The sequence below is a fragment of the Coenobita brevimanus genome, chromosome 63 (genome assembly GCF_032717465.1).
Source record: "Coenobita brevimanus isolate Jiangsu-jjx chromosome 63, ASM3271746v2, whole genome shotgun sequence".
Lineage (NCBI taxonomy): Eukaryota > Metazoa > Arthropoda > Malacostraca > Decapoda > Coenobitidae > Coenobita > Coenobita brevimanus.
The window spans coordinates 1,582,972-1,655,060 of record NC_137016.1 but is presented as its reverse complement, the minus strand read 5'-3'; positions in this window follow the sequence as shown (position 1 = coordinate 1,655,060).

Genomic DNA, 72,089 nt, shown 5'->3' with positions numbered 1-72,089 from the left:
TATAACCCAGTATCATCCAGTTCCCAGTGCTCGTTTTCCAGTTACATCCAAAAACCTATAAAAAAAAAGTCTATTCGCAGATTCTCATAAACCACTAAAGGCACAGAATAGAAAATTTTATGGGACATGGTCAAGGTCGGGGAGCAGCTCTGGAATGAATATGGGCCCACTTGTGTCAGTATTTCTGAGATCGCCCAGGGGTCAATGGAAAGTAGTTTGGGGTCAGTCTGTACACAATTTTAAAACCAAGATAGAACTGAGCTATAATCACCAAACTAAGTACATATATAGAACTTAATGTACTACGCATGGTTATTAAGTATGAATGACCTTGATCCAAAACTCAAGGTCACAACCAACGTCAAAGTTCAAAATTTGCGTATTTATTTATGTATGAGGTCACATGCACAAAACGGACGACCTTGTCGTGTGGTGAGTTATTGAAATTGGTAATGGCAACTTCCGTTTTTTTTAATATCACTATTATTATTATTATTATTATTATTATTATTATTATTGTTATTATTATTATTACCTAAAATACAGAGGCGATTTCTATTATTATTATTATTACTACTACTACTACTACTACTACTACTACTACTACTATTACTACTACTACTACTGCTGCTGCTGCTGCTGCTGCTGTTGCTGCTACTACTACCTTAGCCGTAGCACTGCTTGGTAACTGGTGGGTACTATACTGCCACATTTGGACTCCGTTATTTATGCCGCCTAGAGATTAGGAGTTGGTATTGCACACGCTGTCCTTTTTACCTTGCCTGCGTGTAATCTAAGGGTATGTATCAACACTACCTTATGACACCTTTGCATATAAAGCACCACCATCACAGCAGAACAGTTGCATCATACTTGTACAGCACCACAACACCACCTACCTAACACGATACAGTTTCCATGAAAGGAGTTCCGTGGCGCCAACACGTATCGTACCTGTAATAAAAATACAAGGTTATATTAGCAACATACTATACTCATCTAAGCTACAGTAACTTAGCCTAGAGTAACCATCTCTGTTTCTTGTGTGTTCAGTTGTAGCAGTAGATTAACATTAGAATAGTGTGCTAGTCACAAAGAAGTGTTATGGAAAGCATTTAGAAAGGTAGTAGTGTCTTATTCTGTCACTGAAGTACATTAAGCAGTATGTTTAAGCAAAAAGAATATGATACTGCAGTCTTTTCAGAAATATTGTTTTGTGCACTTATTATATTGACTTAACAACGAGCATTCATTATCATCATAGTTAGTCATTGAATAAATATACACATAATGGGAGTCTCTGCATTACATGTCAGGAATACAATTTAGCACGTTATGTATGCGTACCAAAAAGCCAAAACTGATCCATTGACTCAAAAGTGCAGTTTCTTCATTAGTAAAAACAATATATTAAAGAAGAAGGAGTGAGAAGGGGGAGTAATTAATGATGACTTATGGTACCCGTATAAGGGATGATTCAACACTAACGCCCAGGAAGTAGCTGATTTTCGTGTTTCCTTTAATTACTCGACGATGTCCCACACAGATGCATTCCAGGGGTTGCGTGAAATTTTAAGGCGTAACTTCTCGACAATAAAATAAAATAAATAAATAGATGAAAATCAAAAAGAAAGAAGAAAAGAGAAAGCAAAACTCATTTTTAAACAGCGTTATTGGCTCTGGACTAAAGAAATATGAAGAGAGTAGCAAAAGTCAAGATAAGAGTTAAAATGAAGAAAAAGTATGTTGGTCAAAGGCAAATGAGCTCTAGTACTTTGTTTGACTCCTACATGAGTTTTATCCTGACGTTCGTCTTTCGAACAAAGTAGCGATATTAGCAGAGGATAAAAACAGCCATGCACGGAACTCGCGGGGATTGGAATGCGATGTCTTATGTGGTGATACCGGAGCGATACAACTGGTCGGCAAAAGTTACCTAGCCATAAAAATATCCCTCAAGTACTTCCCTATCCCCTGAAAGGAAAAAGGTGGATGATCGGAGAAGGGCAACTGCAACCTACAGTCCACCAGATATACTTGAGGCTGCAGCTACTCTTACCATTACTGTTACGGGATTCACAATGAGTAGCACCGACTCGTTCACTCAGATGACGTATTTTTTACTTAATTGTCGATTTTCACTCATTTTAAGGGAGTCCTTTTGTAAATTATAATAATTCTATATCTAACACGAAGTTCAGAATGTCTCACAAGCTCATTAAATCGAATGGAGATAAAAAAAAAAAAAAGCCCTTGTAATGAAGCAGATGAGAGAATGTGCCCTAACGAAGGCGAACATTAGTGCTGGTGTGCAGCAGTAGGTACAGTCACAAACTTCACCTGTTTACCCGAATTATTAATTTTCCTTCGAGACTGAAAACAGTAAAACAATCAATCCAATTTTGTCCCCGCCGGAGCGACAGGGACTCAAAGATGGGCTAAAACATTAAAGGGGTGTTGATCGAGGTATGCTCACGGTACAGTCTTAAATATTCCTTGCAAAAGTGAATAGTACAGTGTCTTTAGCCCATTATTTACCATGATGCCTAGTTTTCTCTCATTCTGACTACCTCACTATGATTTTTTAAAAGAACGTCTTGAACCGAAGCACATCTTGTACAATAACACGTTCATCGTAAAGAAAAACGTTTTGTTCATGCTGCTGTCAGGCGGTTTCATTCAGCTTACGAAGAATTTTTAGAGTAAAGGAGATCTCACACACATGTGCCTGTACCTGCATTATAGTTTCATCTCTCTTGTGTCTGAGAGAGGGAGTAGACGGAACTTTTGAGACATTGATTTAACTGTGCTAATATGAAACGCTGTGTGCTGATCATATGAGCATCTGTTGTCTTTTATCAGAGTCATTAAAATTAAACGTGTTAACCTAATTTGTTTTTGAATACATGAGACTGAGTATAATTGGTGATGTTACCCTGAGGAACATTACATCACAGCCAAATTACTGTCCCCTTCCCTTCCAATACCCGCACACCCTCACACCCACCAGTGCCACCACAGCTTCACCCCTCCACCCAGCTCCTTCTTTAGGATTAATGGCAGTGCAGCAGAGGGTTAAAGACTGATTAGCATGACCTTTTTCTCCCACTCATTCCACACCCCCTCCATACACACACACACACACACACACACACACACACACACACACACACACACACTCATGTATGCACGCTCTCATTCAGGCATAGACGAGCGTATGCGCAAACACACACACATGCATACATACGTACAATACACAGTTACATACATACACATATACACACATGCATACGCATACATGCATACATACACACAGGTATATCGACATATACGTACATACATACATACATACACACATAACTCGTACATATACAATACATACATACCTTCACTCATACACGCTCATACACACATACAGTACACGCATTCATACTGTACATACATACTCGTACATATGCATAAATACTTAGACACCCCGCTGTGGCTGATATGAAACCATTTGAGTCTGAGGCTTTGGATCCTTCCAGAAGTTTAGCAATCAGAGCTGTCTGAAGCGGAGGAATGAGAAATAAACCCGTGCTCAAATCTGCCTAGCGCTTTGTATGTGCTTATCACGAAGGAGAACAGATAAAAATTGTATTATCCTTTGTAGGCTATATATTGGTTACGAACCACATAAAAGTTTTACCTATGTTACACGTTTTCATGGCGTATTCTCGAAGTTATTGTGTAATATGACGTACATTTGTCAGCAGCTTAAGAAACATTTGACTTTTGTTTTCAAACGATATGCTTCACACAGGAAGGAGTATTTATTATTTTGCCCTTCTCTTCAAAGGTATGTGGTAGGGGTACATCTGAAAACAGCGTAGGGACTATTTTTTTCTTCTGTTAAATTATTGTGACCCTTATGATTATTTGAGCTAAAACAACATCCGGCTGTGGATCTTTGAGTCCATCTGAATGTTTTCAGCAGAAAAATGTAACATAACATATATGTGGTACGTTGTCATAGCCTTTACCTAATAAATACATTATACGGTATTATAATGTCTGCATTAATAATACAACGATTATACTCCAAATCACATTATTATATTATTGTTATAAATCTTTGATCAAACATATGTGGGACAATATTCAACACACATGGCATATCAAAGATGAAGGATGCTAATGCACCACATAATTTTTATTGGTAAAATTACCTTTCTTAATCTCAAATGGTAGGCCTATATATTCCCGCCTCACAGTTTAGCCATACTATCCCCCATACACGTTTTCTTTGATTCCCGTTCTCTATTATCTGGCTTGTTCACTAGATGGCACGAGGGTAGGGGTCTCGCAAAATAACGTGGAGTCATTATTCCGTAACTTTTCTCCTCGGTGGTGCTCATACAGATTACGGTAAGGTGTCGTGTCTCGTCTATAGCCTTTTATCTGTCAGATTCCATTTGCAGTAGGCAAGGGGTTCACTGGTGTGTAACAACCGATCTCGAAATGTAAATGAAGCATAGTAGGGCTGTAACTGTACAGAGCGCTAGTGCATGCACCTCCTAGCTTGAGGGTTCATCATCATTGGTAAAAGTCTTCCGCTCACAACCGAAGTGGAGAGAGAATATTTGATTTTATCGATGCTGTAAGATAACTTGTTGTCTATAGTGGTTGGTGATAAGTGTAGTGTGTGATGCATGTGTCGGTAAATATATGTGGCGGAGCAATTATCACTGAGGCCACACTATACCACACAATGGTCACCGTTGGTTAGTGGAACTGTCTTCAGCAGTAAGGTAAGTGTCCATGCTTCTTGTCCGATTCCGAGCATAGGTTTTTGTTAGTATTGTTCCCTCATAGTAATGCCGTAATTCATCAGTATGTTTTGCCGTATTTTATTACACTATCAGCTGTTATGATATTGGTGAACTTAATTACCACCCACACCCATTTTTGAAAGAGGACGATCCATATGACCATAAATATTTACACCACTACTGTAGTGTTCCCACAGTGTGGTCTGTTAAAATGTTAAATGTAACACGGGCCTCCGCTCCACTGACACCACTCATGCCTTTAACAACATGCAAAACTAAACTGAGTTTATTACAAGGAATGTGGATGCTGTTTGTGTTTCAAGTGGAATAATAAAATTTGATACATTAGCAGTTTAGTTTGAGCAAAAGAAAGACCTTACCGATTCGCTTATTCCTATAATTTGTTGCCTGTATATTTTTCTGATTTATTCCTGGTAATTTTGCATTTCTGTTGTTTTTACCCATGTTTTGCATTCGTGGCGCGTGTTTGTTGCGTCGACGTAATGTCAGATACTTAATAAATCTAACTCATATCTACTGCAGTTAGTTTACGTCTGCATTTTGGCGGGTTTAGTTAGATTACAGAAGGTTGTTAATTTTAGGTTACATAAAGTCAGACAAGGTTGGTTAGATTGGTTAGGGTAAAGTAACGTATGGTAATGTTTATTTAGGTTAAATTGGGCATAAATGGTTACACTGTTTCGTTAGTTTAGGCAGATATTTGAGTTCATTTAAATAGTTTACGATAGATTGGGTCAGGTAAGGTTAGGTTATGGTTATGTAAAGTTTGGCAAGTAACAATGATTTAAAAGTAGATTTGAGTAGGTGTTACTCTTACGAAGTCTGCGCCATTACTCTTGAGAAGCAATCACACGTTGAAATATTGTAATGAACAAGGATCAAAGCAGTAAAACAAAATCAACAGGAAACATTTGTTTGCTATAAAATTATTAGAATAATACATAACCAGGAAGAATTAATGAAACGGTACGGTATGGAATTTCTGCTGCTTAAACTAATTCCAGAATTTACCTACCGGGTAATCCATCCGTTCTGATTTCCCAGTTCATTTACTTTGTCTACTTTTAAGACGACCTGCAAACATAAACACCAGTAACATCGAGTTTTAAAGGAGGAAAATCCAGTGAATTGTGAACTTCTAAAAAGCTTATTGGCAACTCGTTCATGGATGTCGTAGTTTTTACACTGTGTAATGTTTTTTATTAATAAACTTGCCACTTTTCTTCCAAACTTTTGTTGCACCTCAACTGTATTTCCCTTAGAAAAAATTGTGTGTGCTGACATTAGAGTTCCACACTGAGAACGCCATTTTCGTCTAGGTACCCAGACAAATTAGGTTAGGGTTAGGTATGTTATAATTGCAAGAGAATGTATAGAGTAAAAATCTAATCTTTCAATGAGTTATTTGTCATTTGTTAAAAATGGTGAGGTGCATGAATGTACTGGACGAAAAATTCACCGGTATTAACTATACCCATGCAGAGCTATAGCATTGTACCAGGAGATTGAATTCCGGGTGTACGTTAAGAACTTAACTGTAATTGTACCAGCAGGATGGTTGGGTCTTGTCAAAGGGTAGAGGATAACACAGGCCACTACTACACTGACATTTCACTCATTCTTATGATAATGCGCAAAGCTGAAGTGTGATCGCAGGAGGCATTGACATCTGATTCAGTGTCTCCAGTACAATATTCAGCTTTTAATGAAGATATTGCATCATACCCGGCGTACACAAGTACAATATGTCTCCCTATATCTGCCAATGCCAACTGGACTCGTGGACTTCCTAAACACTGTTTTTGACGAATTAGTATAATGATCACGATATCGTCAGTTTTATTCTTTTCTGTCTTTACATTTCATCATGCAAAATATTTTTAGTAAATCTTCCATCCCAAATAAGTTAAAAGATTTATACTTTCTTATAGGAAAATATTCCAGTGAGTTACAGATTAGATTAGGTTTGAGTCAGTACTGGGAACTAATGATTTGCATTTGAAAATAATGAGTTAATTAAATCACAACAAAAGCCATAGACAACTGTTTCCTGTAAAACAACAAAAATGTAAATTATTCAGCTTTATAATTTTGTCACCAGTGATGAGCCATGCGGCCGTACAGTCTCCAAAGAGCTGTCTGCTGCAGAATATGCGGCATTCTAGTGAAGGCGGTGGAGCATCGGAGTGTCATTAAACAGGAACACAAGGTAGGTCACCTGTCCGACCGAGTAGCATGGTGATGAAGCAGAGTAGGCCACATGTCCTACCTAGTACCAGCCTGACCTTGAATTTCACGCCTAGTACCAGTCTAACCTTGTACCAGTATTGTCTGACCTTCTGGGCCGACCTTGTGCTAGTCTGACCTTTTACGAGTCTGACTTATTGACATTTTTATGGAACAAGGGGTAGGCCACTAGTCTCGCTTAGTGACATTTGGTGAATTATAAGAAAGGGTACCAGTATGAGTAACATCTCTACAGTGAATGAGATTGATTTTCCATGTTTGTCTTAAGCTATTCAGATAGATGACTTCTTTCTTCTTTTTTATCGCACCACGTACCACTCTTTCCAATGTAAAAATCAACGACAGTATAAGGAATAAAATCAATCCCTACCGATTTCTTTACCAGATGTCTTCCATATGCCGAATAAAAGTGTGGTGGTTGAAAGAATAAACTGAAAAGGCGCCATAGTACTGAAAAACTTTGAAACGATGAGCACAAGAATTTCATGAATATTCTGTGGGAGGGGTCGAGGAAAATTTTACATTAACCTTAGTGCCCATTAGCGGTGAACATTAAAAGCTTAATCTTAGAAGCTAATTTTTAAGTACCAGTATGTATTTGCCGAGTAGAATTACCGGTAGTGAAGCAGGTGGGAAGGGTAGGAAGAGTGAAAAAGCTGCGGAGGAGACTTTGTACACCTTCATCCTTAGCGATTTCTTTAGCATACCTTTTATTCCTCTTGCCCAGGTATTTAGGTAATGAAAATATATAAATATTAGGAGAGACTATCATGATCTAACAATGGTAGTAAAGTGCCAAGAGAAAAAGCCACGAAGCCTCCACCGTCACCAAGATCTTGAACCCTTAGTGTCTCTTGAATTCACTGAATAATTGAAGGATTTTGGTAATAACTCTCGGAAATATAAGAGTTAGCTACTGTAATGTGGGTGTGTCAACAGAGAATATTCTACTTCCCTTTGACTTCATATGGATTTCCCCGGCTTCCAACTCCCTTCACTGCGATAGCATATTTTTTTAGTTGTGTTAATTTCGGACAGTGTTACAGTTAGAAGAGTGTTCGAATTGGAGGAGTTACTGTAGGTATAGAGAACTTTAATCCTTTCTCTACCAAAGAGCTCTCCTAAACTGAAAAAAAAATGTGACAGTAGGGATACTAATATATATAATAAACGTCACTGGATGATACCCTAAAACAATAATAGCGATTTATCACAAATTAACCAGTCTTTTCATGAAGATCTGATACCCCATAAAACATCTAGGGTCTGCAGTATATTAAGACTCATCCCTTCAGTCAGGTGACGTGCTGTTTGGTTATTTTTTGTCTCCTGCAGACGACTTTATTCAGCTTATTGGAGAGTCCAGTAGTGAAAGGAAAACATAGGCTTATATCTAATCCTTCCAGTTCGGAAAAGCTACTTGACTGAATTGGTATTAACAAGAAAAATATATATATAAAATAAGTCAATGAATTCAAAGGATTAAAATAATGGTATAACGCCAAAGCCAGTGGTCGAAATTAAATCATTTCAAAACTGGAGTTTGACAAATATAGGAGTTAGAATAATACGTCGTGTGTGTGTGTGTGTGTGTGTGTGTGTGTGTGTGTGTGTGTGTGTGTGTGTGTGTGTGTGTGTGTGTGTGTGTGTGTGTGTGTGTGTGTGTGTGTGTGTGTGTGTGTGTGTGTGTGTGTGTGTGTGTGTGTGTGTGTGTGTGTGTGTGTGTGTGTGTGTGTGTGTGTGTGTGTGTGTGTGTGTGTGTGTGTGTGTGTGTGTGTGTGTGTGTGTGTGTGTGTGTGTGTGTGTGTGTGTGTGTGTGTGTGTGTGTGTGTGTGTGTGTGTGTGTGTGTGTGTGTGTGTGTGTGTGTGTGTGTGTGTGTGTGTGTGTGTGTGTGTGTGTGTGTGTGTGTGTGTGTGTGTGTGTGTGTGTGTGTGTGTGTGTGTGTGTGTGTGTGTGTGTGTGTGTGTGTGTGTGTGTGTGTGTGTGCGCGCGCGCGTCTTCGTTTAGGAAAATAATCGATGGGATCCTTTAGATAAAATTTCCCTGTGATTGATGTAGTTGGGTAGGGTGGGGCGGGTGGGCAGATAAGGGGAAAATAGGTTCATGAGAAGTAGGTCAATGGTAGGAGTAGCTCCATGAGGAAGAATAGGTCCATGGGGAGATGGGTCGAAGTAGGATCATGAATGGAATGGGTGAAATTAAGTTCATGGAAGAACATAGGTAAATATGCGGATTAGGTGTGTTCCCTTTGGAAGAAACGAGCCCATGGAGAAAATAGGCCCAGTGGGGAAACTACCTTTGTGGGGAAAATACTTTCATGGGGAAAATAGGTCCATGAAAGAAAAATAGGTCAGTGGTGGGAAAATTTCACTGTGATCTACCACCTGAGGGAAAATAGGTGGTTGGGACTGACAGCTGTGGGGTGTATCCAAAGACTGGCTTATGTGCTAGTTGTCTGAAAAAGTGAAAGAGTTTTGCTCCTGTGTTAGTAGTGTCATACTGTATGGCAGTGTAGCATGGTGTGTAAAAGGGACCTGTATTGTGTGATTAGAACTATACATGAGGATTATCCGACAAATATATGAATTAAAGCTGGACAACAGGACATTAACAGATGAACTGAGACAGCAGATGGAAATGGAAAGCATCAGCAAAGAAGCAGAGAAGATTGATATGCTTTAGACAATGTGAATGGGATGGACCCGGAAAATTAGGTAGAGTAGATGTTGAAGAGTGGTTTCCAAGCCATCAACGGAGAGGCAGACTGAGGAAGACATGGAACAAGGTGGTGTACGCTGACTTCAGGTACCGGTACTGGGATGTTACAGAAGAGCTGGTACAGAACAGAACAGAGCAAAGAGAAGGTGTACTGTACGATCAGTTTAATCCATATGACCCTTACTACATGTAAAACAGGAATTAAGCTGAACATTATTCTGGCTATTTACTGGTAGTGGTATGCAGGGGCTTCCAACATCCACTCATTTAGTAAAGTGATACCTTCAGATGACTAGAGAGTGAGTGACTGACTAAAATTTACTGGCTTCTTGTAGCCCCGGAAACCACTGATTACGCTGGTTGGTTATCATGTCATTAGACGAACGGCTGGTGGTCTTGTGGGTTACGCCGCTTAAAATATGTGTGAACCACGTGGCTTCTCATCCGAGAAATAGTTGCAGTTTATTGGCCACATAATATCCTCAAGGGCGAGGGACGGATCACTTGCCTTACATGCTTAGACTAAGAATCCTAGCCCTGGGCCCCTACACTTTTGATAGGTCAATAAACGACTGGACGCTATAGGCTGTTTTTATTGCTAGTTTTATCATTGTCATTGTTTCTACGATAACAGCAGGAACAGTAATAATAATAATAATAATAATAATATTTATTATTATTATTATCAGCTATTATTATAGTTTTCATTATGTATTGTCATTGCTGCCAGTGATGATCAGGATCAGTAATGATATTGTGCCTAGTGACAGCACTAGCCATGCGCTGCCAAACAGGAGGAGCTGGTGAGCATCCTGGTATGGTTGGCGAAGGAGAATCAGCAATTATCCCTGCCCATGCTTCAGAACGAGCTGCACACGAAGCTGGTGGAGAGACTAAAGGGCAGGATTAACTCTGCAGCCTACTTCACATGCTTCCTCGTCCTTTGCCACCAGGTCACTACAGCCAAACTAAAGGTGGGTTTTTTATTTATTTATTTTTTTTTTTTAATCCGATCTTGCTGCCTTGACACGATTTAAGTGTGCTTAAAACTGGTCTTTTGTTCTGAAATTGTTTCAGTTAATGTCCTTCAACTCTGAAAACGATGACATATTATTTCTACCGGTATCTCGTTTTACCTCCTCCAGCGAAGTTGGAGGAGGTTATGTATTTACATATGTTTGCTTGTTCAGACAATATCTCCAAAAGTTCTCAACAAATTTCAATGAAATTGTGAGGAAAAGTGGGCCATGGGCTAAGAAAGAATTGATTAAATTTAGAGGCTGATCCGGATCCGACATTAGCGGAGATATGCGCTTTCAGGTGCTTTCTAGTTTCATTCTTATCTTCAACCTGCTTCCTTCACCTAAGAGATGGCCCTCGTTTACTGAACGGTTTAGAAACATCCCCATTAATCGTAAGAAGAGTTATTGGTTTTGTCGGTACAAAATTGGATAATGTACGAATACCTTTGGCATTTGCTTACCTGATGTAGGATGACTTCCTGTTTGATCTATTCCTTCAGGTGAATCTCGAACCCGGCGATACCTTGAGTCAACTCGGGCTGACGATCAGACGAGACGAAAGCAGGAGCATTTTAGAGGTCATTGAGGAGGTGCAGGGACAGCTTCCTCCTCTGCAAACGTGTGCCGTAAATGTCGGAGGCGAGCAAAGACCACGAGGAGTAAAGAGGAAATGGAAAGTGGATAATATCAACGTACAAGAGGAAGCAGAGCCCAAACCAGCAGCGAGAAACTCACCTCCGCTGCCCACAAAGTCGCTAGTCCTAGAAGCTGTGAATTTCCGCGACCCTGACTTTCTCCCCAGATTGCTGGAGTGGATGCCTGGTCTTCGGCACGTGTCACTCCAGGTGGGGCATCAATAACAGTTTCTCATACTCATCTAGGGCCGCTGCTCATGCTTGCACTGTGCATAGCCATTTATCTTGCTCTTTTAGGTCTGTTTCTGTAATTCATAAACTATAGGGAAGTATTCTTGCCGTCGTGGGCCATTCCTTCATTTCTTCCTTTCAGAATGTGTATGCCACTGTCATAATTATTATAATTAATGGAAAATGTGGATATTGGGAGTACGTAAATAGAAGCAAAGATAAATATTAAACTGCAATGAATACATTAAACCTTTAAATTACAGGTGCTGGAAGGCTTCCAAAATTCATGAAATTATAGCTCAGGATGCCCACGCTATATGCTGTATGCCACAACGACATTCATAACCATCACCCAGATTCTTTGTCTTCATTCATACAAACATACATACATACACACATTATATGATTATATATATATATATATATATATATATATATATATATATATATATATATATATATATATATATATATATATATATATATATTGTGTGTGTGTGTGTGTATAAATTGTATATATATAAATTGTGCCTCATTTTTCAGCACGACTTCGCATCCAGCACTGTACAGTCAATGAGCCGATACTGCAAGGAGTTGGAATCTCTTTGTTTCCAAAGGAACTACAAGAACGTCTTCACTATCCTATTTGGGGTCCCACCGCATCTTGTCGCGGGGAACGTTCTCCAGAGATTCTGTGAGGATGGCGAGGATTATCGCCGCAATTTTGCGCCACAGTTTCCTAACTTAAAAGAAATGGACTTGTATGAGGGAGGCTTTGATTGTGATACAAAGCATGGTATTCACGTCTTGGCTCTGGTGCTGCAGCCTAAGCTTCAGTGGCTGGGTAAAAACGCCTTACTAACAGAGAATATCCTGATGGCTTATACGACAGCCTGGACTGTACTTCACGGAGCCAAGTTTGCCCCCTCTCCCCTTCCTGTTAAACGCGCCTGTCTGTACAGGGCTTTGTGCAACACCATTGCCATATCGGACACCCATGAGGAGATGCGCCTGCTTGCTAGACTGACGTGCATGGAGGTGAACCTAAGGGATGAAGACTTGTGCTGGTTGTCGTCTTTCATCCGTGTGTTGTCCTTCAGTAATATAAAATCTCTCTCCATGAATACCATTCCCACTAGAGGCTTATTCACGATGAGATTCCTAAGACACCTTCGAGTAACGGCGGGAGTACACCACTCATTTGACATTATTCACAGAATCTTGGACTCCTGTACTGATCTCCTCACCCTGAGTTTCGACCCAAATGTTTTCTTCAGGATAGAAGACCTTGGCAAGCCTACGGATCGCTTCACCTACAAAGCTATTCCCCATCTCTGCCGGCACAATCTTACTTCTCTGCGCATCGCATCCCTGTGTGAATCACCGCAGTACGAGGTTGATGTGAGTCTTTCAGGCACATATACTTGTCGTGTAAGGAAGCTCCTTGTGATTTGTTTTGCTTATTACACCTTACTGTCCTCCCCTGTTTTGCTTAAATATTGTCATACCCTGAATACATAACGTACAAAAGAATAATAACCAGGCATATCCAAAAATAAATAGCTAAGGAATACGTGCTAGGGAACCTCAGTAACCGACGAGAATACGGGCCTCAATCCCCCACACCTTCTTTTATTCCCTATCGAGCCACTTTATCCACATTACTATGGTTTGGTCACCTTAACCTGACTGAGATCTCCAACCTTTCGCAGCTTATTTCACTTAGCTCAGAGGCAGAAAACGACGGTATATTACGGTGGCTCTGTATCTCTTTTCATAGCACCTCTTCGTGACTAGCATCATATTCTAGTGTTGATCTGTTACAACTCAATATTCATTATGGAGATGTGGCAATATTAGTCCAGCTTGAGTGAAAATGGTGTAGCAGGAAATTCACATTACTGAATAAAATCATCTTCCGATAATTAAAACATAACATCTGTGTAACAATGAGACCATCCTCAACTCCCTAGCCATTCACCTTAAAGACCTATCTTCTATCCCCAAGCAGAACTTCCTCTTCTCCCTCTTGAATCGACTGCCTAAGCTGAACCGTCTTTGTCTGGGAGTGTGGCTGGGTGACGATCAACTTCCGCATTACAGCTGCCTGACCATCGGTGTCGTTAACGGCGTGTCCCGAGCTGAAAGTAGAGGCACTCCGATCCTCACACAGCTTCAGCAGGTGAGCGCACTTTAAATTCGTGTGCGGGGGTATGTGCGTGACCACGTACATGCGTTTGCATGCCTGCGTGTGTGTATGTGTGGGTGTGCTGCTTGTGTTAGCGTTTATATGTCTGCATGAACTTGCATGCATAGATGCACGTCTACGTGTGAACTCATGCAAAAGTGCGCCTATAATGGGAGAGGGTAAAATGGAGAGAGAAAACGAAAAAGTATATTAATTCTGGTAGCAACAAGTCATTTGTAGACAGCAAATATCATTGTATATTATTATTCTATGACAGTAATAAATGCCAACAGTATTTGAGTTTACTTTCATAAATTTGCTGCTTTATTTATTGTGTTGATGCAGTAAACGTCAAGGCCCATATAACTATCAAGTATAGCCGTTGGAAGAGAAGTATGGTCGTGACTCTTTCGTTGTTCATGCAATTGACACCATATGATAAGGACCTGGGAAAAAATCGGAGCCGATTATGCAGCTTAGCTTGATCTTTAATGTAGATGCTTGTATCATATACTGCGTTGGATATTACAAGGTAGAGAAGCGTCATGAAAGCAAACTGAACCTCATCAAAACACTCAACTTTTAGCCCTTTCGAAAGGAAATGATTGCTTTCTATTTAGCGGAAACATTTACTTGCCTTTGTTTATCATAAGATGTACATACTTCAGATAAGAAGAATGAGAACCTCGAAATCTTTATTATATAACTGTGTCACGAGGAGGAAAGATGAACCATATTTTGAATCACCAACAGTACGGTAGTTATGACTTTGAAATCTGCGTCCTACCGAACAAACCTCAGTGTAATGTGTAATTAGAAACTCGTCTATCTGTTCATCTTTCTCTCCAGCTGTGTTGCCTGGCGTCGAAGGATCTTAACGGAGCTATTATGGACAGACACACCTTTGATGAGAGGGACATATACCGTCCCTTTCTGTTCCTGTCCCAAACACTGCCGTCCCTTCGCTGTGTTATTTTGCCCCACCTCCAGCTCCAACACCTGAGACCCACCATTAAGCTCTTCAGGTACTCCAGCATCGAGGTCAAGCATAGGTGCCACGTTGATAAAGTCTTTCCAATGTGGGAAGAGGTGCACTCTGAGTGTGAAGATGCGATACCGGATTGAGTTACGAAATCAAGGTGGTGGAGTTCGGATGGGTAGTGAAGGTAGGAATGGTGTATAGGGTGTAGGGAAAGTGTAGTGTGTGGGAAGGAAGATTCGCTTTGAGTAAGATGTAATGAAGGATAGTTTAGCGTCATGAAGATTTGAGATACGAGTGAAGGGCTAATGAGAGAACAAGAGACTGAAGAGAAAGAGTTAGGCTAGGAAATGATGAGCAAGAGTTGGGCTAGGAAATGAGGAGGAAGAGTTGGGCTAGGAAATGAGGAGGAAGAGTTGGGCTAGGAAATGAGGAGGAAGAGTTGGGCTAGGAATTGAGGAGGAAGAGTTGGGCTAGGAATTGAGGAGGAAGAGTTGGGCTAGGAATTGAGGAGGAAGAGTTGGGCTAGGAATTGAGGAGGAAGCGTTGGGCTAGGAAATGAGGAGGAAGCGTTGGGCTAGGAAATGAGGAGGAAGCGTTGGGCTAGGAAATGAGGAGGAAGCGTTGGGCTAGGAAATGAGGAGGAAGCGTTGGGCTAGGAAATGAGGAGGAAGAGTTGGGCTAGGAAATGAGGAGGAAGAGTTGGGCTAGGAAATGAGGAGGAAGAGTTGGACTAGGAAATGAGGAGGAAGAGTTAGGCTAGGAAATGAGGAGCAAGAGTTGGGCTAGGAAATGAGGAGGAAGCGTTGGGCTAGGAAATGAGGAAGAGTTGGGCTAGGAAATGATGCTGGGGAGGGCTTGAGAACTGAAGCGGGACTGAAAAGCTATTAGTGGAAAATGATTTGTGAAAAAGAAAATGGAGAGAAATTTGGAGAAAGGTAGGTCATGAGAAAAGGCTTGAGATAAGAAGGCAGTACAGAGGAAAATTATTAGGCAGAGGAAAGTTAATACAAGCAGTTACTGTTTGAGGGAGACATGTGAAAGGATAATTTAGGCTAAGACACGGTATTGGTAGAAACTTTAGGATATAAATGGAATGCAGAGAAAAAGGTGTAGGTCAGACTAAAGGTTATAAGGGAAGGTGTAATTAAAGCTAAGAGTAAGAATGAATACTGGGGGAAGCTTCGAGATAAGAAAAAGATGCATTGAAAGTGTGTGGCTAGAAGAATTTGTGAGAGAGGTTATTGTGTGTGGAAAACTTGGCAAAATGTAGTGTATGATGAGAAAAAATGATAGGGATGGCCTGAGAATTAAAAAAAAAAAAAAAAGACAAGACAGTACAGAACGAAAAGGTTATTAAAGGAAATTAATTTTGCGGCGCAGACGTGATGAGGGTAGTTTAAAGAAACAAGGAGGTTTGGGGAATGGACTGCGGCAATAATACAGTGCAAAGGAAAATATAGGGAGAGGTAATATGCAAAGGGAAGAGACTATCAGTGATACGTCATGAATTATAAAGGGTGCAGCAAAAACAAAAGCCAGACTTCAGGTGCAAAATGGAATGGAGAGGGACAGCATTGGCCAAGGGAGTGTTACAAAAAGAAGATATACGTGAATCATGATGAAAGTTTTGGGTTAAATAGGATGCTAAAGGGAGGCTTGAGATAACTGAGTGTAGAGAGAAAGAACTAGCGCAAAAACATCCTTGGAGATTAGGGGATGAAGAAGAGGTGTTAATAGATATGAGATAAAAGCATGACAATAAAGTATGAGAACGGAGATAAAATTGACTGTGGGTGAGAGGTGATGTGCAAATAAGGGACGGGAGAATAATGGAGTACAGACTAGTCCATACTCTGTGATAATTTCTTTTACTTTCATTTAGAACCTTTGATGCAGTCGTGTGTTCATTTAGGAAAGCAGTTACGGATATTTTGTGTAATTTTATTATTATAAGTTTTTACCTTTTTATATTTTACAGTGTACTGCAATAAATTCATTTTTACTCATCAAAGCTTTTTATCCACCAGTTATGTAGGTACTCGTATTACTTGTACATAACAACTTGCCAGTAACAGATTAGTATGTGCAAAAAAGTATAGCTACAAGTAATTATGGAGTTGATTATAATTCCCGTCCTCAATTCAGCAGGAAAAACACCAACAAGGTTAGGAATGCCTGTGCAACTGTTTTGCAGAAATATCATGGCCAAATATTAAATACCGGTACAGGTTTGATTTTCATCTAGCACCAGTATTAACAATGGATAAATTACAAATGCATAAATAATTTCGTTATTCTGCAAAAATTTATGACACCGTATCCAGTAAAGAAACACCTGTCTACGTTAATCGCAGGTTGCGTAATCGAACTACCTGCAGTTGATGTGGCATTACACTGAGGAATATCATCAAATTTGCCATGACCTGCTGTCATTAACTTTTTTAGTACAATTTTTGCTGATTCTCGCAGTCTCCTGTCGATTTTATTTAGCTCTCTCCTAAAGTGGAGGGGTAGGAGATTTGTTACCTGATTTTTACAATCTAGAATGATGTTAGTGTACTGTATATATTAGTGTACATATAATAGCGTCAGGTGTAGCCTTGTATATATGTAACCTCTGGTGGTTGAAGTGAGAGGAACTATAATGTCAGATAACCCAGGGCACATCTGTAATCACCGTCATGAATAAAGTGGCTGAGAAAGCGACTAGATTTTGACCACACCTTTCGGCCCTTTTATCCTGGTTCACATTGCCGTCTTTTACCTATTCACAACAAGGTATCATTCCAGTTAAATGAAATTGAAGGTGGGAAGAAAGCAAAATATTTTCTGAAAGGTTAACCACAACTATATCATCTCGTATACAATATGCTTATGGTGGCACCATCAAAACGTTTGTCCCTTAATTCTTACAATATGATCACATTTGCTAGTGAGATCACCTGTACTGAAAAAGAAGGAAACAATCTTCATTCAACCCTTCAGAACAATGACGTCTTTATTCTACTGCAAACTATTTTATGCAACCTGGGGAAGACCTACTAATACTGAAGGGACTGGAAACGATGACCACTAGCGCACAGTTTGAGAGAGAGGGTCAGGATGAGTTCGAAGTGTACAATATTATGATTATCGTTAGCTATCTTAATTAACAAGTGTCGTTAACTGTTAGAGTTGGACAAATAGTTTAACCCATTGTAGGCTATAAGTAATATTACTCGATTTACTTAGCACAATGCGTCATCACCTTTTGTAATTAATGAAAAAGAATCTTGCTTAGCCTGCTAAAAAAAAAAATAATGCTCTTTAACCAATCTTGTCATTATATCAGGGGGATAAGATGCGAGTCGTTGAAGATGCACGCACGCACACACACACACACACACACACACACACACACACACACACACACACACACACACACACACACACACACACACACACACACACACACACACACACACACACACACACACACACACACACACACACACACACACACACACACACACACACACACACACACACACACACACACACACACACACACACACACACACACACACACACACACACACACACACACACACACACACACACACACACACACACACACACACACACACACACACACACACACACACACACACACACACACACACACACACACACACACACACACACACACACACACACACACACACACACACACACACACACACACACACACACACACACACACACACACACACACACACACACACACACACACACACACACACACACACACACACACACACACACACACACACACACACACACACACACACACACACACACACACACACACACACACACACACACACACACACACACACACACACACACACACACACACACACACACACACACACACACACACACACACACACACACACACACACACACACACACACACACACACACACACACACACACACACACACACACACACACACACACACACACACACACACACACACACACACACACACACACACACACACACACACACACACACACACACACACACACACACACACACACACACACACACACACACACACACACACACACACACACACACACACACACACACACACACACACACACACACACACACACACACACACACACACACACACACACACACACACACACACACACACACACACACACACACACACACACACACACACACACACACACACACACACACACACACACACACACACACACACACACACACACACACACACACACACACACACACACACACACACACACACACACACACACACACACACACACACACACACACACACACACACACACACACACACACACACACACACAGAGGCGAGCCTCTCAGATTTCTGGGCTAATAAGTTCATGACTGGTGGATCGTGAAAACAACCCTTTCCTCAAGTTACATGTAAACTGGTAAGAAAAATGGTTAAATAATGATTGTATTATTGACAATGTTATTTTGAGAAATGGAGTGTTGATTTCGTTGTTAGTAACAGAGGCAAGAAGTGTGAGTGCGGAGTTGGTGTGGTTATGCTGAATGCTCCATGGAAATTATGTTACTTATGCTGTAAATATTCACGGTAACAATTGGCCGTCACCATAATATATTCATAAAAAATACTATCAGTAGTAATAGTAGTAGCTGCATGTTCATCTGCATGTGAACCCGGTGGATTGCAGGCTGGAATTACCCTCATCCCTCCGTCTACCATCCTACTTTCGGAGGATAAGAAGACTGAGGGAAATTTATGTAACCCGGCAGCTCCACCATCCGATCATACCTGTGCCACCGAGTGAAGATATACCTCTATAGCGCCAATGATAAGGATATTCCAGCTATCACTCATCCATACCTATGCTGCCCCCTTAAAAGCATAGGAGGCCTGGAGTTATTTAGCCCAGGCAATAAAGGCAAAAGTGATTATTAGCATGTCCCAGAGTGGCTTTCTGTGTGCAGTAAACCAAACCAACCCATGGACTTTAACCCTTATAGACTGAAGCTCTTAAACCCACTAGACTACCAGGCATGCACTTGGTTATATGGTTACTATTCAGCGTAGTATATTGTTTCATGGGTTTGAAGAAATCATTTGGCTTCTCACTCTGTGCAAATTTACTTGAAGATAGCACTATACTCGTATCAAGAGAATTGATAGAGCCTCATAGACACTATATACTACTGTCATTACTACTACTCTTACTACTTCTGCTACTACTAACACTAATAATAATAGTAGTAGTAGTAGTAGTAGTAGTATCATGGGAATCATTACTTTCCCAAGAAATTCACTAACCCTCACGAGAAGTTTGAACTTAAATGTGCACGATAAATCCGTGACAGTCACAGCAGTATAAAAATCCCAATAATTCTGTCTCTGTCCTGACTCCGAATCCTGTGAGGAATAGCATCGGTAAAAAGCCCCCCAGGTATTGCCCCTACTTAGTAACGACACCTCTTCCCACGACCCAGGCAACCCCACTCTGTAAGAATCCCTTCAATACAGTGACCTTTTCCATGCTTTTCTCTTGCAACTTCATACTTTACTTTTTTTCATTCCTGTGACGCATTTTACAGATTCTCTCTCTCTCTCTCTATTTATATATTTATCTATTTATAGCTTTTTATTGTCCTCTCCTGCGTATTTTACTCAGATTAGGACAGATTATTTTTTTAGTTGAACGTGTTACATATACAAGCTATACTTCATGTACAACCTCTACTGAGTTGAATATATGATTTGACAGCAGCAACAATAGACTAACTAAACTCCTTTTACCCTAACTTGGCCTAAAACTACCATCTCTCCATCCTGAATGTTAGCTTGTAGTAAACAGTAGGAAATGATGTTCGACATGAAGCAATTCTATAGAAAGGATGATGAGCCGTTGTTTTTTCTTAATCTGCCATAGAACGCATTGAAATAAACCACAAAAGGGAGAAAATCGAAGCCAACTTGAGAAGGATGCAGTATAGGACGTCACCCGGAGCAAAGGGGATGAAAAGGAGGCAGCCGCATCACTTTAAACTTCCTAGCCTATTTTTTTTCCTTTACTTTTCATCAACCTGCCTCCAGACGATTTATTCATTTTGGGAAGATCTCGTGGCGAAAGGATTAATTTCTTTTCTTTTAACCAATTCAAATTGATGACGTATTTTTTCTGTATATTCTTTCACTCTCCAGGAAATTGTATTTAGATTTAAGACAGTTTTTCGGCCTGGCGAGGTTAGATACAGCCTTCACTGACTCTTTCAGCGCAAGAAGCATTTACAAACTTGACTAAAAAAGAAATGATGTGTTCTTTCGTATTCGCTTCGGTTAAGGAAACTTCCCAACATCTCATCGTTAGCGATAATGTTTTTTATATGGCTAGTTAATATCATTTGTAAATTATTTATGCAGATTATGGAGATACTGGAAAGTTTTATGTACCACAGACAGTAAGGTGTAATAAAGATGATCACCTAGGTGTTAGGGAGCTTCCTTGACTGACGAGAATACGGGCTCTTGCTGTAGAAAAAATATATCAATAAATCAGTTCACCGGATTGAAAGGGTTAATGAAGCTACCATTAGACGATTGTCTTCACCAGACGGAAGAATCGTCATCTTCACAAAGATAATGAGGAGGCGGTGGCTGAATCGGTAGAGAGGCGGCCTGCAGTCCTGATGGACCCAGGTTCGAATCCCGGCTGGGGCAGGGAACAGTTTAAGGATTTGAATTTCATAGAAGCAGACTTTCCTGATCTACCAGATGACCCGCCGACATGTCATAAAAGTACCCCCGCTAATACCAATACACCTGTCCTGTATGAGACAGCCCTAGCATATATTCAATATGGACGGTGGGTGTCAGCGCCGAAGTGGTGACATGTGGAGGTGTAGGAGGACTACTGGGCCTTGGGATAGGCTACTGCCCCCGAGATATAGGCCCTGAAGCCTTTGCCCAGAGTCGGACACATCAAAAAAAAAAAAAAAAATGCTGTTATAATAGTCTCCCCATAATGAAATCATCAGAAGAATACTCCATTAAAATGTAAAAGGTGATTTATATGGTGACATCTTTTATACCTTATCAAAATTACCTCCTGACCATTCTATTATGCTTATGTGAGGTTATTATGAGTGAAAGGGTTAGATTGCCTTCATCAGCCCATCCACAAGGAAAGGCTTGGCCAAAACTGAATTAAGTAAACAGTGAGAATAAATCAAGGGCAGACGTTACCGAATCCAGTGAGTTAAGCAGTAGCCTATCCACTCCTGACGGTGGTACAGAAAAAAGGACGGAGATTATGGCCCTAAACCTGTCGTTCTCGCTACTTTATTCTTGCTGTTACCAGAAGATTTTATTCAGCTCATTAAAGTACTTTCGTCCTGAATTTTCTAGGTAATAATTAACCCCTCCAAATCAAAGTCTCTCCTAAGCTGAATAAAATCGTCGGGATGCAGTAAAAATAAAATGCAGAGGACATCTCTGGGTTCACAGGGTTAGTGCATATCGACTACACGAAGCTTATTATAACAGTATTTTTTTTTTCAAAGTCCCAGTCAACCCTAAGAATATGACCTGCAACGCTCGAGCTTTTAATCAGGTCCCCAACTGTACTGATGGGTGAACAGGAACGAGGGTGACACAGATTTTATCCAGGAGTCTGATTGGTACGTGCCCCTGTCCTGGCGATGTCACGCTTAAAAACTGAGTGGAGGTGGTAGTGGTGGTGGCTGTGGTGGTAGGGGGAGGAGGATAGGAACGGATGGTGGTGTGGTGGCGAGGGGGGGAGGGGTAAAGGGAGCGTCAGGGAGTCACAGGATTAATTTATACAGGTGTAAAAACTGGTAATTTTTCATCCACATCCACGAGAGTCATCAGAGGCAGGGATGTGAATGGAGGAGAAGGGAGGTCGGAAACAGAGTGGGAAGGGAAAGGGTGAGGGGTGGGGGAGGCAGGAGGATGGTAGTGGAAGAGGGGGAGGAGAGCAGGATAGGGGAGAGGGAGATGGGGGAAGGAGAGGGGAGTGGGACTGAATGTGCGCAAGAAGTGAGAAAGGGAGAGAACAGAAGTAGTGGATTAAGGATGTGAGGGAGGAGGGGAAAAAGGATTGAGGTAAGGGAAAAGGAGGAGGGAGAGAGGATGTTAGTAAGGGGAGGAGGAGGAGGAGGAGGAGGAAAGTGAGATGTAGAGGGAAGGGGGTATGAGTGAGGGCGCAGAGGGGTCGCGTCTCACCCGTCAACATTTTAATTTACATCGTGGAATTTGGAGGTAGCTCACTTTTCCATATTCATGTTTCCCTTTCAGCTTATAGTTTTATGCAGATTTTGGACGAAAACTGATTCCATTTAAATATATAGCACTGAATGAAAACTTGTGGGTGCGGAAACTATAAATCAAGTGCTGGTCCTGGGAGAAGAGAGCAAATAGTAAGTTTGATTGTGTTCTTACAGATGATGAAATAGGCAGAGGAAGAACACTTGCAACACACTCATCCTCATCCTTTACTAGTTATTTATCCCTTTTCTTATTCACCTGCTCTCCCATGCTGTCTGCCTCAGTCTTCTCTTGCTGACTGTCTCACCCCTGTGTTCTCCATGCCTCTCCTCTTTTTACTTCCTACCTAACTCCATTCCTCATCTCTTTACTCCGTGCCTCACCTCTCTTCTTAGTCCCTGTCACACTTCTGCTTCTTAATCCCTGCCCCACCTCTCCTTCTCAGCCTTTCCTCTCCATCTTAGTTTCCCACCTCATCTCTCTTCTAACTTCCTGTTTCATTTCTTCTTACTCCCTGCCTCACTTCTCTTGGTACCCTCTACTTCACTAATCTTCTTACTTCTTGCCTCAGCTCTCCTCTTCTTACGCCCTGCCTCACTTGTCTTCTTACTCCGTGTCTCACCTCTCTTCCTACCTCCTGCCTCACGAGAGAATTAAGGTCTTTGACAATTACGAACCATAAGCCTTAGGAATTTTCAGACCACTGTGCAGCCTCACCCGAATGATTGCTGGCCCGAACGCAAACCCATTCACGAGTCCGTGCTTGCATACGTGGCCACACATTCCTCCATAAGTAAACACGAAGGCCTGCAATAATAAATAAAAGTAGTTAACACACATGAAACACACACGCACACAGATGTAGCAGGTAGGGGGAGGCATTGACTAACAAACAAGGGACACACACACACACACACACACACACACACACACACACACACACACACACACACACACACATTGCAGTGCTAATAATGTCCTCAAACATTGCTCTCTCTCTCTCTCTCTCTCTCTCTCTCTCTCTCTCTCTCTCTCTCTCTCTCTCTCTCTCTCTCTCAAATCGATCTGGCTGTGTAACATGTTCCCACTCATCCGTCCTTCCTGTCCGTGAATCTATCATCATGGACTCCGTTTAAGGTCTCCACCTCTCTTAACTCCCTACTCGTCTTCTCTTTCCAAAGCTCCACCTCCTTCCATCATCCTCTGCCTCGTTCCATTTCTCTCCCTTTTATTGCCCATAGAGTAGTTATGTTAGTTATAAGTTCTCCCATAACAAATAGTCTCGAAGGGACCAATATGTCTGTTGCTGCTTGTTTTCCTTCGTACTCTTCTATACGACGAAAAGTTACTTTGTCATTCTGTGCCTCTGTACTTAAAGGGAGAGAGAGAGAGAGAGAGAGAGAAGCGGCATATAAGGCTTCATAGCACCTCTTCATTAGTGAATTATTTTGTGTATTACACCTTGACATTTTCTCGTGCACTATTTATATCGGTTATATCATCTTCTGGGGGTATAGGAAGGTACCCGGGAGATGTTTCTATAATCTGGCAGTTGACCCGCCTGGTTATATCCGTGCGACCACATGAAGGTGTCCCTCTCCATCACTCACCTACATCGTAAACTACAAACACTAGAACACTGGAAAAAAAATATTATAGAGCCAGCTAGAATGGGACATGGACTACAAGGAAAACTCTAATGTTTTTATGCGTCCCTTAGTAATGCAGGTGTGTGCATCTAAGTCCATGGACAACAACAACGAAGTACTGGTTGATTGACTGGTAAACTCAAGTGTAAGTGCGCGCGCACTCACGTGCTAGCCTGCTAGCATGGACGCGCGCGCGCGCGCGCGCACACACACACACACACACACACACACACACACACACACACACACACACACACACACACACACACACACACACACACACACACACACACACACACACACACACACACACACACACACACACACACACACACACACACACACACACACACACACACACACACACACACACCGCTCGCTGGTTCGGTGGTAACGTTCTCGCTTGCCATCTGGTAGACGGGAGTTCGCGCCTCGCTCAGGTTACGAAAAGTTTCACTGACAAAGTGGGTGGTTACTGTCCCCCTTGAGCAAGGGGACGGGTGTGTGCGTGTGTGAAGGGCACAGCCATGCCCTTAGATCGGACTATATGAGCTCTCAGCTCCTTTCCTGGAGGGTAAAAGCTGACGATCACGATCAAGTGATCCTGACCAACCCGGTGAATTACACACACACGCACGCATTCGTTCCCATCCGATCTTTAAGGGGGAAATTCAGACACTAAAAGCGAAAGTGATAATATTCCTTTGCAGTATCCGATGAATGGGAAAACCTATAAAATAATTACCCTACAAAGTCATCCTGATAGGCGTGTGCTGCTTGAAGAGATGACCCGAGCAACCAGATACATGTTACTTCTGCTCTCAAGCTTTTGTTAGAAACTTTCATTTCTCTTGTTTCTGTCTTTCGTCTGTGTTCATTTTATTATGTTAATGTGTTGTCGTTCGTCTATATTCACCCGAGCGTCGATGACCACCTGTTGTGGTTCGAGTTCACTAGAGTGGCAGCTGGTTTTGAAATGTAAATGAAGCTGTGAGCATGACTGGAGAATTGTGTAAATGAATCAGGAAGCAAGGCTAGAGTGTTGTGTAAATGAAACCATGAGCAGAGCTGAAGTTTTGTGTAAATGAAGCAGTTAACAAGGCTTGAGTGTCATGCAAATGCAACAGTGAGCAAGGTTGGAGTGTTTAGTAAGTGAAACAGTGAATACGGCTGGAGAGTTGTGTAAGTGAAACAGTGAGCAAGGATGGAATGTTTGTAAATGATGCAATGAGCAGGGCTCGTGTTGTATGAATGAAGCAGTGAGTCAAACAGTAGAGATCGCCAATCTGCCAGTATGCACCGCTGACTCGCTGAGCCCGTAGGTTTCCACTGGCGACACTTCAGTGGCGGACGTTGGCATGGCTTGTTCTTACTGAGTTTTAATTTATTTTTAATGAAAGTCTATTATAACTGCAAACCAAGTGGAGGTAGAATACTGTGAGTACAAAATCGTTTTATTACTTCCAAGCCTCATTGACTGGTGATGAGTGTAGTGTTAAGGTGTGGTGTAAACATAAGTAAATATCTGACAACACACCATTGTTTGGGTGTCAGGATGCACGTTCGTGAATGTGGTGGTCTGTAGCAGCAAAGTAAGAATCCTGGTTCTTATTTCAGCCTCTCACACCGCCTCCCTCTCCGGTATTAAACTGAACCAAATGCGTTCTGGTACTATAGGAGTTAAAATTACATTAAGCCAATTCGCAATTTCACAATATTTACTGGGCAAAGTAGCTTTGGTCAGTAGTTAATACTGCCATTTATTCAATACTGATAATTTCTGTTGCAGTATATTCCGAGCTAAACCTAACTTAATCCGCACGATGCAGCTTCTTGTCCTACCCTAATACGGTTATGAAAGTCTGGCAACCTCCCTGCCCAAGCTTTTATTGCCATTACAACGGGCCACTAATGTTGGCAAAATAGCGTCACAGTGTCGGTTTCCACGCGAGCCGTCACTGCCAAAGTAAGTAAAAATACTGTATATATGTTAAGGAAATTATATGTCCACTGTTACTGAATTGAGACTAACGTGTTTGGAAGTAATGGTGTCAGTTCTATTAGGGAAATACATTGTTCAGTGCAAAAAACTACATAGTCTCTGAAAAACTGTTCAGTAATTAATCTTTTATAAAATCTTTTTACCTTCCACCTGACGAAGTCAGAGGAGGGTATTATTATCAGTGGGGTAAAAAAAGAATAGGTGGCGTAGAGATTTCGTTTCCGGAGCAAATCTGCGAAAGTATTAACTATAGAGTCACGAAATTTCACATAGTTATTTGTCATAGTGAACTGGTGCCTTTTGATAGGTAGAATCCCGTCTTTTTTTTAATAAAATATTTTTTTTTCGGATTTCAGTGCACCCTACACGAGTTATCTGAAACCAAAATAAAAATATTCACTATATAGTCAACAAGTTTCACATAGTTATGTGTCTTATAGTGAACTGGTGCCAATTGATAGGTAGAATGTTGTCTTAGGTACTTTTTAAATAATGAAAAAAATAAAAAAAATTTCCTGACTAGGATTCAGAAACTAATTCAGATACAGGTTTCAAACTCTCCAGGAATGTGTTAATATGCCTCGTGGTGCCTTTTGGCTGTTAGAGTGCCATGACATTACATAATGTTATGAAAATGCAATAATATATAAAACTGATTTAATGAATTTTTCTATTAAAACTTTGCAACTATTACACCAAGGAGGAAGGAGGCAGAAATTATGCATGATAAATGGTTATATGAGTATCTAATTATATATGAAATTGCATGACTATACCTATTAATAATAAGAAATGGCTGCCCAATTGAAAAAAGCACAAGTAATAATTTCATCAAATCTGCCCATTAACTTCATTATTACTCTGGATTAACCACTGAAACTTTTAAGTTTTAATGTCTCTATTATACAGAACGGGGGAGGGTTAGGGCCGTTATGCACTTCGTTAGGTGTGCAGGGAGGTGGGGGGGGAGGATTGTGCTTGGTCAGGTAGAGGGTTGCACCAGCGTAGCGTTGCCTATGTTTTTGTTTTACTCCAATGTGGGTCACGATTTAGTTACCTCCATGTTTATTGCTCAGTATTCTGTGAATATTTTGAAATACAACAATGTGTGTGTGTGTGTGTGTGTGTGTGTGTGTGTGTGTGTGTGTGTGTGTGTGTGTGTGTGTGTGTGTGTGTGTGTGTGTGTGTGTGTGTGTGTGTGTGTGTGTGTGTGTGTGTGTGTGTGTGTGTGTGTGTGTGTGTGTGTGTGTGTGTGTGTGTGTGTGTGTGTGTGTGTGTGTGTGTGTGTGTGTGTGTGTGTGTGTGTGTGTGTGTGTGTGCGCGCGCGCGCGCATCGAGCTTGGGATGTCTATATTGTGGACCCTAAATTGCTGCATGCCCAAAGATCAGGGTTTAGAGTTTTATTACATACATAGTAAGCACACACATACAGACCAGCTCAGTCTCAATAGTCTAGTTTATGGGCTAGTGTATGTAGCGGAGATGCATCGTCACGTCTGGCGTATGCAAGCTAACTAGTAAATACTTTATAGGCTGTTTGGTAATGGAGGAAGCTCAAGGCAACGCTGCATACCCCCTTACACTTGGGCTGTATGTTTAAACCCGAAATCGCAAAGTGGTATACAGACACCAAAAATTTTAGAACAATTTTTGAAGTACTTGACAATGATGGAACATATTTGGCCTTCCTATATGGTCGCTTACTGCATTGTGTATTATGAGATGCAAATTAATCATAAGTAATAACCACAAGAGTTCCATAAATGAGAGTCAAAAATTTGTTATTTGCACTGCTCTTTGCGATTTAGGGTTTAAGGATACGTCATTCAGTCTTACACCTCCAACAATGTCTAGGAGAATATCAAAGCTTATCGTTACATTATACTGAACTTTCTCACAAAGCTGATTACTAGAAGAGTATGCATTTGGGTTAATATTATTTCGATGAGCTTTCACTTTCAGTTCGTTTTAGGAATAGATTGTAACCCAAGCTAAATCACCTCTTTCTGTGCTGTAACACGTCAACTAGAGAGCATGATGTAGCTGCTGACCACACTTTGAACAATGAACCTCACAGTGATGATAATCGTTGGGTGTTCGTCTGTAAGAGAAGGTTGATTACACACATTTGCTGAGGTCCAGGGTGACACAGGCCTCTGCTACATTGCCAATACACTCATCGATGTGACAGAACTTATATATAATGGAGACTGCAGCCAGTAATACGGCATGATTTTTTTTTTAATTCAAAGTAATGCGTGCTGTCCGGCATGAAGTCAATGATCATTTTTTTTTACTAACAATTTCACTATTAATCCAAAATGCTCCCTTAGTATCCTCAAATTCAAGAGCTCCAAGGCTATGGATATCCAGAGCTAATATCTGCAACTGTCTCCATCACCAGAGAGGAGTCATGAGACCGTATAGTCTAGTGCGAGCTGCCTCCTGCCAAATATGTTACAGTCTAGTGGATGTGGTGGGACATCTGGACATCATCAAGAAAGAGGACAGGGTAAGACACGCTTATATGTTATTTCTCTTTCCTGAATATTTTTATTCCTGTGAGGCTGATAGTCATTATTAGCAAAACTTATTTGGCATTAGTCTGATAACTGCATGAATTGCTGACGGCAGTATTGACAGCTTTTGCAGAATATTTAGAACTATAGTCTGCAAATACTTTTGCTCTGTTCAGAGAGGCATAACAATTAACAGTTACATTTATCTAAGAAAACGCTCTTCATGAAACCGTTGAGCTTAGTGCCCTGTTAAGAGTACAGGTTTTTAAAATGAGAGCTGTCATCAGATGCTACATGTGAGGAACAGGAAATCAGTTTATTAATTACTTATTTTACCGAGTAATAAAAGGTAAGTGCATACAGGAAGGTGGACAAAAAGAAGGAAGCAAGGGCATTAGAGTTTGCAATAGGAACACAGTGGTTAGTGTATCGTAGAAAATGGCTAAAGCAAATTAAAATGTGGGTGGTATCGATGTTGACATACTACTGATATGGTGAGGAAACAGGAAGGATGAAGAAAGGAAGAGAGCAGTGGTACTGAAATAATTAGGTAGAACTGAAGCAACGGCTAATGCAGAGTGAATAGTAGGTGGCTAGTGTAAGATATTAAGATGCTGGGATCGATGTTTGACAGACACAGAGAAAGTCGTGGGGAATTACCGTAACTGTCTGTTCACTCCGAGCCGTATTTTTGTAAGTTAATAACTTCGATGAAGTTATATTAGTTTATTTCCTTTAACCTTCAGACGGCTATATTCTGCTTAGGAGGGACTTTTTGACTTGAGCTAGGAATATTCACTACTTGGGATTCTTCATAAGCTGGATAAAAATCTGGTGGCAAGAAGAATGACGAAAAAACTAGTTTGTTCGATGATCACGTCTGCCACTTTAAGAAAAGACAACTAAATGATTGAAACTTATGGTGACGCATAGCATCTACCTAGGGTCGTGTGCATGGAAAATACCAAGCTAGTAGTTGAGTCCTGTGATATATTAGAAAAACTTAAATAAAAAACAGAAATCCTAGAGCACAGCTGATGGACGCCTACCCCTTTCTGTAACTAACGGATCAGGTTTCATTCATCTCTACATATTCGCCAGTGTTAAACACCAAATTCTCAAAGTTTCAGAATTTATCTGGCTTCTGTACGATAGTTGGTTCCTCAGTGAAGTAGTAAATTAGTCATTCGGTAACTGTCACTGAGTGACCAATGCATTTCTAGGCCTGGGAAGGTCCAGCAAATACGTCATCAGATTAAAGGGTTAAAGGAAGCTCCCTAACACCTCCTCCTAAGCCATTTAATTTTACATGTTGCATCTCACTATTCTATCCCAGTATGTCATTGCAACACTGATACAGTTTACTTAAAAACTCACAAGCAATTACTGATGCGCCATAAGCAGAAATAAATCAATAGGCAAGAGGTGCTAAAAAGCTCCCCAAGCCAACAAGAATATGGCAACTCAATGTTGTATCAGTATGAACTGCTCTTTTTGTGTTTTTATAGCGAGACAATGTAGACCCATCAGTTTCCATGTAGGATCAGTTCTTCTCGTATTTTCACAAAGTTTCAGAAAATTTAGCAAATTTTTGAGCGATTGTGTTGTTATTTTTTGTGCTTGGATTTTACATTTCCAGAACAAGTTTACCAGTCTCAGTTTTCTGTTTTTGGCGGCTCAATTAGTCGTATTCTCGCCAGTTTAGGAAGCTGTGTAGTACCACTTTCTTAGAGTTATTTTGCACACAACTATTCATATTTTGTGAATTTGATGTATCATTATTTACTATCAACAGACTCGTAGATGTACAGCAACGTAGTAGAGGTGCTAGGCAGCTTCATTACTGGCAGAAAATTGAGGCCTATGGGCCACATTCTAGGCGGCAGAGACGAAATTGTGGCTTCACTGTTTCAAATTTCTTTTCCATACCGCAACTATTTGTTCTGTTGCACGGTACTGAGGCAAACTGTCTGTACTAAAAACACATTAATGACAAGAAAATACCAAGATCTAATGTACATAAATATTAAAAAGAACAATTGTTCTAAATTCTCATACTCCCTCTAGAATACCACCCTATGTATTGCAGAGACGGCTGGTGAAGGTGCTGGCATGGCTGGCGAGGGATGGGTTCTGTTGGTCTCTGCCAGTGTTACAGGCTGAGCTACAGAAGGCCCTGATAGAGAAGCTTAAACTTAAGGTCAACCCCTTAGTCTACCTCACCTGCAAACTGGCCCTCTGTCAACAGGTGACTATGAACAAGACGAAGGTGAGGAACAAGACGAAGGTGTGGAATTAGGTATATGAGAAAACTGTGGACATATAAATTTCATTTTGGACGCAGATTTTATAACTTTCTACCAAACAGGTACCATCAACAGGAAGGATCTAATAACCTCTCCTGCATCTCTCTCCATAAACTTTTATAATCAGCCTTGTGAATCCGCAGCATCAGACATTGTTAACTGTATTAGATCATGGATTAAATTGTTCCTTCAGATTCACCAAACGATTTTCAAGGTTTATGTTGAGAGAAGCAGGGGAGGCGGCTGAAATTCTGATGCCGATGGTAATAAAATGTTGCTTTCAGGTGCATCTTAGACCGGAGGTGTCAGCATGGCACATTGACGCGACGCTTGATATCGATCAATACGAGTCTTCCTATGTGTTAGAGGTAATTGTCAACCACCAGAAACATGTATCTGGGGCAAGAGGAAGACATGAAAAATGTGAAATAAATGGCGAAAAAGATAAACAAGGAGGCACTGGTGGCAAACAAAGACGCCGATACAAAGAGGCAGGGGTAGGAGGAAAAAGTATGACGTCAGCCCCTCTCTTTACAACGTCCCTGGTGCTGGAGACTGTGTATTTCCACCACCCAGACTTCCTTCCTTCGCTGTTGGAAATGATGCCTCGTCTCCAGCACGTGTCATTAAAGGTGGGACGTCAGCAGCAGTGTTCTCATACGTAATGCATATCATTTTTTTTTTGTCTGGATTTAACCAAACCATATCTTTAGGTGCGAAAGATTCAGTGTGTGTGTGTGGGGGGGGGGGGTTGGCAGCTAGGACATCTGCCTAGAAAACTTTGCCCCCGCTACCTAGTGGCGGACCTACTGAGGGGAGGCGTGACATGAGGTTGCATAGTTTCTGGGACTGGAATGGGATGGGGTTCGGATATGTGCTAGACGGTACAGGTCAGCTCGGTTCCCCGGCGCCGCTTCTGTCCAATAAAGAGGGGTCCAAACCCGCGAGTAGCGCCCCAGGAGGTTGCCCTACCAGTGGGTGTATAACGGTGAGACAGTTACAGTGACAGGGAGCGCTTGGAGGGTGTTCCTGTAGTTGTGACAGGGTGCCCCAAGGCCACTGCCACAGCCAGTTGGTCACGGCTGATGAGCTGAGGGTCCCAGATCCCATGAATGAACCTGGGACTGTGCAGGTGGGCTGGGCTTGTAGTTTGTCTCTTCCCTATTTAATTTTAATGCTATGACAAAAAATGAGAATAAGCGAAAGCCAGGTAACACCCGAGGGGATCAGAATGGCATCTTGGATTAGTTTGAAAGGTAGAGTGGAAGAGGTGGTGGAAGCAATGAATAGGAAGTGGGTGGAAGTTGGATGTGTACAGGAGGTTAGGTGTACGGAAGGATCAGCCAGAATGATTGTAAGAAGGGATTTTCGGTGTGAGGTAATTTGTCTGGGAAGGGTAGATGGATAAGATGGTGTGAGTGTGCTGGTTAAGGAAAAATGGGTGGAATATGTCATGAATGTAATAAGAGTGAACGAAAGGATTATAGTAATGATTTATTTTTTCATTAAGCTGACAGTTTCATTTATGGCGGTGTATGCTTCACAGGCAGGCTTGGATGATGAAGAAAAAATAGATTCTGGGATGACTTAATATGTGTGGTAAGTGGTATGGGGGATGATGAGATTGTAGTTTTGCGAGGGTACTTCAGCGGTCATGTGGATGAAGCAACTCAAGGATAAGAAGGTGTACGTTGGGGAGGCACATACTGTACAAGGAATGCGGAAGGGGAAATGATACTTGAGTGTGGGGAGGCAGTGAGTATAATTGAGTTCAACACACACTTTAGGTAAAGAGAAAGTTGGTGGATGACATACAAGTCTGGGGTATATAGTAGCCAGATAGACCAAATCCTGGTCAGGAAGGTGACAGGAGGTTGGTGAGGGATGTTACAGATATAGGGAGGAAAGAGTGTGTAAAGTAGCACAGTTTACTGATATGTGACGTGATATGTGACGTGATGACCTGCTGAGCGAATTGCCTACTTTAGGGAGGAGTAGGTAGTGAAAAAGAGGACTTATGCACATGGAGGCAAATATGGAAATTGAAAACCCAAAAGTAAGGGATACCTTCTATATCGAGATGATTAAAGTGGTTGTTGAACTGGGAGCTTTTGACAGAACTGTTAATGAACAGTACAGAGCTTTCAAGAACAATCTCCTGAGGGTTACCGTTTCAGTGTGAAGATGGGCAAGTCCCCCCCCCCTCCCAAGACGTAAAGTAACATGGTGGTGGGGTGAGAGATTAGAAGTAGCAGTTAAGGAGCAATAGAAGGCTTTTCTGGGAATGGGAAAGGAGTGGTAACAAAGAGGATTATTTGGATGCCGAGCTAAGGACTAAAAAAGTGTTACACAGAGCAAACTCTGAGTCTGTGACTATTACTGGATAACCTAAATATTGAGGAAGGGAAGAATGTTATATGTAAGGTAGCAAATCAGATGAAGAAGAAAAACAGGGATAATATAGGTGACCAGTGTGTGAAGAATGATGAAGGAAAGGTAGTGGTGAACAGTGTGGAAATTATAGATGCCTGGAGATAGCATTATAACAGGCTGCTGAATGAGGAGTTTGACTTGAACAGGGAGGGTTTGGAGTCAGTGGACTCAGTGTTCTGTCCATGGCTTTTGATGCTGCTACTGTGAGCAAGGCAATAGGAAGGATGCAGGTTGGGAAGGCAGCAGGTGTGTCTGGGTTGACTACTGAAATACTGAAGGCCTCAGGAGGTACAGGAATGGGATTAGTTACTGATTTAATAGATATGATTATGAGTGTGTTGTCCCAAGTGTGGTTGTAAATGTGTACAAAAGAAAGGGTGATATCCTGGAATGAGGAAAGTATAGACTTAGAGGCATAAAACTTTTGGACCAGATTATGAAGGTAATGGATTGAGTTCTAGAAGGTATGATTAACGAAAGAGTGAGTATTGATGAGATGCAGTTTGGGTTTATGCCAGGCAAAGGGACAGCTGATGCCATATTCATTGTTCGCAGCTTCAGGAAAAATATATAGGAAAGAAAAGTGATCTGCACTTTGTTTTTGTTGATTTGGAGGCCTTTGACGGGGTCTTTAGGGGTGTTGTGACTTGGGCAAAGAGAAAACTTGGGATCGAGGAGTGGCTGGTTAGAGTGCTTGTTGCTTTGTATGCGAGCGCGCTCACCCAGGTGTAAGTGAATGGAGATTTGAGTGAAGAGTCTTTCATGAACGTTAGTGTGCTTCAGGGGTCTGTCTTGAGTCACTTATTGTTTATAAATGTGTTTGAAGCCCTCTCACGTGACTTCAGGAATGTAATCCCGTGGGAGATGTTGTATGCTGATGATTTGGTGTTGACTGCAGAGAATGGAAGGAAGGTAAAGATTTAGGAAATGGAGAGATTATATGGAGCACAATGTCTTGAGAGTAAATGCAGATTTAATAACGGTGATGGTATCTTGGGTTGGTGGCGGTACGATCAAAGAAGAGGGAGAGTGGCCATGTGAGGTTTGCCACAACAGCGTGGGAAGCAATTCCATCTTGTACAGTGTTTGTGACAAGTGGATGCGTAAGAGATGTATTGGTATTAGAGGCAGACAGCAAATCCATTTCGATTTCACATGTGCGGAGTGGCGGGGAAAGCATGTGGAGATTGTTAGGCGTGATAGGTCTGATCATGCTGATGAGTCTCTTGAGTGCGTGGGAGAGCTTTGTTAGTTGGGAGATATGTCATGTGCTGCAGGTGGAGCTGGAGCTGAAGCTAGATCTGTGATTAGAGTGAGGAGTGGTTGGAAATGTTCAGGGAGCTGTTGCCTCTCCTTACATTGAGAGGCCTGTCCATCCATGCTAAGGGATCATTGAATGAGGCATGTGGTAGCAGTGTAATGATGTATAGTAGTAAGCCCTGAGTAGTAAGGGATGATTTTATGCACATGTTCGGACATACGTAAATAATGATTAGGTGGATATGCAATGCCTTCTTGAATGCGAGGCCGGGGAGGAGGGGGGCTAGGTTTATGATGGAAGAGTTAAGAGGAAGGATGGGACTGGAGTGCATTGGTTTAGTGATGAGAGGTAGATTGAGATGGTTTGGGCATGTGGCGAGGTAGAGGGCATTGGTTTAGTGATGAGAGGTAGATTGAGATGGTTTGGGCATGTGGCGAGGATGGGGGATGACAAGCACAAGAGACAGACCGAAAAAGACCTGGGACGAGGTTGTAGTGTGTCCTCAGGGATTATTATTTTGTCATCTTCTTCTCTGTTTGTCTTTCTTACACCCAGTCTACGAGTTGGCACTGCTTTATCTTTGTTGTCCATCTGTTATCAATGCTATGAAGGACGTAGGCAGCCCACATCATTTTTTTTTTTTTTTTTTTGAATACTGATTCTGTAATATTTTTTTCTGTCTAGAAGTCTCACATCTTTCCCTGCTACCTCCAAACATACGGCAATGCTTTCCCGTCTCAGTGACAACTCCCAAGTTTAAGCTCCAAGGATTCATATTTCACGTTTCCCACCTATAAGTTAAAACAGGAAAGACGCCTTTATTATAAAATCGTCTAATATGATATAACATCAATAGTTTGTTCTTCATGTAATAATTACCTTGCCAGAAGCCCCTTTCCCATTGCGATTATTTGCTTTATTTCATTAGCATAGGCCGGGGCTGTCTGAATTGCCTGTCCTAGATGTATGTACCCCTCAGCATGAGTTCTTCAACTTCCTTTTTTTCCCAGAGAGACCTGAGCATACCTGTTAAACATATATTTTTGTCTTTAAAAAATTGATTTCCATGCCACCATTCAGACCCTCCTCCTTCAGATCGGCTATAGCTTCTTGTAGTTCCTCCCCTGATTCACCGAAAAGGATCATATCATCAGTATATCTACAGTAAGATTATTTAATTGCTGATCGTTGATGTCAATTCCGTATTCTTCTCACTTTGAATTTCTGAATATTTCCTCTAGGAATGCTGTGAATAATTTGGGTGAAATGTATCTACTTTTTTAACATCCACCTCTATTGGTATTTTTCTGGCTGACTTTATGGAGCTTTATGACGGTGTATCATCATAGTTAGCGTCTGCTACTGCATCATAAGTTTCTTCTTTAGCTTGTCCTCGAAGTGTTATAATGACTGCAGCTGTTTCACAGAATCAGATTCTGTTTCACAATCAATATATGCCATTCACAAGGCATCTTATAGTCTAGAGTAGCCTGTCACTTGATCAACAACATAGGTATGGTCTGCTGTCGAAGAACCAAAGGAACGCATTTAGTGAAGGAGTAGTTCGATTTGTGTATACACTACAGAGAGAAAACTAATAGAACGACAGTTTTTTAGGTCTTTACTGTCTCCCTTTGTAAGTTTAGCAGGCGCGCTTTTCTAGGATCTGGGTACTGCCTTGACTAAACATTCTGAAATAATTCTACTACTCCATTTAATGCAAAGTCACCTATATCCTTAATCAGATCACTGGTGAGCCAATCATCAACTTCTTTATCTTCTTCATTCCTCTCAAAACGTTCTCTACTTTATAATGTAATTAAAGGGATGACTGTGTTCACACTTTCTCTATCATAAGGTAAATTTTCCACAAGTGTGATGTTATAAAGAGCTGCATAAAATTCTTCCGCTTTGAATATTTCATTTCTTATGCTTGTAGATTCTCAGAGCAATCATTTGGTTCCTTCCTTCACCAAGCCTTCTCCTCTTTGCCTCCACACTTCCTCCGTTTCTTGATGTATTACCACATCTACCTATGTTACACTTTCCAATATCTTCAATTTTGCTTTCTTGTTAATAGCTGTTTTTTTTTTTCTTTCGGTTATTTTGCATCAGTGTGATCTCTCCTTGTTCTTAAAACCATATTTCTTCTGTTCTTTAGACGTTCATTTTCCTTCCCCCTGAGTCTACTGATGCTGCTTCGGTGTTTCCTACGCCCCTTTGCTGTAAACGCTTCATTGTCTATTCTCGTGAAATTTTCATATTCTGTCGTTATCAACCTCTCTCTCTCTCTCTCTCTCTCTCTCTCTCTCTCTCTCTCTCTCTCTCTCTCTCTCTCTCTCTCAAGATCTGTCGCTGTCATTTAGATAGGCTTCCCCCTATCCCCTTCGAGATCTACTTTTACGCGACTTCTCATCATTCTGCCTATACATGGGAGAGAGGCCTGTTACTTTTTTAATTGGGCTCGACAGGTGTTGACGAAACAGTGTTCATTTATCATCACCATTGCTTTCTTTTCTGGAAAGAAGTAAAATATAAGTAACTACTTCATGAGTGAATGTAGCAACAGCATTATACATATCAGAATGCGTTAATCATGGACCACTCTTATTTATTAGTCCAGTCAAAAATGAACAAAACCTCATTTCTACTGTCGTACAGAATTTTATACGCAGTGATTATTTAATACAGCATGTTTAAATTTTCAGAACTTCACACCGCGTATTACTGAGTCACTGAAGCAGCACTGCAAACACCTTGAGTCCTTGTGTATCTCTGAACACTGCCAGGACATCATCACTTTCTTGTTTGGAGTTCCTCCAGACTTCGTCACAGAACGATTGCTCCAGCAGTTCTCTGAGGAGGGAGCAGGTTTTAGACAGATGTTTGTGACACAGTTTCCAAACTTAAGAGAATTGGATTTATATCACCTCGGACCTTGCCCCCTTAGACAGGCTGCATACATCTTGGCTTTGTTGCTGCAGCCCAAGCTAGAGTGGCTAGGGAAAGACTTCGCGCTTACTCTGAACGACATAATAGTCTATAAAATAGCTCGGACTGCACTTCATGGCGCCAGCTCTACCCCTGCTACCCTCCCGCTTGCGCGTGTTGGTTTTCAAAAGGATCTGTGTGTTGCTGTCACCTGGCCAGACTCGGATGACATAATGCAATTGCTGACCAAACTGACATCCCTTGCAGTGAACTTGAGACATGCTCCGGAGGAGTGGCTGAATACCTTCATAGCTAAGTTATCCTGCACTGACATACGATCTCTCTCCATTGGTGCCATACCCCTGGGTGACCTGTCCAGCCTGAAGTTCCTGAAACACCTGCAGATCACAAGGGGGACACTGACATTCGAGATCGTTCACAATCTCCTGGACTGTTGCCCTGGTCTCCACACCTTAAGCATCGACCCAGTTATGCATTCCTCACCACCTGAATACAGCAATACGACACCAGCCGTCTTCCCCGACCAAAGCACCCACGGCTACTGCAAACACGAGCTCTACTCACTGCGCATTGGTGCTACCTGTGACGCACCACCAGACGAAGCTGAGGTAAGTGCCGAACTAGGTGGTCAGATCACTTGAATCAGTATCTCTTTATCATTCAGTAGCAGCTAACATGGTTATTTCATAATTTACATCCCAGAATGCTGAAATAATGTTGTTCAGGGAAACTTAGTAACTTTTTTTATTGTATTCAATTCTATCTATCAATTGCCAGACGTCTTAATCCCGTAAAGAGTGGCCACAAACAAATCGCCTCCATGTCGTCCCTCCATTTCGCTGCCCTCTCCCCAGCTCACACACCCCTCTCTCATATCTCTCTCCATTCCATCCCTCCATTTCATCATCGGCCTCCCCCTCCCTCTCTCCCAGTCCACCTCACTTATGTACAGTCTCTTCGTTAGTCTCCCGCTCTCCATTCTCACCACATGGCAAAACCACCTCAGTCTTTTTCTTATAATGCTTTGTATCACATCCACATCCACACCAGAAAACTCCTTCACTTCATCAATCGTCAGTCTGTCTCCCCCTGTGACTACATACTCTTCTCAAAAAAATCATTTCCACTGCTCTCGCTCTTGACTTGTGTCCTTCCAACAAGGTCCAAACTTAACTTCCATACGTTAGAGTTGGTATCACAATACTGTCATGCAGCTACACTTTTATTTCCATGCTCACATCCGTATTTCTTATCATTGCTTTTAATCGACCAGCAACCTTTCTTCCCTGTTGTACCCTTTCAAGCACTTCACCCTCCAAACCTCCATCCTTACTCATCACATTACCCAAGTACTTAAATGCACTCAGTTTCCATTTCTTCATCATCCAACTTCACTATGAATTCAGTTACTTCCTTTCTCTCGAAGACCATAACTTTACTCTTCCCTACATTCACATTTAGATTCCTTTTCTTACACACCCTCCCAAACTCATTCACCAAACCTTGCAGTTCCCCTTCGTCTTCACTTAACAATGCAGTATCATCTGCAAACAGCAAAACAAGAAGTCTCCAAACTCTGCCCCCTCCCTCATTAGGGTCACTCAAATATCCACTGCCGTATCTTGTATCTCGTTTATAACCCCATTCATTAACAGACTGAACCATGGAGACAAGACACATCTCTGTTTCAATCCAACATTCAGAAAGAAAAAAAAAATCACTCAGTACACCATCCACACGCACTGCAGCCTTAGCACTCTCATACATACTCTTCACAGCATTCAACAGCTTCCCATTTACTCCAAATATTCTTAATATTTTCCACATTCCTCGTCTGTCCACTGTCATATGCTTTCTCCAGATCCATGAAGGCCGCATACAACATCTTTCCCTTCTTTAAAAACTTTTCTATGAAATTCCTAAGGAGAAATATCTAACAACCTCTTCCCTACCTATGCTCCCCTCCAGATAATTCGTCTGTTATTTCTCTAACTCTGTCAGCAAGTATCCTATCGTATACTTTTCCAATTAAGGTAGGAAGACAAATGCTCCTATAATTACCACATTCCTTTTCCCGTTTCCTTTGTACTGGGGAATAATTGTACTCGACTCCCAATTCTCCGGGACCACATACTCCATCAGTTCCAGGGGCTCTTCCCATTTTGACTTTCTTCATTGCTTCCACTACCACCATCCTACTGATCTCTTCCTCCCTTCTCCCCTCCCTCCTTCTCGCCTCCCTCCTTCTCGCCTCCCTCCTTCTCGTCTCCCTCCTTCTCTCAGCCATTCCCTAGCCACTTGGACGCGCATTACTTTCAGTTTCTATGTTTAATAGTTCCTAAAAATGTTCCCTCCATCTGCCCACTTTTTCTCTTCTGTCCATTATCAATCTTCCATTTTTATCTTTCACTCCCCTACCAACTTCTTTATCACCCTGTCTAACTCTCTTAGTCTCCTTCCAGAACATTTTCTTACATTCCCTCTACTTTACACTCAAATTCCATCCAAATTCCTCCTCCACTCTCTTCTTACTCTCTCTTATTAATCTTTTCACCTGTCCTCCTCTCTACAAATAACTCTCTCTTCAGTCTCTCAACTTCTTTGCCTCTGCATCCTATCCACTCACAGTATGCATTCATCTTTTGCGTCAAATCTTGTCTCGCCTCGTCATTTCACCACGCTGTTCCTTGCAATCTATTTTGCCTTGTCTACCCCACACACCACCTCACAAGCTGCACAGATTTCTACTGTGAATATTTGGCATACACTTTCCACCTCCCTTATCTACTCAAAATCATATTTATCCAATTGCTCCTCCACTATTCTCTCTTATATTCTTCCTTTTTTCCATCCTCTGGCAACCTTTCTACTCCTTTTATGGACTACTTCCTCCTGTTCATCTCTCCTTCTATTCTTCCATTTCATTTGTACTTGACCTTCACCACCACTCCGAAAATCCTCCTCCAGCCCTTGTATGCTCTTGCATTCATTACACACCTTTGCATTCGCTCATCCACAAAGACATAATCAGTCATTGCCTTCCATTCATTTAATTCAACACCTACCCTTCTCAAGACTTTCCACGTATACCTATGGATCATTTTGTCCATAAGTAGGTATTGTTAATCACCAACCCCTTCCCCGCACAAACGTCCACTAGATTATTTAATTCAGCTTACGATGGTCTGTTTGAACTGGAAGTTTTAGAAACAACATTCAATAACTCCTTCATTCATTTGACCTAGCTTTGTGAGCTTGACCTTTACCTGATGTTCTCAGTAACAGCAGGTTTACTCCATGGTTATCCGTCAGTCTTGCCACTAATTTTGGTTTAAATCAAATAAAAAAAGTTATTTTATTCATACACATAAGCGCAGGCACAGACCAGTCAAAAGGATTTCCTTTTGCTTTGTGCGCTCAGATTTAAGTATTAACTGAAGGTACCATATGTCAGTGAGAAAAATTACTGAGATATCATACTCAAATTATCATGCTAGGAAACTTTCATAATTATTAGTCTTGTTTTCAACGACATCCCTTTGGTGTAAGAATTAAATGGAACAACATAATTCTTCAACCATGTACGTATTGGTATTACTAACAGATCGCTCTAAAGGAGCAGAATACTGTGGTGAATATGCTTGATTTATATGCCAGAGTTTATACAACTCGCAACATCTTGTACAGTTGGCCACACATGAACCTGGGATAGCATCAGTGTGTAGCAGAGGTCTAGCATTAGGTACACTTGACAGCCTTGACTTAATCACATGATTGTAGATGGCGTTAACGTGGATGAACGGAGGAGTCAAATATTAGTAGACCACTTCCAGAGAGACCAAGTAACCGTAATGCATGAACGAGGGTAACTTTAACTATATCTTCACTTCACACAGACACTGTCCCACGTTTGAGTGTGGCCAACAGTACATCCCTTTAGAAGAAGAGCATGATTCATTTTTGCATCCTAGTTTTACCCACGCGATCGTGATGCAAGGACGTAGTATTGTTTTGATCAGCGAGTGACCTGTGTGTGTGTGTGTGTGTGTGTGTGTGTGTGTGTGTGTGTGTGTGTTCTCGTGTGTGTGTGTGTGTGTGTGTGTGTGTGTGTGTTCTCGTGTGTGTGTGTGTGTGTGTGTGTGTGTGTGTGTGTGTGTGTGTGTGTGTGTGTGTGTTCTCGTGTGTGTGTGTGTGTGTGTGTGTGTGTGTGTGTGTGTGTGTGTGTGTGTGTGTAACAAAATAACTCACATAGAATTGATCTAATACAACCAAACTTCTTGGAAGGATTTGAGGATCAGCCAAAGAATAATTCATTTTTTTTTCTTTACAATAAGACGGAGATACAGAGATTAAGGCCACATGAGTTAAACGGCTTTCATCCTATTTAGACCAAGCTGTGTAGAATGGTTCATGGTAAGTTAAGAATAAAGGAATGTGATTGAAGGACAGTCAGGTAATGTCTGGCTCATTTAGAAAAGCCAGAGGTCAGAATCACACAGCAAAGTCAGAAAAAAAAATCTTTCTCATTCTGTTCAAACTTTTTTTTTGGATTCAGGGAAAAGCAAGGATGAATGGATTCGATTTCGAGGGCAATCTGCGTCGGTGTTACAGGAAATGGTCAAATGTTCTGCCCCATAACTCAAATAGTTTTGATTCACTTTCGACCAAACTTGGTGGTAGGACTCAGGGTCAGCCATAAATGAAAAGATATATTTTGATAATAAGAGGTCAAAGATCAAGGTCAGGGAACAAAGTCAGCCCAAACGGTTGGTGACAGAATTAAGGATCAGGCCAGTGTGAAGTGCTTCTGTTTTTGAGCAACCTGTCGAAATTCGAGGTCACAGGGCATTGTCAAACGTTCGGCCTCTAGATCATCTGATGGAAGCGGGTGTTGCCCTCTAGGCGTTCCGTCTTGTCTGAATATTTTTCTTTCCATTTCATGTCACTAGTTTCAACTCGCTCAAATCTATGGATACACCAATCCGGGTTTCACTATCCAGTAGGTTATAAATGGTGTATAGCTGGGGACAAAAGTTCGCCTAATATTTCACCTCTTCTGCTTTTCACTTCCTTCTGCTGCCTGATTTCTTTGAGCTGAGAGGGGTTTCCTATGTTTCTGTGCCCATAGATGATGATTCTTTTGATGACTCGTCAGGTAGGAAAGTGATGTATAAGTCCTAAGTGTGAAGCAGATTAAATGGAACAGTATGTAAACTTTCATCCATTCTTGTACAGGTGACAAATACAGAAATACAGTACCATAAGTCTTCCAATAGTTTGAATTCTGAAAAGCGAGAAGAAAAGCTTTAAAATACAGTGCTGTTTGCTCTGTCCTTATGAATAGCCACAAGTTGCCATCGTCAATCATGAAAGTAAATTATGAGACGTGCATAAATTTGCCGTGACACAGTATAACATGACACAACAGAATACATGCAGAGCTGCTGATTAGGTCAAATTACGTAATGTTTTTAGACAGTGTAGACGTGTGTAACTGGATTTTCTTTTTCTTTTTTTTTTTCATTAACTGTTCTTTGAGCTGGTGTTAATCTGACGGTACATTAATGTCGATTCACCTCATTGCAATTGTTAATTATACAGTGAATAATGACTGACGAAACGCAGATACGATGTTTGGAGCCCAGCATTACGTTATGAATATCAGCTCATAACTATTTTACTAGAAAATAAAATTGTCATTCTCCATAACTCTACAACCTGTCATTTACACCCTGTCGTTCAGGGTATTAGAGAGGATACAATTTTGTTGAAGAACTTAACTATTACACACAAGCTGCTCTGCCCATATATGTAGTTTTTAAACCTCGTGATCGTGTGATGTGTACAAATAAATACTGTTGCTAAGTTCCATTGAAATAAATAGGATTAATTACAATTGTATCTCTCTCCTTACAGATCTTCCTCGACCACCTCTTGACCCGCCTGCCACGCCTCAGTCGCCTGTGCCTAGGTCTGTGGTTGGGCGTTAAACGTAACAGCACCTGCCTCATCACCGCCCTAATCAAAGTGGTTAACCTCGCTAACATTAGAGGCTCTCCGGTCCTCAAAAACCTCCACCAGGTATTGTTCTAATGTGTGTGTGTGTGTGTGTGTGTGTGTGTGTGTGTGTGTGTGTATGATTTATTTATTATTTATTTATTATTTAGTCATGAGGCGGCGTCCTAAACATTTACCAGCAACAAGTCCGCAGTGCAGAATGTTGTGTCTGAAGAAATGATGGTCCAGTGGTTAAAGAAGTGGGCACACGGTATCAACACTATCTCTTATACTGAATTGTCTAAATAATTAAATGAGGTTAAAATCCTTAGCATTACTCTGCCGACCCAGTTTTGCTTTATAATAAGGCCGCTCAAGAGTACCGTAAAATCAATCCAGAATGAGATACCCTTCTCATATATTCTCAAAGCAAACGCTTTTATTTGTGTCGAATCGTTGACTTGAGACGGTGTGTGACACCGTCTGTTGATGCATATGAGGACCGGTGATCCTCCGAGAATGTTTTCCCCAGCTTGTGCCCAGAATTACGGCAGTGCGTAACTAACAAGGAAGACACCCAAATGTAATTAGGACGGCTACCAAACTGGAAAGGATGAGAAGGGCAGGAGATTACCTTTTCAGGAAGTGAATTTCAGGACAGGGAACAAGTGCCGGGACTTAAACCTAACATGGTCTGCCAGTAATTTGAAGACAGGGGGACAGTTGCAGATATATACATCGCGCCACTGGCATGAGCACACACAGCAAAACTATCCAGCCCTACTATACATAAGGAGACCGAAGTGTGTGTGTGAGAAAGGAATAATACCATAGTTTTCTCTAACGCCCCCGGTTGCTAGTGAATAACAAAATACTTAGCCCTAAAAGTGTTTGTAATTCTTCCTATTGCCATGAGAACTGTTTAACCCACATCGTCCTTTTCCTCTGCCTCCGAAAAAAAGATGTGCCTTGTCCGTACATTACGTAAACTAGGAAATGGGACAACGACCAGCAAACGTTTCCTCACACCACGACCATACAGTGTTTATTATGGTAGATAGACAAATTTTGCTGAGTACTGACCTTTGCAAAATCCCCTTCTTACCCTTTAATATGGTTCGGAATTGTTGCTGGCATATCGTGGTCCCACTTCTGACGTTGGGTGAGTGAGGACAAAAGGAAAGTTGAATGTCATTTGTACCCTGCACCTACAATAGTGATCATTCATATGTTACTGTAAGCCATACGACACGTGTGTGTGTGTGTGTGTGTGTGTGTGTGTGTGTGTGTGTGTGTGTGTGTGTGTGTGTGTGTGTGTGTGTGTGTGTGTGTGTGTGTGTGTGTGTGTGTGTGTGTGTGTGTGTGTGTGTGTGTGTGTGTGTGTGTGTGTGTGTGTGTGTGTGTGTGTGTGTGTGTGTGTGTGTGTGTGTGTGTGTGTGTGTGTGTGTGTGTGTGTGTGTGTGTGTGTGTGTGTGTGTGTGTGTGTGTGTGTGTGTGTGTGTGTGTGTGTGTGTGTGTGTGTGTGTGTGTGTGTGTGTGTGTGTGTGTGTGTGTGTGTGTGTGTGTGTGTGTGTGTGTGTGTGTGTGTGTGTGTGTGTGTGTGTGTGTGTGTGTGTGTGTGTGTGTGTGTGTGTGTGTGTGTGTGTGTGTGTGTGTGTGTGTGTGTGTGTGTGTGTGTGTGTGTGTGTGTGTGTGTGTGTGTGTGTGTGTGTGTGTGTGTGTGTGTGTGTGTGTGTGTGTGTGTGTGTGTGTGTGTGTGTGTGTGTGTGTGTGTGTGTGTGTGTGTGTGTGTGTGTGTGTGTGTGTGTGTGTGTGTGTGTGTGTGTGTGTGTGTGTGTGTGTGTGTGTGTGTGTGTGTGTGTGTGTGTGTGTGTGTGTGTGTGTGTGTGTGTGTGTGTGTGTGTGTGTGTGTGTGTGTGTGTGTGTGTGTGTGTGTGTGTGTGTGTGTGTGTGTGTGTGTGTGTGTGTGTGTGTGTGTGTGTGTGTGTGTGTGTGTGTGTGTGTGTGTGTGTGTGTGTGTGTGTGTGTGTGTGTGTGTGTGTGTGTGTGTGTGTGTGTGTGTGTGTGTGTGTGTGTCTGTGTCTGTGTCTGTGTCTGTGTCTGTGTCTGTGTCTGTGTCTGTGTCTGTGTCTGTGTCTGTGTCTGTGTCTGTGTCTGTGTCTGTGTCTGTGTCTGTGTCTGTGTCTGTGTCTGTGTCTGTGTCTGTGTCTGTGTCTGTGTCTGTGTCTGTGTCTGTGTCTGTGTCTGTGTCTGTGTCTGTGTCTGTGTCTGTGTCTGTGTCTGTGTCTGTGTCTGTGTCTGTGTCTGTGTCTGTGTCTGTGTCTGTGTCTGTGTCTGTGTCTGTGTCTGTGTCTGTGTCTGTGTCTGTGTCTGTGTCTGTGTCTGTGTCTGTGTCTGTGTCTGTGTCTGTGTCTGTGTCTGTGTCTGTGTCTGTGTCTGTGTCTGTGTCTGTGTCTGTGTCTGTGTCTGTGTCTGTGTCTGTGTCTGTGTCTGTGTCTGTGTCTGTGTCTGTGTCTGTGTCTGTGTCTGTGTCTGTGTCTGTGTCTGTGTCTGTGTCTGTGTCTGTGTCTGTGTCTGTGTCTGTGTCTGTGTCTGTGTCTGTGTCTGTGTCTGTGTCTGTGTCTGTGTCTGTGTCTGTGTCTGTGTCTGTGTCTGTGTCTGTGTCTGTGTCTGTGTCTGTGTCTGTGTCTGTGTCTGTGTCTGTGTCTGTGTCTGTGTCTGTGTCTGTGTCTGTGTCTGTGTCTGTGTCTGTGTCTGTGTCTGTGTCTGTGTCTGTGTCTGTGTCTGTGTCTGTGTCTGTGTCTGTGTCTGTGTCTGTGTCTGTGTCTGTGTCTGTGTCTGTGTCTGTGTCTGTGTCTGTGTCTGTGTCTGTGTCTGTGTCTGTGTCTGTGTCTGTGTCTGTGTCTGTGTCTGTGTCTGTGTCTGTGTCTGTGTCTGTGTGTGTGTCTGTGTGTGTGTCTGTGTGTGTGTCTGTGTCTGTGTCTGTGTCTGTGTCTGTGTCTGTGTCTGTGTCTGTGTCTGTGTGTGTGTCTGTGTCTGTGTCTGTGTCTGTGTGTGTGTCTGTGTCTGTGTCTGTGTGTGTGTCTGTGTGTGTGTCTGTGTGTGTGTCTGTGTGTGTGTCTGTGTCTGTGTGTGTGTCTGTGTGTGTGTCTGTGTGTGTGTCTGTGTGTGTGTCTGTGTGTGTGTCTCTGTGTGTGTCTCTGTGTGTGTCTCTGTGTGTGTGTGTGTGTGTGTGTGTGTGTGTGTGTCTGTGTGTGTGTGTGTGTCTGTGTCTGTGTGTGTGTCTGTGTCTGTGTCTGTGTCTGTGTCTGTGTCTGTGTGTGTGTGTGTGTGTGTGTGTGTGTGTGTGTGTGTGTGTGTGTGTGTGTGTGTGTGTGTGTGTGTGTGTGTGTGTGTGTGTGTGTGTGTGTGTGTGTGTGTGTGTGTGTGTGTGTGTGTGTGTGTGTGTGTGTGTGTGTGTGTGTCTGTCTGTGTCTGTGTCTGTCTGTCTCTGTCTATCTGTCTGTCTGTCTGTCTGTCTGTCTCTGTCTGTCTGTCAGCAAAGGAGGATGGTTAGGATATCCAGATGACTAGTTGAACAGGAGCTCCAGCTCTCCCTATCACCAACACCCATCCTCCTCAGGAATATCGTCTTGATCGGCTGGAGTTACAGCCTACTCCCTGGTATATTCATATTTAATTACATATGTCTGGGGGAAATAGCAGCCAGATAGACTATTTCCTGGTGAGGAGGGTTTTAGGAGATTGGTGAGGGATGTTAAATTTGGGGGGAGTGAAGAGTGTGTGCAGGAGCACAAATTAGTGATATGTGACATGCTGCTCAAGGAGCAGGTTTGGTGAAGAACATGATTTACGCCCGTAGTCTTGAAACTGAGAGAAGGGGTTACTGTTTCCAAACCCCCCTCGAAGTGGAAGCTCACACTTTCAACGTAAGTGGTAATCTTGAAAGCGTATGAGCGCACCCCTTCCTTTGGGTAGGCGCGGCAAACAGCTGGTAACACTGTTTAATTTTAAAATTTAAAATCTTAATATGTATATGTATATATATATATATATATATATATATATATATATATATATATATATATATATATATATATATATATATATATAAAGCATAGAACAGTTTCTAAGATTGACGTACAATAGAATCTTTTAATGTTAGCAATTCTTCCCTCTTTTATCATTAAAGACTGGCATTTCTTCTTGAATACTCTGTATATGAGTATGCAAACAGGCTTTGGAAAATCCGCACCGTAGGAAAAATTCGCTGTCAGACATAGCTTTGGTTCCTTCAGAGGGATTCATGCGGTCAGTAATAACCCTACGAATACACCTTGGCAGGTCACACCGATTTGGAATATATTTCTGCCTCCGAATCCTTATTTTTGTCATTGTCCCATCCAGAATCCCGAAATCCCACCAGCCTCCCAAGACACTCGGGAGGGGGGGTTAATTTGAAATTAATCACGAGCACCGAAAATAAAGGTCGAATTCGTTCAGATCACACCAAAATACACCAGAAAAATATACTGCCATGCCAAAACAAACTAGTGCGGACCTGTAAAAGTTTACCGAACGCAAACTTGTGACTTCGTAATTCAAACTAATTGGCTGTGCACGATTCATCTGTTAGAGATAGTACTCGGCCATTCTTTACTGTTGGAATCATTTCATGAACTAATCAAACTAATTATACAATTATCGTGCACTATATCTGATAAACAGCTTAGAAAAAATAGTAAAAATTAAAATGGAAGTGGATACAATAACTCATCTTTGTTTTCGTCTAGCCGTAAATTAACCCTCTCCGGAGAAAGTGAAGTCTTCTAAAACGATAAAAATGTTAAATGTTTTTTTTTTTTAATATGACGTTTTTATCATTACATTAAAATTCCCATAACACACACCATAGGGTCCTTCAAATTCTGCTTTTTTATTTTTTCACAAGGACACTATAACATGACGAAGGGGCATGCGAAGGGGTGCTATGAGACTCCCCGCGGATTCCAGTACTATGCTGGGGTAATCCTCTCCCGTTCACCGGGGAACGCACTCCCTTTCGTGCGTTAAGATTACCAGAAGATATGGATAGGGCAAGGTGGACGCCTGCCCACAGTTTAAGACTACTGCCATTAGCCTCTTATTGTTTGTTATGGTGCTTGAAGCTGTCTCACGTGTCTTCAGGAATGGACTTCCAATTGATGTTGATGACTTTGTGTTGGGTGTAAAGAATGAAAGGAAGGCAGACGAAAGATTTAGGAGGTGAAGAGACTGAATGGGTCACAAGAGTGCGAAAATAAATGTGGATAAAACAAAAGTGGTGATATCTAGGGCTGGCAATGGTACTGTCTGATCAGAGGAAGAATGGCTAAGTGCTGTTTGCCGCAAGGGCGTGGGAAGTAACTCCATCTTGTGTAGTATCTGAGCGAAGTGGGTGCATAAGAGATTTAGTGGTATCAGAGGTAGATTGCGAGACAATGTTGATTTCAAATGTGTAGTGTGTCAGGGAGAGCATGTAGAGATTGTCAGGCGTGAATGGATTTATGTTGCTGTTGAGTTTCTTGTGTGTGTGGAAGAGTTCTGTTATTTGGGGGACATATTACATGCTGGATGTGCGGCTGTAGGTAGCTCTCTAGCTACAGTAAGGAGTGGTTGGAGGAAGTTCAGGGAGCTGTTGCCTCTTCTGTCATTTAGAGGGTTCTTCCATCGTGCTAAGGGATCTTTGTAGACGGCATGTGTTAGGAGTGTAATGCTGTATGGTAGTGAGCCCTGGGCAGGAAAGGAAGAGGATATTTGTAGGCTCAAACGTATAGCAATGACAATGATTAGATGGATGTGTAGTGCGTTCTTGAATGAGGGGCCGGGGGGGTAGGGGAGGGTTAATGACTGAAGAGTGGAGAGGAAGGATGGGACTGGAGTATATTAGTGTTGTGATGAGGAGGGGTAGAGGGAGATGGTTTGGACATGTGGAGAGGATAGTGGATGACGGTACAGTGAAGGAAAGTGAGAGATGTGAGTTCGGGGGAAAGGTTGCGAAAGGCAGACAGAAAAGACCTACGACCAAGTTATAAAGTGTGACCTTGGGGATAAGGAACTGAATAGGCGCCATTAGGTGACCAAAACACACGCAAGCAAGCATGTCCGATCCTTTATAAACGTTGCAGTATAATACGACTGTTTGATCACCATTTTATCAATAGGACGAAAACACTCTTAGGAAGCTTGAGGTGATGTTGTGGAGTGAATCTGTGGACAATTTAGCTGACACGGGGTACTGTTGCCTGCCTACTTGTGTCGTTCTGGATTAGCCATAAATATGATAGACGGGCAAGGCAGACCATTGCATGCGTACACACACACACACACACACACACACACACACACACACACACACACACACACACACACACACACACACAATATGAGAGTACTTGGCGACCGTGGAACTGCGTCGAGCCGGAATATCCGTAAATGTAGCACAGAGGGGCAGGGTAGAGCATTGGATGTGCCGGGAGGGCCTACGAGCCAGGCAGGTGTCGCTTTAATGCTTAACCGGTACATAAATCTCTTCTCACAGGCTGCTGCAGGGGAGTGTGCAGATATCAAAGGTGTACTTCCTCTTGTTACATCCTGTGTTTGTAGCCTAGCCTGATGGACGAGATGGTTACTTCATCGATAAATACTGAATAATGTAAAAATAAAACATGTAGTATCACGCTGGACATTTGTTGTTAACTGATATCATGAGAGCTTAATAAGCCTGGATTCTTCTACCTTTCACCCTGCATGTGCTGCATGGTGTAAGTACTGTACGTACGATCCCACAGAAGCAGTTGTTTACGTGTGGTCGACGGGTCTGCTCAGTCAGACCGAGAACGTTAAGCAACAACAGCAGCTACCAATAAGACATCTGTAGTTTAAGTGGGCACATTCAAGAATGAGATTTTCCTTACTGACTGAAATTGTTTTTGAAGACAAGGATTTTACGAAGCGATTTTCTCTTCATTTTCATTGAGAGGAAAGTTTTGATCATGACCGTGACCTACGTTTTAATCCGCTTAAAAAAGAAAAAATAATGCTTGATTATTTTGATGCAACTGTAAACTTTACAAAATATGTTATTTTCTGAAAAAAAAAAACGTTTGATATTTTATAGGAATTTATAAGAATATAGTGGCGGACCCAAAGGGATATACTACAGGTTGTTCAAGAAGGGTACACGTTATAACGATACCTTTGATGTCATTTTCTTTCCAGTTCATGGCTACTACAGACTGGCTTTTAGATATAAAGTTATAAGCACAGTCGCAGATGGAGAGAATTAATTCGTTTGTAGATTTCTTCGGTTGAAATACGCTTTCACTCTTGGAAATTAATATTCATGGTAGTAGCAGCAGTAGTTGCTTCCCCTGACTCGTCTGAATGTGAGTCCAGTGGACTGCAGGCTGAAGTTACTTCTCTCGTGAAGACCACTAACTTGCTTCTGGGGGCTACGGAGGGAGCTGAGGGACTTTTATATAACCAGGCAGTGGAGGCACCCGCTCATATCAGTGGCATCACGTGACTGCATCTCTCTCCATCTCCATAGTCTTTATAATTCAGCTGATTATCACTCCTCCGTCCAGCTGTGTTGCCTTGAGCTGTGCATGATCGGCGTTGTGTCTGTACGCAATGCTCCGGGCGAAGGTGACTTGTACCGCCCCCTCCTGATGCACCTGTCCCAGCTGATACCTTCCCTTCGTAGCATAGTTCTGCCGTTCATCCAACCCCGGGCACTGTCACCTACTCTGTCACACTTCAGGCACTCCAGCATCGAGATGAATAATAACTGCTTTGTTGATAACATCTTTTCTGTTTGGGTAGACGAGCGAGCCCTCCCTTACGATAACGGGTATTTAGACGTAGAGTAATGGTGGCAGGGTGAGAGTTTGTGGGGAAGGAAAGAGAAGTGATGGGGTTAGAGAGGTGATGGGTTAGGTCGTTGGCACAGGGTGAGGGAGGAGCGATAAAGAAAGGTGCAGGTGAGAGAGGATGAGGGAGAGGTGGTAAGGTAGTAAAGGTTGGGTGGTAAGGCAGAAGGATGACAGAACATAGAAGTGAGGGAAGGAATAGGGGGATGAATAAGAGGTGGTGAGGAAGTAAAGGAGATGATTAGGAAGAGATGGTGGAAGAAATATGAGTTGAGAGTAGATGAGGAAACGTATAGGATGGGGGAAGGTGGCAAGAGAGGGGTGGGGTGAGGATGGATAGTGAGGGAGGGAAGGTGAAGGAAAATAATGAGTAAAGGAAGGTGTGAAGGAAGGTATGACGTGATGGAGGACGAGAGAGAGAGATGGGGAGGGGGAGGTAGAGATGGTAAGAGAGAGAGAGAGAGAGAGCGAGAGCGGGAAGGTAGAGATAGTGCGGAAAATAAGACAGAGATGGATGATATGCAGAGATTGTGGGAGAGGATGACAGGGAATATAAGATGGAGCAGGGAGAGATGATGAGGGACAGAGGGATAGTGAGGGAGGAAACGAAAAGATGACAGAAAGAAAGGAGACAGGAAAGATGAAGACTTATGAAGGATATTGGATGATGGAAGATAAGCGGGACTGACGGAGGGAAAGATATTGAGGGGAAGAGCTGGGAGGGAAGAAAAGATAGTAAGGACGGGGAAACTGAGGGAAAACAGTGGATGATAAGGAGGGATGGTGAGTGAGGGAGGATGGGAAACAGGAACAATGATAAGGAAGAGGGGGGATGAGGTTGATATAAGGGTGGGGAAAGGAAGGAATAGATGACAAGAAAATTCAACGTAATGGAAATACTGACAGGATAGTAAATTTCCCCACACCTGTTTTATCTCAGTGAATTTATTTTGATATTCATTTTATAGCTTCAGGCCATTCATTGCTTGTTGTATAATTTTAGTGCATAATTATTTTAATGACTCAAAACCCGTTCAAGGTTGTTTTATTATATTTTAGTATTCTATTTTGCTGCATGTTATGTTTAAGTGTTGGTCTACCGTGAAATGTTCATAAAATGTAGTTCAGTGTAGCCTTTTGTATTTTACCGGCTGTGTCATAACGTTCGTTTGATTTGCATGTTTAGTTCATGGTAGGAAAAATGATATACAATACTGAGAACATTTTTAAAGCTTATACAGTATTACTCGCAATATACGTGTGTTGTTTTCAATTATACTTTCATTTTCCCATGTATGGATCCTGCCCACCCCATCTGTTATCCGAAAATAAAGAGGATGATGAGGATGAGGATGCGGATTCATGACTTCTGGGGAGATTAGTGAATGAAGATGATGATGGTGGATGATGAATAATTATGATGGTGATGATTTGTAATGATTCTGGCGATTATTTACGATGATGAAGTAGGCCTATATAACGTATCATAAACTGGACTTGAAGAATAATTAAAGGCCAGATTTGGTACAAAATGGAATACACCGCTGTAAGACAAAACTATCTTCCCAAAGTTTGCCGAATATATAGCGGAAAATCGAATCATCTGAAACACAGTCTAGTAAAGATAGGGTTTTCATTATTTCGCCATGTGTAAATTTTCTTTAGACGGACCTGCGAAGATAGTTGTCTTTGTACAATAGCGTTTATGATGATGCCTGGACGGACGGCACACAAAGGAGAAGAAAGTCGAAATGAAGAAACTCAGCTTCTTAAACCAACGTTTCGTTAGTTCTTCAATTTTTTTCTCCATAAGTTGACGCATTTTTTTTTCTTGTCCTTTTGTAGCTTGGTTCACTTACGTCAGTGGTAGAACAAGACACTGCTACGGCTTTACATCCTTTCCATAACACTTCTGAATAGCATAAAATTCTAATGGTACTCAGTTGAGACAAGTCAGGATTCAAGATGGAGAGATGGTGGTTTTAGGCCAAGTATGAGTAAAAAGAGTATAATTATCCCACACGATAATGTAGCCATAGATCAAAGTTGGCTAATCCTTTGACTACCGGGACTTTTCTTGATTGATCAAAACAGTCTGATTACCAAATAAAACTCTTGGGTGTACATATAGTGAGAAAAATATCCCACAGGAGTCTGATGTTTGTAATTCTCCAAGTAACCCTCACCACAGTCAAAAGCCAGTACACAATCTTCGTTCTTGTGTCATATTACATCGCACGTAAGGTCGTATTCTGTTACACTTGAGATTTAGAAACACCCATTCCTCAGCGATTTAATCTGTACGTCGACGTTATGAAAGCCTTACAAGCAGCATGCGAGATAAAAATGTGTAATATGCCAAGTATCAGCTAGGATAGAGGTGTTACAAAGCCTTATGCAACCCGAAACTCTTGCCAATAACAGCGCAGTGCTTGATTACAGTGTGAACCAATACCAGAGATGCTGGAAGGAACGCCTTCACATGGTGGCAGTGATATAACCCACATGCCCCGCTGGCCGATTATATAAAGGTTCCTCAACTCCCTGTCTCCCGGAAGTAGGATGGTGCACTGCAAGAAGAGGGCAACTTCAGCCTGCAGGCCACTGGATTCACGTTTCAAATGAACCTATCGCTACTATTGCTACTACTAATAATAACAGAGAAATGACTACTCGGGACTGCTCTTATGCCTCTGAGTCTTAAGATTTCTCTCAGTAGAAAAAAATAGTCTGGTGTTAGCCTAAGGAAAATGAAGTGTACCAACCGCCCCGTAAGACAACCTTGTCATGACCGGGAAAACTCTAGAAATTTATTCAAGTTACTGCTGTGATTTTTTTTCAGCTGAGAGTTTAGAGTCCATATTCTCGTTGATTGAGGAGGCTTCCTAACACTTTTTACTAAGAGATTTATTTACTTTCCCTTTACTGTCCTCTTCGGTGTTACAGAAACCATTCCAATATCGCCATACCTTGAAAAAATACTGTAAAAGTGAACATTAACCTTTCAATTATAAATCGCTAAGTTAGAGGTGTCAGAAAGCTTCCATTATCGACGAGAATACGAACCTAGGAGCTTGAGTGTTGATGCTGCCACCATTAACCCTCTGAAGGTCGGAACAGGTGATGTCAGACGATTTTATTCAACTGAGAGTGAAGCATAGAAACCTGAGAGTGTTCCTGTGGCAAACTGTACTATGTGATAAACTTTGGTGATCCTGATGCTGGTTATTTTCCCTCTGGCTGCGAAATAGGAACTTCAGCAGTCTCTTCTATTTGACGTCGACGATTTTCTTCAGTCAGGCGAAACCCACAGCAAAGGAGAAAAAGATTAACCTCGATTGCTCTCATTCCGCTAAACCACCAGGCGTCTGAGAGCAAGAGGATGTGGGGGAATTAGACCCGAGGCTTAGTTTTAAGACCATAGATAAACAATGTGGTTATTTTATGCAGAGGGATCGTTGGAACTTAATGCAGAGAGAGAGAGAGAGAGAGAGAGAGAGAGAAAGAGGCTGGTGGAATAGATGGTTGACTATTACAGTAATTATATGGAGAGAGAGAGAGAGAGAGAGAGATTTAATATATTCATGCTTGGGAGGACAGACTAGGTTCGTTCAGTAAAATGAAGCAGACATGAAATAAAACCACACTGCACAAAAGGGCGATTAAGTCCACAAGAAAAAAAAAAAAGAGAAAAAAAAAGGTAGGAATGATCATTAGAGTACGCGAAAGAGGCAGGAAGGATGCCATAAGAGGAAGACTAAGAGGAAATAAGAGGAAGACTAAAGAGGAGGAGCACAGAGGCAGAGGAGCGGGGACAGACAAAAGAAGATGATAATTATGAGTATTTAGCTGACGGGACGAGCAAGGTGGAAAGGAGGGGACGCTTTAGAGGAAGTAAAATGGAGATTACGAGAAAGGAGAAGAAGGAAGAAAATAGTGAACGCTGTATAAGGGAAGAGAGTAAAGCAGAAAATATATAGAGAACACAAGAAACGAGAAAGGAGAGTTGAAAAATAAATGGAGGACGAGGGGAAATGGAATAGGGTGGCCGAAAAATGTCAGTAGAAGAGAGGAATATGTTAAACGTTCAGAAAGGGAAAAGAATAAAGCGGAAGTAATAGAGCGCTAGAAAAGGGAAGAGAGAGTTGAAGACGAAATAGGGCGTAATGGAAAGTGGAAAAGGATGGAAGAAAGAGATAAGAGAATGGAAGAAAGGAAGGGAGATGGGGAACGCTGAACAAGGCCAGAGAACCGAGTGTAGATGAAAAGAATACGGAAAACGCAACAATGTGGAAGAATTTTGTTTAGTTTAGGGAAAAAAAATAATAACGAGAGGGGACGCGTTGGAGTAAAGAAAATGGAGAAATGCACGAAAAAGGAAATGAGGTAGTTTTGTAACTTAGAAAGAGAGAGAGAGAGAGAGACAGACAGACAGACAGACAGACAGAGAGAATTTACTTTACTCATAATCACCACAATCCTGTTTCCCACTGGACGCGTGCTTACAAATGGGGCTGTGGGTTGGAGACAAAGAAGGGAGAGAAAAACATGAGGAAAACATAGTGCAAAGTCAGTATGCAGAGCAGGACAAAGTTGATGAAGTTTAGGCAAATGTGATGAGGGGGATATTGTTTAATTATGGTGCAAGAGAATCCAAGTTTTGCGCTAAACATAACGTGTGGGGAACAGAGGGACAGACAGAGGGGTGTATTTATGACTGGATCTAACTAAATTTTACGATAAACAGGTTTCCACATTTAATTGTTTATAAGGGATGTGTGTGTGTGTGTGTGTGTGTGTGTGTGTGTGTGTGTGTGTGTGTGTGTGTGTGTGTGTGTGTGTGTGTGTGTGTGTGTGTGTGTGTGTGTGTGTGTGTGTGTGTGTGTGTGTGTGTGTGTGTGTGTGTGTGTGTGTGTGTGTGTGTGTGTGTGTGTGTGTGTGTGTGTGTGTGTGTGTGTGTGTGTGTGTGTGTGTGTGTGTGTGTGTGTGTGTGTGTGTGTGTGTGTGTGTGTGTGTGTGTGTGTGTGTGTGTGTGTGTGTGTGTGTGTGTGTGTGTGTGTGTGTGTGTGTGTGTGTGTGTGTGTGTGTGTGTGTGTGTGTGTGTGTGTGTGTGTGTGTGTGTGTGTGTGTGTGTGTGTGTGTGTGTGTGTGTGTGTGTGTGTGTGTGTGTGTGTGTGTGTGTGTGTGTGTGTGTGTGTGTGTGTGTGTGTGTGTGTGTGTGTGTGTGTGTGTGTGTGTGTGTGTGTGTGTGTGTGTGTGTGTGTGTGTGTGTGTGTGTGTGTGTGTGTGTGTGTGTGTGTGTGTGTGTGTGTGTGTGTGTGTGTGTGTGTGTGTGTGTGTGTGTGTGTGTGTGTGTGTGTGTGTGTGTGTGTGTGTGTGTGTGTGTGTGTGTGTGTGTGTGTGTGTGTGTGTGTGTGTGTGTGTGTGTGTGTGTGTGTGTGTGTGTGTGTGTGTGTGTGTGTGTGTGTGTGTGTGTGTGTGTGTGTGTGTGTGTGTGTGTGTGTGTGTGTGTGTGTGTGTGTGTGTGTGTGTGTGTGTGTGTGTGTGTGTGTGTGTGTGTGTGTGTGTGTGTGTGTGTGTGTGTGTGTGTGTGTGTGTGTGTGTGTGTGTGTGTGTGTGTGTGTGTGTGTGTGTGTGTGTGTGTGTGTGTGTGTGTGTGTGTGTGTGTGTGTGTGTGTGTGTGTGTGTGTGTGTGTGTGTGTGTGTGTGTGTGTGTGTGTGTGTGTGTGTGTGTGTGTGTGTGTGTGTGTGTGTGTGTGTGTGTGTGTGTGTGTGTGTGTGTGTGTGTGTGTGTGTGTGTGTGTGTGTGTGTGTGTGTGTGTGTGTGTGTGTGTGTGTGTGTGTGTGTGTGTGTGTGTGTGTGTGTGTGTGTGTGTTTTTATCATGTTGTTTTTCACCCTGATTTGACTGTGAAGGTTTAATAGTTGTAAGTGTAAAACTAAAAATATAGACAGTCTTATCCACAACTCAAGCCAAAGAGAATTTTGTGAATACGAGGCGGCGTGCGTATTTACAGCAGCGACATAATGAGATGCTGGTGGGTATTAGGATGGCACAGAATGAGTATGTAAATCAGTGTATCCCGCCAGACGGACCGACAGTTTCAGCTACTCATCCCGCTGTAAAAGGAAAAGTACATTAATGCATTAAAAGCTTTGACAGCGTATCAGCATAATGTTCTACACAAAGAGACACGTGCAATTTTAGACATTTTTCCTCTCCGTTCTTTACCAAACAATTTCACTCATTAGTATATATATATATATATATATATATATATATATATATATATATATATATATATATATATATATATATATATATATATATATATATATTCTCGGTCTGCAGGGCCTACATTTCCTTATACAATATTCTTGATTATCTCATCCGTTTGTACTCTGTAGATATTTGGTTCCTGTAGTATATCTTCGTATGCCTTCAAGAAAATATCTTGCCTGGCTACACCAACATATATACAGTATATACTATAGATAGATAGATACATAGATATAGATAAATAGATAGATGTTGATATACAGTATTAAAGAGAGAGAGAGAGAGAGAGAGAGACAGCATATATATATATAGATAGATACACACACACACACACACACACACACACACACACACACACACGGGGGGGGCGAAGGATCAATACATTCCATAATGCTTCGGACAATACCCACCGGAAACCATGGTCAACATGCATTCTTCGTCTGTGATGTCATAATGTTTCGACAAAATCCGCGTGATACTTTTCTCATCGTGTGTTGAATGGTAGACGAACAGAATCCACGGCTGAAACCAATCGAGAGGAGTTAACTGATGAGTGTACAGAACATGAAGTACCTGAAGGGATTGATGGAGAAGTGGAAGACGACACAGATAGAGTGGAATGGAAATGGACGCTGTTGGAGTTAAGAATAATGAATTGAAGTGACTATGGGCCTTTTTTTAAGTGACTGGAAATTCGTGGCGTGTCGTCCTTGGCGATTTGTTCTGCACATGACATCTCGATGTCCTCTTCTGTGCTATAGATGCAATGAATTTCGATATTGCTAATGGCATGCAAGTGAATGTGCACTCCTTAAATGCTGCACTAAAGAAGGGGTGATATGAAACCTCCCATGCCACTTAGAACACGGCCGTTAGACACAGTGTACGCTTTAAAACTGAAGATCTTTGACTACTGTGTCTGGCAGCTAAATTACGAGAGACTGATTAGGAAAGACCAAAAACAGAAAGATAAAATAGACGAGCTTGGCATGTCTAGAGAAAGTGGACTCAGATGATGACACATGGGCTTAGACTTTCTTCACGAGGATATCATACATAGATATAATGTAACATATATTTATTTGAAATGTCTGCTCCCTTTTTTAAACATATTTGTACATTTAGTTGGTCCATATCGATATATAGTCCACTCCAGAACCGTACCTATTCTATACTGAGTGAAACTGATAGCCAGCATTAACTTATCAATGCCAGACAATTGCTAAATCGGGAAAGGGCTCCCTATGTGGAGAGCAGAGTATGTCAAAGTGGAAATTTTGTATTGCCTGTGTTTGTGTGTGTTTGATTCTCTGAGTCATAAGTATAAACCGATAGGGGACTAACATATGCTAACAAATGAAAAGATAACATACAGTACTACTCCAGACTTTTAATGTTCACCATGGATAGGTTCATACACAAGTTCAGAGTATCGCAGAATGGCATATGAACATATTACCACTGAGTCATCATGGATCCGCCTAGCCAAATAATTTCCGAGAATAGACAGGATTAAATCGTGAAGCCGATATTTGATATACATATTGGATGCCGATACTCTCGCTCACCTCGCTGCTCTCACCTCCACGGCCAACCTTTCACCTCCCCAGCTTTCATCCTCACCTAATTCTCAACCTTTCTACCTCACACAGCACTCATCTCTCTCACCTCCACCACACTCACCTCTATCACCTCCACCATAGTACATCCCTCACTCTCACCACATCTCCCTCACCCAACCACATCGCCCTCGACACCATCATACATTACCCCCGCCACACCTTCCTCACTCCCACCACACCTCACCCACATCATACATCCACACCACATCTGCATCACCTCCCTTAAGCTATGACACCTCCCTCATTACCCCCACTGCCCGACTACACCTTCCTAACCCCCACCACACCTCTCACCTGCACCACACGTTCCTCACCCCCACTACATTTTTATCATCCACACCACCCCTCTCTAACCCCCACCACACAAACCTCTCTCACCCTAACACACCCCTTTCATTCTCATAACACCTCTCTTACCCAGCCACACCTCCCTTACCCCTACCACACCTTCTCCACTCATACCCTACTTTCGACACCCCACCACACTTGCCTCACCCCGACCACCGTCACCTCTTTGACCTCATCACACCTCCCTTACCCCCTGCACACTAACCTCTTTCACTCCCCCCACCAACACCTCCACCGCACGCTAAAACCCTCTACACATCATACTGTCATTCCGGCTGCTCTGAGCAGTCATATTACTCTCTTCCTCACCCTATCTCGCTTCTGCTGCTGCCTTATCATTTATGTATTTTATTTTGTTTAATTTTCTTTTGTTTTACTTTATTTTACTTTTTTTAGAGGAGCTGCTTGGCACTTACTGTTCAATGAGTGTTATGGAATGTTGCTGTCATATTCCTAATAATTCCACACAATTAGCTGATACAGAATTCTGAGCTGGAGAATTCTCGTCTTTAGATGGACAAAGATGAAACATTTGGCAGCATTATTGTAACAATAACTCTCTTACAGCAATGCAGGTTGCGTTACTTCCTCACAATCATGAAGTAATTAATGAAAACAACGAGAGGCGATGGGATCCATTCGTAACTGAAAAGTAATGTTAGTAAAACAAATGTGAAGTTTGGCATCTAAACCGTATGACATGAATTGAATCCTTCCGCACTCACCTCACAGGTTAGCCAGGCCCCCTGATTTGCACGAGAGAAATCTGTGATTTACTTAAGCTAGCAGCTTAGTCTTTAGGAGCTGGTACTCCTGATGAGTCAAAACAGCCACGTCATACTCGCATGATTACTGCTTTTATCTACAGGGAAATATTGCATCAGTGATCGTGGGGTGATAACGTGGCTGGCATTTTGATATATCTTTATATATATATACCTGTATCTATCTATCTGTCTATCTATCTATCTGTATAAATATTTAAATATATATATATATATATATATATATATGTGTGTGTGTGTGTGTGTGTGTGTGTGTGTGTGTGTGTGTGTGTGTGTGTGTGTGTGTGTGTGAAGGTATAGTTTTGACGAAATTTTCGCTTTCCTGTCCTCAGCTGTCATGTTTCATTTTTGTTTCTTCATTTTCCCTCTTCCACCTGTCTCCTTCACTTACATTCCATCTTCATTCTTTTCTCCACCTCGCGTCCAGCATTATCTCATTCTAGCTTCGCATTGCCTTTTATTTACGCCTTTATTAGGGTTTACATCATCAACGACAAATGATCCGACATTCTTTTATCAGCTGTATAAGGGTATATATACAGGGAGGCCCGTAAATAGCGCCTCACTAGAAACTCACCTTATGGTAGGTTATCTTGTGTATTTTGGAGATGGCTCATTCTGCTGGCGTGGGTTTGGTGTAGCTGTGGGAATTGGAAGGAAAGAAACGTGGAAGTGAGAGTAGGAAGTGTATGTGACAGTGGGAGTAGGAAGTGTGTATGGGAGTAGGAGTAGGAAGAATGTGTGGCAGTGGAAGTAGGAAGTGTGTGGGGCAGTGGAAGTCGGAAGTGATTATTATTGATGCAGGATGGATACTGATGTGGCAGACTAAAGCCTCTCCTGCAACACACAAGAATCGGACGAAGGAGTAGATGATTATCATAATGGACTACCATGTACGAGTATAAATGTACTTAGTACAGCTGTGCTTCTCGGTCAGTTACTTGCTCCTGTGCTGCTCTTCTTAACTCCCTACTACTGCTTCTCTTCATACTTCGCTTCTCATACTATTCAGTCAGTGATTGCTACTTATTTATATACTACTATTTTGTGTTTTCTACTTTCGAACCATTTTCTCTTTTACATTTCATTGCTGTTTCTGTTCTTAATTCAGTTTTGCTGCTTCTCTGTTTGTTACTACGACATGCTTATAGACAACTGCCTCTAATTAAGCTTCCCCCTATATATTGCGAAGCTTATTGTTATGGTAAGTATTATTATTTTTCTTTGCACTTTTTTTCTTAGATCATCATGATATTACACAAGAAGGTGCAATATTGCAACTCAAGTACTTGCTCGAAATATAAATGACCTTGACCTATTTTTGAAGGTCATATACTCATATTTTTAAACTGCATATTTGAAACTGAAATATCTCAGAAACTAATCGAGATACAGCTATTTGGTTGAAAATCCTATGATAAAAAAAGTTTGCTGAGAATTTTGGCTGAATAATTTCCCATTTAACCTGGTGGAAAGTCCCGAATTCAAATCTGCTCAATATTTTCTTTGTAACACATTTTAGAGAAAACCACAAAAGCTGTAAGCTTTAACTTTACAGATATATATATCTGTAATCTCTCTCAATATCTGAAGGGAATATGGTTGCAGTTAAGCATACAGTTCGCCAGTTAGAATTGTGCAAATATTCATATTGTGTTCATATGAAGTTTTTAGGCAATGAACACATAAGCAGCATTTGCATAAATACAAAGACAATCGTACCATAAATAGTTATGGCAAGGCTTCCTTATTGTCGCTACTCTATAAGTTTTATTTGTTTCTTAACTACTGCAACTGTTTTTTACGTCTGTCCTGCTACTTCTGTTCTCCAGCAGCTCCAAATGAGAAATTATTATTACACCACATTACTGTTTTCTTTTCTTATGTTTTGTTTGTAGGACACCGCCCCCCCACCAAAAGAAAAGGCGTTTCCAGTGTTGTGTCTTATTTTGAAAAGTAAAAATGAAATGATGGATGAGGGGATGGGGCAGTGGTGTAAATGAAAGCATACTTGATCTGCAACTGAGAAATTCCGAGCTCGAATATCGGGCTAACCATGAGACCGATTCGATATCCAGAACGGAAATAGGGATCTGGAATGAAAAGCGATGGTTGAGTTTCGTTGTCTTAGGGAATGTTAAGATGTTTTCACTTTCTGTCATATGCGGATCATCATGTCAATTATACTTCATAAACAGTAACATCCAGTGCCGTATTACCCTTTCCAGGTGTTGGGGTCCTCGGCTAGGCTGAGCGACCTTACAAGTGCAAGAGTTAATCCCTTTAAATTGTCTCAAAATCATACCAAAGTTAATGAGATCTTGCAATGAATAATAATCAAACAGGTTGGAACCTCTCCCAGCGGAACCCTGTGCTGTGAAAGAAGTATTACCACAAGATGTAGAGTTGAGGGCAATCATTCACTTACATGTCTGGGATTTCACACTAATCAGGCGAGATCACCACATTACTACCCACTCGAGTATTGCCAGTTAGTTAAGTTCGATCTCGTAAGGTTTTGACGCGGTTTCGGGACGGTGTAAAAGGACTATTGAGCGCAACTGTACATGGGTGGGGTGGGGGACATGTGGAGAGGCAGGAGGGCAAGGAGCAGGTGGCATGACCCTATAAGCAATAACTTTTACCAAGAATTGTTTTATTAAGTGTTTTTCTTTCTCTCTCTCTCTCCCTCTCTCTCTGATCATATGAAGTTTTTAGGCAGTGAACACAAAAGCAGCATTTGCGTTTGCTTTTGTTTTGTTTGTGTGTGTGTGTGTGTGTGTGTGTGTGTGTGTGTGTGTGTGTGTGTGTGTGTGTGTGTGTGTGTGTGTGTGTGTGTGTGTGTGTGTGTGTGTGCGTGTGCGCGCGCGCGCAGTAACGAGGTATTTTGTAGAACTTACAAGCGTTTTTATTTGATAGTCCATTTATATCGTCATCAGGAGCGTAAGACTTTAAGGCATGGCCACTCGGTCCAGACACTAAAGGAGAGAGTGACAAGTCGTTTTCCACTGAGGTGCATTATTTGAACAATCAACTCTGACAATCCTTCTGGTGTCAACCCTCATAAGCCACATTCAGTTGGAGTGCCTACACCACCACTAGGCCACTGACAAGAAAATGAGGAAATATAAAGTGAGAGACTACTTAAGGGAAGGTAGTGTGTCGTGGGAAGAGGGGTTGTTGCTATTTTGGAACAAAATGCCTGGATGTACTTCTCTCCAGGTCACCGCTCACTGGAATAAAATTGATGGACAGTCAAAGAATGTCAAAGATGAGTTACTGAAGTCCAGGGCCTGTATTCTGCATAGTGCTTATGGTCGACCCTAGCTAACCGTCATAGCTAAGCAAATTTATGACAGTCAGTCTTATGGCCGTCGGAAGTCGTCGGCCATACCTCACTAATCCAACAACACCGTCAGCTGCTAGAACGCACCGCTCACAATTTGTCAACTTCAAATTTATGGAATAAAATAGGTTCTTGGCATTATTTTCTTGGATTTAAATTGTTTTAACTTCATATTACGACTTTTGGGGAAGTTAGACATAGTAAAATAGGAATTCGTTTGTGAGAAAATGCGGTGAAACGTATTCCCGTTGAAAAGTGTGTAACCAAAAACACTGTCTGACTAGTGTAAACTTAACCTACCTTATTAATTTCATCTAATTTCATATTAGTATTTTTTTGTTGGCTAGGCTGAACTTGGTTAGGTTATATTTTATTATATATATATATATATATATATATAGATATATATATATATATATATATATATATATATATATATATATATATATATATTTTTTATTCATATTATTATTTATTATAATATACTTAACCTACATTACAAATATTTTCTTAAGTCCAAAGAAAGTTAAAGAAAATGTTCATTGCTATGGACAGCACTGGGACAATAACCAGTTCATCTGGGTTAGGTTGAGTTATATATTTCTAAAATTTGTTTCTGGTTTATTTAATATTTTCATATTTTTTTACACTAACCTTAACCTAAAGTATTATTTTTTCGACCAGTCTAAACTTTACCTATCCCATTATTATTATTTTATTATATTTAATTATTTATTATTTAATATTTTTTAGACGTCCATAATTAACCTAACCTGCTGGGGCTAGCCCTACAAGTACTGTAAAGCCCAAACTCTGCACATTGGCATTTTTCCGGTAGCAAGATAACGTAGTGTTATGATGACCTTAAGCTCCGGGGTGAGTGGGTTTCTCCTCTTGGTGTCATTCGATAAGGCGTCTCTCACAAGATTGGTGACATACAAAATACCGTCCCTGTCTAGCCGGTATCTCTTGATAAGCTCAGCATCACTGAGCTCGTTAAGCACGTCCCTTCTTCGGAAAATATTCCTCGGCTGGGGATCTGCTTGCTGTGGTGCGGCCATGTTGACACACTTCTGACGGTCATAGGCGGCGTTAAGACAGGGTGAACCCGAACATACAATCGCGCGTCTTATTATGGTCGTCCATAGGAGTTTATGGTCGACCATACGAGTTTCTGACGGAGTTATGTCTAAAATGCGCCATTTTGTTTAGATATGTACGACGGACTTAGCTATGACGGTTTGTAGAATCTGGGCCCAGGATGGTAAATGGTTTTCAGGGCTACAGTATGTCGCTGGGCTTGTCACTTAGTTAGCGTCACTTAGAGGTAGCACTGCAACACTTGTTCTGCCCTCTTCTTTTTTCTGTTGTTAAAATCTTTCACCGGAACCACACCACTCAAAGTATTTTGTCTATTTACCTGTTTACTTACCTCTATATCTCTACCTGTCTACCTTTCTATCTGCGTACCTACCTACCTGCCTACCTGTCTATCTACTGTATCTCCTTTCACATGTTGTTTTGCATGTTCTTCCTCCTCCTCGGCTGTTCTTCAGTTTCACTGGAACAAACTCACTCGAGGCAATTTTTCCTCCCTTAGACTTTGCTTTTCTCCATTCCCAGTGTTTACTTTCATCTCAGTTGTGTGTGTGTGTTTTGTGTGTGTGTGTGTGTGTGTGTGTGTGTGTGTGTGTGTGTGTGTGTGTGTGTGTGTGTGTGTGTGTGTGTGTGTGTGTGTGTGTGTGTGTGTGTGTGTGTGTGTGTGTGTGTGTGTGTGTGTGTGTGTGTGTGTGTGTGTGTGTGTGTGTGTGTGTGTGTGTGTGTGTGTGTGTGTGTGTGTGTGTGTGTGTGTGTGTGTGTGTGTGTGTGTGTGTGTGTGTGTGTGTGTGTGTGTGTGTGTGTGTGTGTGTGTGTGTGTGTGTGTGTGTGTGTGTGTGTGTGTGTGTGTGTGTGTGTGTGTGTGTGTGTGTGTGTGTGTGTGTGTGTGTGTGTGTGTGTGTGTGTGTGTGTGTGTGTGTGTGTGTGTGTGTGTGTGTGTGTGTGTGTGTGTGTGTGTGTGTGTGTGTGTGTGTGTGTGTGTGTGTGTGTGTGTGTGTGTGTGTGTGTGTGTGTGTGTGTGTGTGTGTGTGTGTGTGTGTGTGTGTGTGTGTGTGTGTGTGTGTGTGTGTGTGTGTGTGTGTGTGTGTGTGTGTGTGTGTGTGTGTGTGTGTGTGTGTGTGTGTGTGTGTGTGTGTGTGTGTGTGTGTGTGTGTGTGTGTGTGTGTGTGTGTGTGTGTGTGTGTGTGTGTGTGTGTGTGTGTGTGTGTGTGTGTGTGTGTGTGTGTGTGTGTGTGTGTGTGTGTGTGTGTGTGTGTGTGTGTGTGTGTGTGTGTGTGTGTGTGTGTGTGTGTGTGTGTGTGTGTGTGTGTGTGTGTGTGTGTGTGTGTGTGTGTGTGTGTGTGTGTGTGTGTGTGTGTGTGTGTGTGTGTGTGTGTGTGTGTGTGTGTGTGTGTGTGTGTGTGTGTGTGTGTGTGTGTGTGTGTGTGTGTGTGTGTGTGTGTGTGTGTGTGTGTGTGTGTGTGTGTGTGTGTGTGTGTGTGTGTGTGTGTGTGTGTGTGTGTGTGTGTGTGTGTGTGTGTGTGTGTGTGTGTGTGTGTGTGTGTGTGTGTGTGTGTGTGTGTGTGTGTGTGTGTGTGTGTGTGTGTGTGTGTGTGTGTGTGTGTGTGTGTGTGTGTGTGTGTGTGTGTGTGTGTGTGTAATTGAATGTTGGCAGGACAGTAGGTTTATGATGGTATGACAATAAGTTGGGAATAGGTAGGACCGAAGATGAGTGTTGCTGGACAAGTAGCCTGAACTCAACCAAACAATATTTTCAGTGTCAACAAGAACGTAGACGCTATTTTAACAGGATAGGAGGCTTGATTATGGCAGGGCAGTAGTATGCCTAGTCATAATTAATTCTTTGTCCTGCCAGGATTTCTTTCCACTGCACAGATCGTTTCGTTTAACTGTAAATAAAAATTCTACGGATACCAGTATAAAAGAAAGGGCTTTTTCAAGAGCGTTTTGGAAGCCATTGACATCTAGTCTTTCTCTCATTTGAACAAAAGCCTCTGATGTCTACCTAATCATAATATTAAAATTCACCGTCCGAGAGGATATGGTTTTACGAGCACTCAGATGTTCACAAACACCCACAATAGATCGCTTCCACAGCTGATTTTTTTCTGCATCTCAGCAAAAAGAAACCTTAGCAGGACAAGTTGCACTGGGTAGCGTGGAACCCACTAAGGATTCTATGGTAGTAATATTCATTGTATGTATGTAGGTGAAGTGAAGGGAGGGAGAGGAAGGGGAAGACCGAGGATGAGGTGGAGGTATGGAGTTGAGAGGTATATGAGGGAGAGTGGAATGAGCCGGAGGGAGGGCAGTCAAATGGTGGGTGACAGAGTGACTTGGAGGCGTTTTGTCTGCGGCCACCCTTTGCGGGATTAGGGCGTCGGGCTATAGATAGATAGACAGAATATTGGTAGTAATGGTTCATGCACTTGTCACCATGGTAAGCTATACTGAAGAAACATTAAACATGGTAAGGATTTCATGGTAACCGTTCTGTTAATGCCTTTGTTATTCAGTCGTGCTCTAGCCAACATGATCTGCTTTACTGGGGAAGTAGGAAACTCGCTAACGATTCCTTAGTAACTGTTCTGATAATAATGCTCATGTTAGTGGTTCGTGCGTTTCTCAGTATCGTCGCCAAAATGACTATGGAAGCAGAGAGGCTGAGATTCGTTGGGCTACATCCTGGAAATAAATGGGATCCTTAAGTCCACATTTACTCTCTAAGCACTACAACGCATTTGTTCTAGCCTGGTAAAGATTCTTAACCCCTTTCAGCTCAGGTGACAGCTAGATGTAGTCCGATTGGAGGGTCGACTTGAATAGTAATCAAGGAGACACTTTTCGCAACTATAGCTCACCGAATTTCATGCAACCACGACATGCCCTTCAAGTTTGTGAGTGGCCCATTTCAGCCTGGGGAGATGAGCTGTAACATTAGGGCCAAAGGAGCTAGAAGAGGTATTTAATTGGCACAGGAGGAGGGCCTACAGAGAGAGACTGGGAAAAGGAGAGGGAGGTGAGAGGAGATAATAAAGTGTGTGGGCGTTAATTAAATGCCGGTGATGAGATGGGAGGGTGTGGGAAGAGCAATAAGAGGAACTGGGGTCGGGGTGGTCCAGGGTCCGGATTATTTTTTTTATTTTTTTTTATTTTTTTTTTTTTTTTGACGATTAAGGAGACTCCCTACGACCTTTTTCTTACCGTGCTGTTTTTACTCTTAGCCTAAAACTGCCATTCCTCCGTCTTGAATGTTGAGATTTAGCAATAGATTAACATTAAAATATGATGCTAGCCAAGAAACTCTACATCAAGAAACTAATAAGCCTTAGTATTCTGTTTCTCTGTCACTGAGCTGGGTGAAATAAGCTGCAGCAGGAAGGAACTCTGAGCCAAGTTAACGTAAACGAAGTATAGCTCTTTTTAACTCAGTACCTAAATATTCTCCTGTACATCATCGCAAGCTATGCCAATACATATATTAAAAACACATAAGAGAATATTTAGGTGTAATATGTAAAATAAATCGCGGAGGAAGAAGTGCTTGAAAGCCCCCATGCCTACGAGAATATGGGCCCAAGTGTGAATCTCGTGACTCTCGCTTAGCAGGAAACGAGGTTGATGTGACACATATTGATAGCCCAGGTGCACGAGTATCTTCTTTTTAAGTGTGGTTGGGGAATTGTATGGTACGGTACTAAAAGAGATTATGAAGATTAGAGACAATTGCTGTGAGAAAAACAACCTGAATTGGGTGGGTGGGGGGGGGGCAGGGAATGTATTGATGAGATAATTGTTCCCTAGGATGTCAGGTAAAGAAGTTTTAAGAACTGGACAAAGAGTTGCTTGAAACGTTTATCGATCTGAAGAAGGCATATGATACGGCAGATCATATGGCATTTCGGAAGGTAGCAGGGGTATATGGGATGCAGGGTAAATTAAGGTTCGTTTCGTTCCCTTTTGTTTATAAAGGCTCCAGCATACATGCGTGCGGTTGATCACTTGAAGATTGGTGTACACGCTGCTCGATCCCTGGCAGCCTGTCTATTCAGTCGTTTAACCGGAGTATGTGTGACTGAGTAAAGACAGCTGTGAAAATGAATGATGCATTAAGTTGGGGGTTCAAATTCATTGTTTGACAGAAATAGTGTATATCATGTCCTCGCGGCTGACTAATGCTTTATCAGATGAATGGCTTAAGCAGAGGTAAAAACGAGGGCACTTGGCAAGGTAGTGGTTCATGAGAAAGGAAAAGAGGAACGATTAGCACTTCTTTCTGCAAATAATACAATGCTAGTAGTATAAAAATTGTTGGAGTCAAAGAGTGTGATAGGGAAGATGGTGTGGTGTGGTGAGAAAGATGAAATAAAAAAGTTTATGTAAATGGGAAAGCTATGGTGTATAAAAGAGGCCTAGAGATGAGTTCTAGGTTAAGACTCAGTGATGCAAAAAACAGAAAATGTGCTTGTGTTCGAATACAAAGGCTGTGTTGTAAGGATGGAGGATGAAGTAAGGGAAAGAGTAGCCTACAAGAAGGAAGGAGAGGGACAGGTATTTGAGAGCAGTGGCGGTAGAAATGTGCAGTGTCAGTGAAGGAACATGGGAAACAGCGTGAGAATACATTAGTTCCAGTATTAAAGTACAATAGGCCTAGTGAAGCGTGGACGATGCTAGTGAGACGTAGAAACATAGATAAAGAATGAGAATTCTTTGAATATACTACATTACAAGTACCTGTGGAGTAACACGAAGGAAAATAAGAATCGTGATTATACGACAAAGAAAAGAAGTACTTTGAGACGGTAAGACCATTTGAAGCGAATGGAGAATGAGAGGTTGACTATGAGAGCGTGCGAGGGTCAAGTGACTGGAAGGAAGGAAAGGCCGAGAAACAAATGTAAAACCAAAGTGCGAGATTAATTAAGGGAGAGTATTGTGTCGTGGGAAGAGGGGTCGTTACTGAGTAGGGACAAAAATGTATAGAGGTAATGTCGAGGTCACCACTCGCAGAACAAATAATAGGATGTTACTCAATTCCGAGGATTGCCCAGGCTGCACAATGTTGCCGACCCGTTTGAATCATAACATTCCCTTTCGCAACCACAGTCATCTTAACGTGAATTAAAACGTTTGGCAGTAAGAGAAATCCAGAAGAAAGATGACCTGGTGCTGGGAACCTAACGATGAATATTTTTAGCCTGTCCAGTCCAGTGATGTGTTTTTCTATTTCATTCTTGGTGCTCTCAGTCGATTTAGAGTTAAGGCAGGCGTCTTGTAGTGGAGGGGTAAGTGAAGGCTGTAACTAACACCTCTAGTTAGAAAACTCTCCAAGTCTGTCCCAACCTGAGTAACTCGTCTCTGGCCAGCAAGAATGAGCTACATAATACGCCCTCGTACTAAAAGAAATCACCGCTTCTTTACAACAGGTGTCCTTTAATCGTCTGGCGATATTAAAAAAAAAAGAAAATAGAGAATAAAGGAGAACGAAAAAAGAAAGTTACTATATCGAAGTGGTTAATGGTGGGTTAACTGGTATTTCAAGTCTGTGGTGAATGTGATGAATATTATGGTAATGGGCGTCAGGGAATATCGGCAGTAATAAAACTAAGGCCCCACTAATTATCTCCTGGATCAGCCCTAATTGTTCCCCAAATTACCGGCTTAGTCTATAACTAACCCCATTTATTTTATCTGAGCTGTGGAGAGTCGTGGTGCGGGGTTCAATTATGATTTCCAGTCGTGGACAAAAGTGCGTCTAATATTTCACCTTCTCTGTTTCTTATGTTCCTTTCCCGATGAGGAACCCTAAGTGAAGAGTGGGTTAGTATGTTTCCCTAACCACAGATGAATCCTTTGGACATGATAAGCTGGGGAAAAAAGTGAAGGGCAAAAGTGTTCAGCAGCTAAAGTGGAATAGTAGCCGAACTTTTGTCTGTGACTGTTACGATAAACGAGTCTCTCTCCGTAACAACTAATTATTACCTCAGTTATTACTACCATTACCACAATTAAGTACTTACAGTTACCACAGTTAATTATTACAAGAAATAATAACAACAATTTTCACAATTAATTATTGCCACAATTACCACTATTAATTATTACTACAAGTGCATTTTAATATTACCAGAGTTAATAATTACCGCAGTTACCACAATTTATTATTACCACAATTATTAATTACGCTTACCACAAATATTACCACAGATGATTTTGTTTTTCGTATTGTGGCACTGTAGTAACCATTTAAATTTGCTGTGAAGTATTTCGTTGCTATGTAGGTGAAGACACACGTATATACAAGCAGGCTTACGCATAACTTAATCTTAGGAAACTTTATAAATACGGCCCCGTTAGGAACTTTGTCTCCATTCTTTCCAAGTATGACAT